The sequence below is a fragment of the Rattus norvegicus genome, chromosome 17 (genome assembly GCF_021556685.1).
Source record: "Rattus norvegicus strain SHRSP/BbbUtx chromosome 17, alternate assembly SHRSP_T2T, whole genome shotgun sequence".
Taxonomy (NCBI): Eukaryota; Metazoa; Chordata; class Mammalia; order Rodentia; family Muridae; genus Rattus; species Rattus norvegicus.
In genome coordinates this window covers 73,904,492-73,976,580 of record NC_141550.1, presented here as the reverse complement: position 1 = coordinate 73,976,580, position 72,089 = coordinate 73,904,492, and the positions used below count along the sequence as shown (strand labels likewise).

The 72,089-nt window shown below is 45.0% G+C and overlaps 1 protein-coding gene and 1 long non-coding RNA gene across 14 annotated transcripts; one reads left to right on the top strand and one right to left on the bottom strand.

The window, feature by feature from the left end:
- Positions 1-9,979: 9,979 nt before the first annotated feature.
- On the top strand, positions 9,980-23,117 carry LOC120097756 (uncharacterized). Of its 13 annotated transcripts, none has more exons than XR_015641814.1 (5): positions 9,980-10,070; positions 10,204-10,890; positions 11,595-11,781; positions 12,010-12,385; positions 12,531-13,206. XR_015641814.1 is itself a non-coding variant. In XM_087591887.1 (4 exons), the coding sequence occupies exons 1-4, from the start codon at positions 10,053-10,055 to the stop codon at positions 12,531-12,533; spliced, it is 468 nt and encodes a 155-aa protein (XP_087448013.1). In that variant the 5' UTR covers positions 10,011-10,052; the 3' UTR covers positions 12,534-13,206. The 13 variants fall into 13 exon arrangements, 2 of the variants coding, with proteins under 2 accessions (XP_087448013.1, XP_087448014.1); XR_015641810.1 differs by lacking the exon at positions 11,595-11,781 and adding exons at positions 19,115-19,306; positions 22,433-23,117 and having other exon boundaries at positions 10,004-10,890; positions 12,051-12,409; positions 12,531-12,739; XR_015641816.1 differs by having other exon boundaries at positions 10,004-10,070; positions 10,204-10,247.
- Positions 23,118-34,171: 11,054 nt separating this feature from the next.
- LOC148000273 (uncharacterized) lies at positions 34,172-58,428 on the bottom strand. The gene is made up of 4 exons (XR_015642037.1): positions 58,201-58,428; positions 57,612-57,701; positions 36,452-36,544; positions 34,172-35,685 (listed from the first exon to the last, which is right to left on the bottom strand). It is a non-coding gene; the product is annotated as an uncharacterized LOC148000273 (long non-coding RNA).
- Positions 58,429-72,089: the final 13,661 nt, after the last annotated feature.

Below are 72,089 nucleotides of genomic sequence, written 5' to 3'. Positions count from 1 at the left end.
ATTTCCTGGTTGAATCTATTTATATACTCCTTGTACATAGCTAAGCTCGACTTTTCTGTCTGGGTTTTCCATTTCTCCTTCAGCTTTGGGGTAAAACACATGTCTGGATGATCACATGACCAACAGGTGCCACCTAGAAGGTGACTCTTTAAATCAAACATGGTTAACAGAAATACAGGACCAAAGAGCAGAGGCCTCTGCCGTTGGGCAGGGACCCTGCTGCACGGCCTACCCATGACTGTTGAATGGCAGCCATGGTGTTGACCTTTTAAAATTCTTGCAGATGAGAAGCGAAGTGACTAATATTGAGTGTGAACTTGTAAGATTGGTGAAAAGACAGGCCTCTGGGCATGTCCTGGGCATGTCTGGTTTCTAGATGAAGTTATTTGAACTGGGAAGACCCACTCTACATGTAGGCAGCCTTGTTCTAGGAGCCAGCTTCCATCAAAGAGAGAAAGCTAGCTAGAACACTCACCACTCTCCACCTCCTGACAATGGACACAATATGAGAGCAGTTGCCTCCCTGCCATGCACTGTAAATCAGAACGAATTCTTCCTTTCTCCCCGCACTTTGGACATAGCAATGAAAAAAAAAAAAAAAACCAAAACACCAAAAAACCCACTTTCATCAGGACCCTGTGGCATAAGTCTTCAATCCTAGATACTCAGCTGGTTTAGGCAGACGGATGTCAAGTTCAAAGTTCACAGGAGCTACAGAGTGAGTTCAAGGCCAATCTGGGCAACTCAGTGAGACCCTGCCTCAGTTCTCTACAAAAAGTTGGGAACTATACCTCAATAGCAGACGTCTTGCTTAACAGGCCCAGTTCCAAAACCAACTACCACACCACAACCTTCACCCTGTAAGGGAGTTCATGCCTACCCGTCCAAGCCGTTCAGAGGGGAAGGCAGAAAGCTTACAAATTCTAAACCATCTTGAGTGATCAAGTGAGACTTGACTCTCTCACTAAAAATAAATAAATAAATAAATAAATAAATAAATAAATAAATAAATAAATAAATAAATAAATGTATGTTTTAAAAAGAAATAAAAAGAAGGAAAAGGTTACCCTCAGGGCTAGTTGTGAAATAAGTCCAGCAAATTGGTTTAAGACTCCTGACTGCTTTTTCTGTTTTCCCATCAAAGTAAATTAGCCTTAGAAATAGCATTCCACATGGCTAGAGGTTAAAATTTTTTTTTTTTTTTGTCCTGCAGATGCTTTGAATTCTTTGTCACTCCTGAGTACAGTCCATTAGGGGAGTCAGGATTAAAGGGCAAAGCAGAGTGGATCCCTCAACAACAGCCCCACCCCTACCCCCACCTCTCCAACCCCCAACCCTCCCTCTCCCCCCACATACACACACACACACACACACACACACACACACACACACACACACACACACACACACACTGCTTCTTGGAATTAATTGGTCATGGGATGGTTTTTGTAGTTGGTGGTGACGGCGGTTTTTGGTTTTTGCTTTGTTTGTTTTTGTTTCATTTCTGTTTGCTTCATGAGTCTCCCATGAGCAGGCACTGAGGCCGCTTATTTGCATACGGCTCCTAGAGCCAGGGTGAGCTGAGGACACAGGCCGTCTGCCTTGGCAGAAGCAGGAAGTCAATACAAGAAGTCATGCCTCTCTACCCTTGGTGGCTTTTTTTTTTTTCTTTTATCGTTATTTTTCAAGAAAACCCAAGTTGACTTTTCAAACAACACAAAAGCTTAGAAGTGGGTAAAAGAAAAAACAAACAAACAAAAAAAACCCCCAAAGACCCTGTCCCCTTTTCTCTTATTTAGAAATTCTGAATCATCAAATTGGGAAGGAGTTAGAGGTCAGTTGCAAAGGGCAGGTGGGAAGAAGATGGTTGGGCGGACTAAAGAGGCCGGTGGTCCTCCCAGCACATTTCTCACACAGGGAACTCATGGCCCGGGAGTCATGGCCATATATAGGAGTCTCTTCGGATACCTGGCAGAAAACCAAACCCCTGTTAGTCTGTTACTGTGTTACTTTGTCCTTCTACCTAGAGTGGCTGGACATTCCAAAGTCATTCCTGTGCAAGGTGTAGTCTGAGCCTCTAAGGACAGGAATGCCTCCTCTGGTGGAAACGATGTGCTCTTTTCTCACTGGTATTCAGATGGGATTCCAATTACTCCAAGTATTTCCTCTAGCTCTGAATCTCCTTCTCGGATAACTGCCTTTGTCAGGCTAGGTATAGTGCAGCTTGCTGCTTTCTGGAACCTGAGATCCCATGTAAGGTTGCCCCACATAAGGGACAGTGAACCTCACTCCACTACATATGCTATTCCCAGCAGAGAGACAACAGAGAAAACCGTTGCAGTGAGTGGCTTCCCGCCAAGAGTCATGTCATCTGTGCCAGATGGAAAGTTAAAAGGCTTCAAGAGAAGCGTCACGCGTACTTAACAATAAGTAAGCCTTCTTCCAAGAAACAAAACCTACTAGGAAATGACAGCAGCAATAAAATAGGTGGTGACAAATGGACAGAGCAGCGTCACCTTTCCGAGGCTCTTCCGGTCGCTTTTAGAACATTCCTGAATTTTTTTCCCCCACATCCAGGTGTGCAGTGGACCTTGAACACTGGCAAGCTGTCTCTTCCCAAACGTGCAGAGAACTCTAAAGGGTTAGCTAGGGCTGGAGAGATGGCTCAGCAGTTATTTAGCCAGCCTAGTGAAGCAGTGTAGTATATAGTTGCCTTGGAACCATGTAGACACATTCAAATCTTGTTCTTCATTTATCTCTGGGACTTTATGCAAATTTTCTAACTTATTTTAGTCTTTCTTCTTCTTCTTCTTCTTCTTCTTCTTCTTCTTCTTCTTCTTCTTCTTCTTCTTCTTCTTCCTCTTCTTCTTCTTCTTCTTCTCCTCCTCCTCCTCTTCCTCTTCCTCCTCCACCTTCTTCTTCTTCTTCCTTCTCCTCCTCCCCCTTCTTTTCTAATGTGTGAGTGTTTTGTCCTACACATATGTCTGTACCACTTTTGTACCATGAGCCTACAGAGGTCAGAAAAGTGTATCAGATCCCCTGGAACTGGAGTTATACACAGTTGTGAGCCACCATGTGGGTGTCAGTAGTTGAACCCAACTCCTCTAAAAGAGCCCCCAGTGCTATCAACTGCTGAGGTGTCACCCCCAGCCCCTTCTTCTCATTTATTAATTCATGGAAAGGAGTAACAATATTTGCAAGGCTGTTATAAAGACTGCCTATTTAAATCAGAGTGCCTAGGGGGTGGAGAGATGGCTCAGTGATTAGGAGCACTGACTGCTCTTCCAGAGGTCCTGAGTTCAAATCCCAGCAACCACTTGGTGGCTCACAGCCATCTGTAATGGGATCTGATGCCCTTTTCTGGTGTTACTGAAGACAGCAAGTGTGTGTGTGTGTGTGTGTGTGTGTGTGTATAATAATTTTTTTAAAAAAATCAGAGTGCCTAAAAAAATGGATAAATAAAAAATAAAAGTAGGAGGCAAAAAAGTATATGGATTCCCAGTTCTGCCCATAGTCACATGCTCACAGACTAATGGTTCCTGTAAACTATCTCCATCCAACAACGTGATTATCTTTTCTAATTTCATTTTCTCCCATATCAAACTGTTTACTTATTTTTTAAAGATTTATTATATATGTGTGTATACATACTGTGTGTGTGTATACACACACACACACACACACACACACACACACATATATATATATATATATATATATATATATATATATATATATATATATATATACTATAGCTGTCTTCAGACGCACAAGAAGAGGGCATCAGATCCCATTACAGATGGTTGTGAGCCACCATGTGGTTGGTGGGAATTGAACTCAGGACCTTTGGAAGAGCAGTCAGTGCTCTTGACCACTGAGCCACCTCTCCAGCCCCTGCTTACTTATTTTTAAAAGACAAATATTTTATCCTTTTCAATTGAAGGATGATAGAGAAATAGGAGGAGGGGCTGGATAGGTAGAAGAAAAAGATCGACACATTAGATAGATAGATAGATAGATAGATACATACATACATACATACATACATTCAGACATACAGATAGATACATACATACATACATACTTAGATACATAGTTACATAGATAGATGAAACATGCATACATACATACATAGATTTCTCTTTCCACACATCTTGAGCCATTTGTCAACATCATAGAGTATATTTGCACAAATCTAGATTGTGTATTACCATCACCCAGCGTAGCCCTCTCAGTGAAATTAAAGACATAAAGACATGAAGTATACAAGGCCACCACCATGTAATATGACTCATTCTTACAGGAAACTTATGCAAACACAGTCTAAAGACTAAAGTCCAGAGGAAGCTGGGGATAATCCAGGAGGTGGAGACAGAAAGCCAGCATGGACTACACAGTGATCAGGAATCACTTAGGGAAACCACACCAGAGGAGGAACAGGAAAAGGAGGAAGGAGAGGAGGAGGAGGAGGGGGAGGAGGAGGGAGAGGAGGAGGAGGGGGAGGAAGGAGGAGGAGGAGGGAGAGGAGGAGGAGGAGGACAGCAGGAGGAGGAGGAGGACAGCAGGAGGAGGAGGACAGCAGGAGGAGGAGGAGGACAGCAGGAGGAGGAGGAGGAGGACAGCAGGAGGAGGAGGAGGAAGAGGAGGAAGGAGAGGAGGAGGAGGGAGAGGAGGAGGAGGAAGGAGAGGAGGAGGAGGGAGAGGAGGAGGAGGAAGGAGAGGAGGAGGGAGAGGAGGAGGAGGATGGGGGAGAGGAGGAGGAGGAAGGAGAGGAGGAAGAAGACGGGGGAGAGGAGGAGGAGAAGGAAGGAGAGGAGGAGGAAGGGGAGGAGGAGGAAGAGGAGGAGGAAGGGGAGGAGGAGGAAGACGGGGGAGAGGAGGAGGAAGGGGAGGAGGAGGAGGAAGGGGAGGAAGAGGAGGAGGAGGAGGAGGAAGGGGAAGAGGAGGAAGGGGAGGAGGAGGAAGAGGAGGAGGAAGAGGAGGAGGAAGGGGAGGAGGAGGAGGAGGAGGAAGAGGAGGAGGAGGAAGGGGAGGAGGAGGAGGGGGAGGAAGAGAAGGAGGAAGAAGGGGAGGAGGAGGAGGGGGAGGAGGAGGAGGAGAAGTGCATCTACTCTAATGATGGTGCTGAAGCCCTTTGCGGAATCTTGCTTCTCCAGCATTCCAATGTGGCCTAAAGACCAAAGACATTCCAGGAATCTTCCAGGTCTTCGCCACCAGTGTGGCTCTGTAGACTGAGCCTCTCCAGCATGAAGAAGAGCATTTGACTTTCTAGCACGTATCAGTTTTAAGCCAATCTAGTAAGCACTGTTTATTAGATGTTTGTGTGTGTATATTATGCATATATATTAATATATATTATGTAACATGTCTGTCTACTGGTTCTGCTCCTCTAGAGAATTCTGCCAAATGCAATCAATGATATAATCACTTACTATTAATTATTAGTGCGATACATAATTGCACATGCTGTAAACACAGCAAGTGTGTCGCACCAGCATCACCATGAGTAACCGAGTGGTACATTCTGCTAGGATGTTACCCTGTTGCTGCATGGTAAGAATTTTACGGTCCGTATCATGGAACTACCATTTTGTTCATGCAGTCAATCACTGACTGACGTATCATGATGTAACTCATGTCTGCAGGTGGACAGCAGCAGAGAGAAATAAATATATGAACGAAGGAACAAATGAGCGGAAGGATAAATGAGATGGAAGGATGAGAAAGACGGGTGGTTGACTGGTCGATGATGCTATATTCAGAGGTAAATAAATACACAAAAACTTGAGATATCCTGAAAGAGCAAATGTGGGTTTATTTTGTTGAAAGTGTTCTATGGAGCAAATTATCCAATTATTCATATGATCAAATAACCAGGTCTCAAGGCTGCGGAGATGGCTAAGTGGTTAAGAGCACTTGCTGCTCTTTCAGGGGTGCCAGGTTCTGCTCCCTGCACCCCACACTGGGCAGCTAACACCACCTATAATTCCAGATTCTATGGATCCAATGTACTCCTCTGGCCCCTATGGATACCCACCCACATGTCACACACACACACACACACACACACACACACACACACACACCATACATATATACATACATACATACATACATACATACATACATACATACATACATACCTTTTAAAATATTTTTACAATAAACCACTCTCTGTATGTCATATTAAAAATCATTATAGACCACAGACCTAACTTGATCATCTTTTATTTTACATAAGAATCCATTCATCATTTTCTCCTTATTGTTCTTCGCCATATCTTGTCCTGTCCACAATCCAGTACACATCAAGGAGACAATATTTGGAGGAGACCATAACTTTTTTTTTCTTTTTTTCAGAGCTGGGAACCGAACCCAGGGCCTTGTGCTTGCTAGGCAAGCGCTCTATCACTGAGCTAAGTCCCCAACCCCGAGACCATAACTTATATTTCTTTTATTTGCTGGCCAACGTCAGTCACCGTGTCACTCACCCCCTTGACCCACTATTGAGTAACGATGAGTAATATTTGTCTAACTCGTTGGGACAGCTGTAGAGATAAATTTGGTGACTTTTGGGCAAGGCTATGGGCTCCTTCCAACGAAAGACATTTGTTTTATGGCATTTCTGCTATCAACGAACCTTCAGCTCATTACCGTGGTTTGTTCAAGACTGCTCTCCTACTCCCTCACTGTAGCCCAGAGTTTATCACGAAACCAAACTCTACCTGCTTTCGCTCTAATCAGTGAAGAACGGGCCACCGTATATGGTGTGTGGCACTGAATAATTTGGGGGCAGATTTGTTGATCCTTTATCAGCTTCACACAGTCATATGGTGAAGGTTGTGGGGGGAAAAATGGAGAATGAACTAAATAAATTAGAGGATATTTAAGTCTCCAAATTTACAGCCTCCCGATCATGTTTAAAATCACAGCTGGGTTGGCCCAGTCAGTAAAGTCTTTGCGCTGAGCTGTATCCTCTAACCCCTCATAAGAATGTCAAACATGATGTCATACTCTTGTAATCCCAGTGCTGGAGAGGCAGAGGCAGAGGCTCCTTGCAGTTCCCTGCCCAGCCAGTCAAGTCTAACCAGTAAACTTCAGGCCTATGAGAAACCCTGTCTCAAAGAAAGTGAATGGCCTTCCCAAGGGAAACATGGGATAGTGTCCTTTGACCTCCACACGTGTACACACATGTGCATGGGCACCTAGACACATACACAGGAACACTCACATTACATAAAAACGTGACTGTGTGCTGGAGAGAGAGATAGCTTGGTCAGTAAAGTGCATACTTATCAGACTGCAGATCCTCAGGTCTATGCCAACAGAGACCATAGTAACCCTATCCTAGTCCAAGAACGTGGGTGGTGAATTCTTTCCAACCCAAATGCCAAGCATCTAGGAAGCTCTTGCATGTTCAGAAAAACCTTGACTATTTATTTTCAAACCAATTCCCCAATTTTTCCATGTCTGGACCAACCCGGGCAGGTCCAGGAAATGAAAGCTAAGTATAACCTCCAAAGGGGGAGGGAGGATTAAAACAGGGAAGAGAATGGAGCAGAAGAGGTGAGAGAAGGAGGGAGGGAAAAAGTATATCTAATCTGACTGTGTGTGCATGTATCACACATATACATATGTGTGTTCTTTATGTATGTGTATACATATCCTTTGTGTATGAGTGTGTGTGTCTGGGTGTGTGTCTATGTGTGTGTGTGTCTGGGTGTGTGTCTATGTGTGTGTGTGTCTGGGTGTGTGTCTATGTGTGTGTGTCTGTGTCTGGGTGTGTGTCTATGTGTGTGTGTGTGTGTCTGGGTGTGTGTCTATGTGTGTGTGTGTCTGGGTGTGTGTCTATGTGTGTGTGTCTGTGTCTGGGTGTGTGTCTATGTGTGTGTGTGTCTGGGTGTATGTTTATGTGTGTGTGTGTGTGTCTGGGTATGTGTCTATGTGTGTGTGTGTGGGTGTGTGTCTCTGTGTGTGTGTGTCTGGGTGTGTGTATCTATGTGTGTGTGTCTGGGTGTGTGTGTGTGTCTGGGTGTGTGTGTGTGTCTATGTGTGTGTGTGTCTGGGTGTGTGTGTGTGTGTCTGTGTGTGTGTCTGGGTGTCTGGGTGTGTGTCTGTATGTCTATGTGTGTGTGTGTGTCTGGGTGTGTGTCTATGTGTGTCTCTGTGTGTGTGTCTGGGTGTGTGTGTATGTGTGTGTATGTGTGTGTGTGTGTCTGAGTGTCTGGGTGTATGTCTGTGTGTCTGTGTGTCTGTGTGTGTCTGGGTGTGTGTCTATGTGTGTCTCTGTGTGTGTGTGTCTGTATGTGTGTGTGTGTGTGGGTGGGTGGGTGGGTGGGTGTCTGGGTGTATGTGTGTGTGTGTGTCTGGGTGTGTGTGGGGGGGTGGGTGTCTGGGTGTGTGTCTGTATGTCTATGTGTGTGTCTGGGTGTGTGTCTATGTGTGTCTCTGTGTGTGTGTGTCTGGGTGTGTCTGGGTGTGTGTCTATGTGTGTGTGTGTCTGGGTGTGTCTGGGTGTGTGTCTATGTGTGTGTGTGTCTGGGTGTGTGTGTGTGTCTGGGTGTGTGTCTATGTGTGTGTGTCTGGGTGTGTGTGTGTGTGTCTGGGTGTGTGTCTATGTGTGTGTGTGTGTCTGGGTGTGTGTGTGTGTGTCTGGGTGTGTGTGTGTGTCTGGGTGTGTGTCTATGTGTGTCTGTGTGTGTCTGGGTGTGTGTGTATGTGTGTATGTGTCTGGGTGCGTGTCTGGGTGTGTGTCTATGTGTGTGTGTGTATGTGTGTGTGTGTGTCTGGGTGTGTGTCTATGTGTGTGTGTCTGGGTGTGTGTGTGTGTGTGTGTGTCTGGGTGTGTGTCTGTGTGTGTGTGTGGGGTGTGTGTGTGTGTGTCTGTGTGTGTGTCTGGGTGTGTGTCTATGTGTGTGTGTCTGGGTGTGTGGGTGTGTGTGTGTGTGTGTCTGGGTGTGTGTCTGTGTCTCTGTGTGTATGGGAGGGGTGTGCATGGAAACTGACACCTTTTTTCCACTAGAATCTTATGGTCACCCAGTTCATCTTGTTTTTATTGCTGGAAAATTTTGTACATGTCTAAAATGTGTTTTTATCAAGGCCACCTCCCAGTCCCTCTGCCCCAACTCCTCCCACAACACCACTACTAGTCTCTCCCAAATTATAGACCAGTTCCTCTGATGACGGCGCAAAGACTCTCAACAAAGTACTTATAAACTGAATTGAGGAATAAACCAAAAAGATTACCTGCCATGATCTGCCATGATTAAGTTGGCGCCATCTCCAGAGAAACAGGGATGGTTCATCCATCATAACTCAGTAAATGTAACCACCACTTAGACTCCTGGATAGAGAATGCACGATCGTCACATTAGATTCAACAAATCTATAACCCACTCATGATCAAAACCTTCCGGAGAACCTAAGAACACTAATAAGGGCGATACCCAGCAAGGCCATGGCCAATGTCATTCGAAGAAAGGAAGAAAACCTCAAACCTTTTCCACTAAAATCATGGACAAAACAAGATGTCTACTTTTCCCGCCACTCCTGTTCACTATAATGGCTGGAAGTTTTACCTAAGACAATGGAACAGGTGAAGGTAATAAAGGGGATGAGATGGGAAAGGAAGAAGTCCAAGTACTGTGATTTGCCCGTGGTATGATTTTATACATAAAAGGCCCCAACTACTCCACCAGAAAAACTCTATGGCTAATTACACACTCAGCAAACAAGTACAACAGAATGCCAAATCAACCCACAGAAACAGAGGAGCCTTCCTATATACCAACAGCAAACATACAGAGAAATAAATCAAATAAGCAATTCCATTCATATTAACCTAAATTTTAAAAAAATTAGAATAAATCCAACCAAGGAACTGAAAGATTTATACCATGAAAATTTGAATATGCAAAAAAAAAAACAAAAAACCTGAAGCTACCAGAAGATGGAAACGCCTCCTGTGCTCACCGCTCTTAAAGGGATCTTAGTTCCTTCTTTTAGTTGCTGCCATAAAATCTTCAGTCAGATGGGTGAACAAAACAACGGAGATGACTATACACATACAGGTAGAGGGAATAGGAAAAGCCTTCACAGTTCAAGGTGTACAGTAGGACCAGCTGCTGTCCCCACTCCTGGGCATCACGATTACTTGGTTTTGTTTTCTCTCTTTCTTCTTTCTGGAAACCTCATGCAAAGAAGACCAGAGAAGGTGAATTTTGTAAGACCCCCACGTGGACTCAGGGGTAAGAGCTCCCTGTGCCCCAGATCGCTGACCGTCTGCAGGGTCCACCTGACTTTGTCAATGCCTGCCCTGTGCTCTGGGTCTCCAGAAGATATTTCTATTTAGACATCAGAAGACATTTATATTTAGGTACCAACACCATTCACAAACTTCGGTTTTTTGCCCACAAACTTCGGTTAAGACAGAAAAACAAGCTAATTTGCTGGAACGGAAGGCTGACCTGCAGATCTGGTGTGGGTTTGTTTCATTTCTTGGACTATATTTTTGTTGTTTTTCTTCACTGCTGTACACCCTCTGCTTGAGCAATCGCCTGTGTTACTGTGACTTCCCTAACGCCATCTGCCATCTCATATCCCCTCCCTGGGACGTCCTTCTAAACTCCAGGCTTGCGTCTGCAACTTCCCACTTGACGTCCGTCCTCAAATCCGTCACCATCATCTCAAAGGCACTGTCTCTCAGCTTGAACGTTTGAACTCCGCTGCTGCTTCCCCCAATTCCCAGCATTTGCCGCTGCAATTAGTGGCACATTTATTTTCACGGACATATTTAGACAAGGTCTAACAGATCCCAAGCTGGCCCCAAACTGAGAATGACCTTAAACTCCAGATTCTCCAGCCACCACCTTCCTACCACTGAGATTACAGGTATGTATGTCCACACCCAGGATATGTAGTGCCACCGTGGACCTCCGTCACGCCAGGCAAACGCCACCATCTGGGCCGTGACTCAGTTCAATCAGTGGTAGCTGTTTTAGAATTTTCTTTAATCCCGCCCCGGGTTTTCTACCCTACCTTGGTTACTGAGTTCCGGATGAAAGACACTCAAACTTTTATATTTACAATAAGCCCTGAACACCACAATAGCTGGGCAGCTGTCTAACCTCCACGGTGCTAGAATCTACTTTCCTATCGATAATCCGGAGTGATTACTTATGATTTACTATGTTCCATCTAGGCTGCTCTTAACTCCAACTGGGCAGGCCTCGGGGCCACGCTTTCTTGACCCTTAACCCATGGCGGCTTCCTTGCTTCTCCTGCACGTTCTTCTTCTCCTGGTCCTCCTCAGACCCCAAACCTGCAAAACCTAAACCCTACCTATGTCTCTTCTGCCCAGCTATTGGCTGTCGGCATCTTTATCTACCAATTAGAAATAACTTGGGGCAGGGTCACTCAGTGTTTTACGAGCATGCGCAATCTCCTTGTCTCTGGGGCAACCAGTCTTGGGAGTCCCAAAATATCATTAGAATACAAGCAGTATCAGGCCAACCCATTGCAAGTAACTTCATTATCTCCTTGCTCACAGAGCCCAGTGTGCAATGTTTCATTATCTTTCTTGTCTCCTCTTCTAGTCTATCATCAAGCCACCTCAACAAGAATGGAGGACCTTTCGCTTCTTCTCATGACTGTGCCTTCCACTCTAAGCCAACCCCGACTCTTCCTAGGGTTATGAGGAAGACCAGAGAGCTGGCCTCCCCCTCACTCAGCTTCCAATTCTACCCCTTTTCTCCATCCTAATATATTTTTTGTTTTATTGTGGTAAAACATATATCATGTAATATTCCCTTATAAGAGCGAAGGGAGGGGAGAGGGAAAAGGGGGAGAGGGAGGGAGAGAGGGGGGAGGGAGGGAGAAAGGGAGAGAGAGAGAGAGAGAGAGAGAGAGAGAGAGAGAGAGAGAGAGAGAGAGAGGGAGAGAGAATGAATTTTGTATGCATACCCATGCCAAAGGTCAATCTCAGGTAATTGATACATTCCTTGGGTGCAGGACAACTCCTGACTCAGTGATCATCACTCTCCTGCCTGCAGTGGTCATCTCTCTCATGACTGCAGTGGCCATCACTGTCCTGCCTTCAATAGTCATCACTTGCCTGCCTGTGTTGATCATCACTGTCCTGACTGCAGTGGTCATCGCTGTCCTGACTGCAGGGGTCATCGCTGTCCTGACTGCAGGGGTCATCACTGTCCTGGCTGCAGTGGTCATTGCTGTCCTGGCTGCAGTGGTCATTGCTGTCCTGGCTGCAGTGGTCATTGCTGTCCTGGCTGCAGTGGTCATCGCTGTCCTGACTGCAGGGGTCATCACTATCCTGACTGCAGTGGTCATCACTGTCCTGGCTGCAGTGGTCATTGCTGTCCTGGCTGCAGTGGTCATTGCTGTCCTGGCTGCAGTGGTCATCGCTGTCCTGACTGCAGGGGTCATTGCTGTCCTGGCTGCAGTGGTCATCACTGTCCTGACTGCAGTGGTCATCACTGTCCTGGCTTCAGTGGTCATCGCTGTCCTGACTGCAGTGATCATCACTGTCCTGACTGCAGTGGTCATTGCTGTCCTGACTGCAGTGATCATCACTCTCTTGCCTACAGTGGTCATCGCTGTCCTGACTGCAGTGGCCATCACTCGCCTGCCTGCATTGATCATCACTCGCCTGCCTGCAGTGATCCAGCATAGATCCATCCCTCCTATACTAGATCCTGGAAGGGGCAGCTCTGCTTTTCAACAGGTTGCAATGTCCAGGAACTATTGTACTCTTAACTACACAGGCTCCTAGGAGGGAATATTCAAGGACAAAGCTAGAGGATCACCTTTATTGACTCTAGCTATAATATATTTGACAATAACTAAAGCAGAAATGAAAAGATACAAACAGAGCATCCAAGGGAACAACTTTCCATTCCATAACCCTTGTAACCTGCTAAGGAGCAAACAATCCAATGAGGTCAAGAAATTTCTGTTCTGCTGCACTGACCTCACATAACCACCCGATTTATGAGGGTACTGAGTGTCAACAAAGGTGTACTGTGTCCTGTGCAGTCACCTTGGCTCCCTATCCATGTGCAGCTTTCTGTGGCTAAGCAAGCTTCACATGAAGTCCCTGACATTGTGATTTATGATCTTGAATGACATTACCATGCCTGGCCCTCAGAATCCTTCTTTGTGCTCATGCATTCATTACAAATCTTGCAAAAATCCCGTGCATCCTGATTTCTCAGTTTTAGAACTCTGGACATTGAGACTAGATGAGTCTTTGTTGTCCAAGACTGTTCTGTGCATTGTAGAATACTGAGAAGAACCTCTGACCTCTAGCTGCAAGATGACAAGAACACTTTCCCTGGATGAAGGAACCAAAAATTCTCCAGGCATTGCCAAAATCCTCTAGTGAAGGGCAGGTTGCTTCTAGTTGACAATCACTGGTAGACAATGATACATAGTAGATAAATAGACAAGTTAATAGAGCAATGATACATAGGTGACAGATAGATGATAAGTAGATTATAGAGATAAATAGATGATAGATAGATAAATAGATGATAGATAGATAGATAGATAGATAGATAGATAGATAATGGATGGATAGATAAATGATAGATGATAGATGGATATGATAAATAGATAGATGATAGATGATAGATAGATAGATAGACAGATAGATAATAGATGGATAGATAAATAGATGATAGATGGATAGATAGATAGATAGATAGATAGATAGATAGATAGATAGATAGATGATGGATGGATAGATGGATGGATGAATGAATAAATATGATAGGTAGATTGATATATGATATGTAGATAACTAAATAGGTATCTATATAATAGATAAATAGAAATTAGATGATAGATAATTGAAAGATGGATATAGAGCAAATTACAAAATACTAGAGCACCTTCTAATGTTCACCTCTATTAACAATGACTTCATGTGTGTGGTAATCTTATACATGTCTGTGTGTGTGCATAGGCATGGAATGCATGTGTACATGTTTGCACTTGAATCTGGAGGCTAGAGGTAGATGTTGGGTGCATTTTTCTGTTCACTCTTTGAGGCAGAGTCTCTTGCTGAAGCTAGGACTCGTCGATTCAGCTGGTCTAGCTGACTAGGAATCTTCAAGAATCTGTCTGCAGCCTCCTCACTCCTCAGTGATCATAACTGGCATTTCCACTGATGCTGGGGAATCCAAATTAGATCCTTCTGCTTGTATAGTAATCATCTTCCTAGCTCCCAATACACAGTGACTTTTAAAGCAACCCCAGAAAAACTTCCAAATGTTGCTTGGCTATACTAACATTTGCAAGAGAATAGTGGCACAGAAAGCTTGAAAGCCACTGGGACTATTGTAGTCTTAAGAACCTGGTTACTCTTGTTCCAACTCCTCTGAGCACTGGCCATCACAGAGAAATTAGTCAAGTGGTCCACAACAGCAAAAAAGGAAAGAGGCAGCAGTCAAGTTTACCTGTCTCCTCAGGCCGTGCACCTCACTAGACTCTGGTCCTTACAATTGACAAGATCATTTCTTCAGGTTCACCCGCTTGGTCCCCTTGCTATGTCAAAATTACCATAGACCAACAACTTAACTAATAGGCTTTTATTTCTCGGAGTTCTACAGGCTGGAGATCCCATGAGGACAGTTGATCATGTGCAGAAGGCCATCCTCCTAGGTGACAGAAGACAGACATCCATGGGGGAATAAGCGTTTGACCTATAAGCATAGCACCTGACACAGGCCTGACCCATAGGAGGGCATTTTCATCAAACAGCACTGGTGTTCAATCTTACTGGTATATTACCTATTTAAAAATTACCAGCTTAAAAACAATACCCAGATCTTGACTGGAGCATGGTCTGAAGGCAATTGGTTCCACTGTTGATTCTAATATGAAGTCAAGTTTAAGGACCGTTGGCATGGAAAGAAGGCAATAAGATCTCCTCCCTACAACTCCAGACAGACATCTCCCTCAGAGTGCTGCCCAGATGGGAGCTGTGCTCTACTCACCCTGTGTGCAAGCTGGCTGTGGCCCACTCCACCACGTCTACTGTTTCCCAATCCCTATTATCTATCTATGCCGTTTGGCCTTTCCTCAAGAGCCGAAGAGCACACTCAGTCCCAGATCAAATACAGCTTCTAGACCCTGGAGATGGGCTGAAAACTTGTACAAAGGTCAAGCAATGCAGAGAGGGAGGGAAGCATGAGGTGTCACAGAAGAGGGCAGTAGGATAAAAGTCTCAAGTCAGAATAGAGTGGAGGTTGCAAAGTCAGGATGGAGAGATGGCTTAGTGTTTAAATGCCCTTCTTATAGAAAAGCTATGTTCAGCTCCCGTCACCCACATCAGGCAGGTCATAATTCCAAGAATTCAGTGCTCTCTAGCCTCCTTGGACACCTTTACACATATGGTGTACATAAACTCCTACAAGCAATACACATAAATTATATATATATACATATATGTATGTATATATATGTATGAATGTAAACATATATGTAGGTATGTGTGTATATATGTGTGTATACATATATGTATACACACATATATATGAATATAAACACATATATATGTGCGCACACACACACACACACACACACACATCACCTAATCACAAGGGTTTTGTTGTTATTTTGAGACAGAATCTCATGTATCCAGGCTGGCCTTGAACTCCTAATCCTTCTGTTCTCCTCCCAAGAGCTGGAGCTACAGATGTGCACCGCTACGCCCAGCTTGCATAGCTGTCGGGCAATGAATTCAGGGCTTCTTGCACACTAGGCAAGCATCCTACCAACTGAGCTACAACTCCAGCCCGGCGAGGTTGTAATGAGTGTTAACGGCTGCATCTGTGAGTCTCGCTGAAGCAGACCTTTAAGGAGCAAAAGGAAAAGCGGGGTTTGAGGTAACTTTTCAGATCCTTGAAGCCTCAGCAGTGGTCAGCTTTCTCCTCCACCTGGGTGCGTCACTGAGGTGACCTCTCTAGATGTCAGAGCAGAAGGAAGGAAACAGAGGAAGCAAAGGCAGACAAAGCAGAAGGCTGGTTCCCTGGCTTTGATGCTGCAGTTTCTCTGAGCAGGAGCCAGCACAGGGCCATATTGCCTGACTGAAACTTGAGAAACCAGGTCCTGCAGAGAGCTGTCTTTGAGAATGTCAACAAGTACCTACACATAGATATCTGGATACTCGTCAAGGGAGAGCTTCTTTTCCTGGTGACTTTTTATAACATTGGGGGACTGGAGAGATGGCTCAGTGGTTAAGAGCACTGCTTGCTCTTCCTAGAGGTCCTGGGATCAAGTCCCAGCAGCCACATGGTGGCCCACAACCACCTGTAATGAGATCCGATGCCCGCTTCCTGTGTGTATGAAGACAGATACAGTATACTTATATATAATAAATTAATTAATTAAATTAAAAAAAATTAGGAAGCCAGAAAAGGACATTTATCTGCTATAATGCCGTTTAGAGAAAAGTTGGAAGCAAAATGAAATTTGCCTAATTTCTTATATTTAGCTCTGGAATAAGACAAACGATCTGACTATATCTGAGCACATACAAACCATTAGCAGAACTATTTGTTTTTTAGCTTTGAGGTATTTAATAGTGTTTAACAATATGAATGCATGCATCTACTTAAAGTTTCCACATAGGTAGCTGCAAAACCTGCTTTGCTCCAATCAAATTAATGTACCCCCCAAAATAGACTCAAGATAAAAGAAGCTTATCAAATTTTGCCACAGTTGACCCTTCATTGCTTTGGAAGATTTTTTTCCCTAGGAATGTTTTCTGTTTTTTTCGTGCATCCGCGGTTGGTTTTAGCCAAACGTAACCAAGAACAGGCATGTGGGAATGTCTGTAAAACTTCTGCCCAGCATGGAGGTCTTTGTCTGGCCCTCTGGCGTGAGGGAGCGCGGGCAGCACATTCTCGTGAAAAACCCCTTTCACAGTGAGAGTGCATTCAAGGAGAAAATCCGAGCTTGAATCGCTGTGTCTAAGGGCAAGTTTGAAAGACAAAAGAAGGGACCGGATTCCATGGGAAAGGAAAGGAGGAAAGAAAGGGCCCCGGGTGACTTGCCAGAGGAGAGCTGGCTGCCTGCAAGGGAGACCTTTTTCTTTGCTACCAGGAACCTTGGAAGCAATATACTTTTCTCCACTGGGAGAGACCCAGGGCAAAGGGCGGGCAATGACTGGAAATGCTTTTCTCTGCTGGGGGTCCACCAAGAAAGCATTCAAAGACTTGGCGGAAAGCCTCTTTCTCCTTGGGGAAGCAACCGTAAGGCCTGGAAAAAGACCACACCAAAAGCGTAAGCACGGAGATGCTCTTGACGTGGAATCCCTGAACCTCTAAGAGGCCCCTGGGTGAGCTCCTGGGGAATCAGCCAGCACCCCAAACTAACACTGAAGCTGATCTCTGTTCACATTCCGAAGGGCTGCATTAAAACACTGGCTTGGCCATAGTTAGAAGACATCAGTGTTCTGTGCGTGCACTGTATTCTTCACTGATGCAGGTAGACCTGAAGGCACCCAGTACATTTTTGAGATACTCTTTCTTGATATTTGGGATACCTAATCGTTGTTGCTATTTGGAAACTATATTAAAAGGGGATAAGGGGCCTAGTCTTGTAGCACAGCCTTTTAATCCCAGAGTTTGGATGAAGAGGCAGGCAGATCTCTGTGAGTTTGAGGCCAGCCTGCTCTATGCAACAAGTTCTGAGCCAGAAAAAGCTACACAGTGAAAGTTTACCCAAAAGGAAGGGGAAGGGGTTGGGGATTTAGCTCAGTGGTAGAGCGCTTGCCTAGCAAGCGCAAGGCCCTGGGTTCGGTCCCCAGCTCCGAAAAAAAAGAAAAGAAAAAAAAAAGTAAGGGTGACCGGGGAGGACACCTGAGACTGAACTCTGGAAGTGCACGTGGGCACGTGTGTGCGCGCGCGTGCGCGCACACACACACACACACACACAGAGCGAGACAGACAGACAGACAGACACACACACACATATACAGAGACAGACACACAGCGCGCACACACACACACACAGAGCGAGACAGACAGACAGACAGACAGACACACACACACATACAGAGACAGACACACACACACATACACACACACACACACAAAGAGAGACAGACAGACACAGAGACAGACAGACAGACAGACACACACATACAGAGAGAGACAGACACACACACACACACACACACACAGAGCGAGACAGACAGACACACACACATACAGAGAGAGACAGACAGACACACACATACACACACACACAAAGAGAGACAGACAGACACAGAGACAGACACACACACATACAGAGAGAGACAGACACACACACACACATACACACACACACACAGAGCGAGACAGACAGACAGACAGACACACATACAGAGAGACAGACAGACACACACACATACACACACACACAGAGACAGACAGACACACACACATACAGAGAGAGACAGACAGACAGACACACACATACAGAGAGAGACAGACACACCCACACAGAGAGAGAGAGAGACAGACAGACACACACATACAGAGAGAGACAGACAGACACAGAGCGAGAGAGACAGACAGACAGACACACACATACAGAGAGAGAGAGACAGACAGACAGACAGACACACACACACACACACACACCCTTTATTAATGTCCTTTCATTGATTTACATGGATGCTGCCTTCTGAAAGGGGCTGTTGCTATCCTCGATCTCATGTGGGCTTCCTCCTTGGAGTGCAAGGATGAAGGGATGAGAAGAGCAGGGGGAAGGAGGAAGCTCTACTTTGAGCATCTCCTTACCTAGAAGACTGTCTTAGATTGCAGCCATGGATCTATGTCAGTGTTTAGTGCCCATGTTGTAGACAATGTCCGTACTCCATTGCACCATAAGTAAGCGTTCTTGGGGAAGTGGTGGTAACAGTATCCGGTGAAAAGCCAAGCCAGCAAATTACCTCAGTCGTAGTGAATAGAAAACCATGTTGGGTGTGGTATCATTTAGCCTCTTCTGAGCAGTGGACTCCAGAGCATGGTCATTGTGTCTGTGGTGAATAACAGAGGATCCAGGGGAGGAATTACGCAACTCTGATTATATTTTACCTTTATAGATCTATTGGGAGGTATGCACCTTCCACAGCACAAGATGAGGGGTCAGAAGACTGCATTCAGGAATCTCCTTCTACCCTGTAGATTCCAGGAAGTAAATTCAGATTGCCTTTACCCACGGAGCCATCCTGCCAGCTGTCCTATTCACGTGTCAACAATAACCACCGATTTATGTCTACGATTGTTGTTTATTTGTAAGTGAGGGGGTCACATTCTGTTTTGCTGGAGATCTCTGATTAATTCATGAGCTAACTGAAGAAGGGAGAGGAAGGCCAAAGGAAAGTTTATACCGGGTTTCAAAGAACTACAAGATGACAATGTGTGCTCCATTTGGAGTGTTTCTTGTCACTTATCCATGTTTCTTATAGGTCTCTATTGAATATCTACTAGCCACAGGACTTTCAGGTACAGGGAACCTAGCAGTGAAAATGACTGACCTATACGTACCTGAAGAGCTTATAATCCAGTTGTAAGGGCCATCAGTTAACAAGCAAAAAAAAAAAAAAAAAAAAAAAAAAGTCAAACTGATAGAGCTGGAGAGATGGCTCAGCGGTTAAGAGCACTGGCTGCTCTTCCAAAAGTCCTGAGTTCAATTCCCAGCAACCACATGGGGACTCACAACCAAGTGTAATGGGTTCTGATGCCCTCTCCTGGTGTGTCTGAAGACAGCTACAGTGTACTCACATACGTAAAATAAATAAAAATCTTTAAAAAAAAAAATCACACCCATAATGGGCTTCTTTGAAGCAGTGATCTCAACCATTGGGGGGTGGGGTGTCAACTGATCACAGGGCCCTGTAGGACAGATATTTACAATACAACTCATAACAGTAGCAAAACTACCCTTATGAAGGAACAACAAAAATTATTTTATGGTTGGGGGTCCCCACAACATGAGGAGCTGCGTTAAAGGGTCACAGCCCTAGGAAGGTTGAGAACCACTGTTCCGAAGGTTTGGGAAGGTGCAGCAGAAAAGGATATTCTAAAACGCCAGTTAGATGAGGTGCAGAGAAAGGCAGGACTTAAGAGACAACATCCAAGGATGAAGAAGTGTGGCCCTAAGAAGAGATCAAAGACTAACCCAGGCAAAAGGCAAGACAAGATGATGAGACATTGAGACACAACGAGGTAGACAAGTTCCATAGGTAGGCAAAGGCCATCAGCATCCCCGGAGCATCCTGAACCAAAGAGGACAGGTGTTAGAATTATCAGAGAGAGAGAAAGCAAGAGATCTTGTACCAGGATGTGAAATGTCATGGGGAGACGTGGCAAAGGTCATGGGGACACCGTGACCCATTTTATCTAATGTCACCCAGGCCTCGTGATGAATAATTGAACAAAGGAGACGGGAGTGGCCTCAGAGGGGTCATTCACAATCCGTTGGGAAAGCCAGCTGGATGACAATGACTGACCTAGGAGCAAGGGTGGTGTAGATGCGGTGAGGCAGGCGGACATGAGATACAGCTGGATGTCTTCAAAGACGGAACCCCTAGGACTTGGTGGGAGCCTGCCTGAAGGTGTCAGGAAAAGAGAGGTGAGGGAGGGGAGAAGGGAGGGAGGGAGAGACGGGGGAGGGGGATGGAGAGAGAGAGAGAGAGAGAGAATCAGAATCACAGGCAGAATCATTTTGGCCAGGTAGTTAATTTAAAGTAGAGATGATTACCAGAAAGGACAGAAAGACAAAGAACAGATGAGATGAGGCTGACGAGACAGAGAGAACATTCCTCAACCTCAAAGGAACTTTGCTTTCTTAGGAGAAACAGAGGAAGGCAGCGGGTCTGGAAATCACCTTGAGTCACGAAGACTCACACTCTATTGCTCATTCTGACGTACTCAAGGGCCAAACAACTGACCCCAGTTAAAATCAAAGTCAAAATCAACTCTCATAGGGCTTAAAAATACCTGATTGCCAAGGGCCAGTCTCGGCGTGGGGAGGGGTTCTGAGAGAAGGGGTACTTGAGAGCAGGGAAGCAAATGACTTCAAGTCGAATTGTGGGTCCAAGCTGCTGCCAACCTGTGTTCTGTTCCAGACCGCTGTGTCTCTACTCTGCTTCTCTATTTTCTGCTCAAAGCAATTCTCCAAGCAGTTCTTGCTTGCTATCCTAAAACACTCTCTGGATATCGAACCCCTTGCAGATCAGAAGCCCACTCTTATTTACATATCAATCTAGCCACTGAGTCCAGGTTCCCTTTTGACTGTCCTATGAATCGGTGTCCTGCTATCCAGCCCCTGGATTCTTAAAAGACAGCAAACACATTTTTTTTTAACATTGCAGAATCAATCATTGAGGAATTCAGAGATCCGTCTGCCTCAGTTAAGCACAGACTATAAGCTGGGTGAAGGGACCCAGCCAGGAAATCCCCATTTCAGCCTTTCCTGGGCCTGGACTTCTGTGTGCCAGGCTGACCTTGAACTCAGGAATCTGCCTGCCTTTGTATCTCTCCGACAAGCTGGCTCACGAATGCAGCTGCCTTTGTCCCTTTAGGTTGCTCATATAGTTCATATTGCATCCTTACCTTTCCAGAGTTGAGAAATCATATATTTTCAAATTCATGTTTTTAGAGTCCTTTTTTCACAGCCCTAAGAGCTGCCCTAGAAGTCCCAGGATTTTCCATTGATAAAACATTAGCCACACCTTCCCCTCCTGGACTTGTGCTGTCCCCTTCGGAGGGGACATGTAAAATATGTACATTATTATATAAGCAAGCCTTACAACCTACAGCAGCCATTGACACTCATGGAAGCCCATGCCCTGTCGGCCCTGTCTCAGGGGCGGGAGCCATGACATCCCACCCCTATCAGGGCCATGCCGGACTCAGCATCTAGTCAAAGATCTTCCTTCTGTGAATGTTCCTCAGGTATTTACTAAATGTCTAACATTATTCTAGACACGCTGCCACGCTTGGTAATCTGAGCCCATCTCTGGAGCCCAACTGCTGGAAAGAGAGAACTGACTCCCCACAGTTGCCTTCTAACACACACACACACACACACACACACACACACACACACACACACACAAATACAGGTGCAAAATAAATGCATTAAGACATGGTTAAAAAAAAAAAAAGGAACTAAAGTGTGGTCTCAACCAGCAAGAAGTCAGACTGTGGGCCAGAGCACCAGGGTGAAACGTAAGCACCAGGCACTTTTACGAGGTCTCGCTTGGTCTCCAGACTTTCTCAATCCTTGCTGTATATTTTAAGTAACCCATTCCCATTACTGTGAGCAAAGAGCTCATAGAGGAACCCAAGGTCACAGTCCTGAGGATGGACAGACTGCCCGGAATTATATTCTTTCAATTTATACCAATTTCCAGAAGCCTTCCACACATTCGTCGCCACCGAGGCTCCTGGCATTTACCCACAGTGGATGAAATGACACCATGTTCTGAGAAGCCGCAGCAGACGAGTGTTAGCGGTCCGGCCAAAGCAGGAAAAGAGCACCGCTGTGTCAAGTCAAAACGTAGTGTGAGTGCTGTTGGGAACGTGGCCATCTGTGGGCCTGCAGACTGCAACCAGAACCCACTCCGAGGGTCACCCTCCATAAGGGGGGAAAACACGAGCCATCCGTGGGATTTCAGGAGACAAAAGTGAAATGTCCTGGAAGCTCCAGGCCATGGCGGCACGCCTACCAACAAGAGACTACAAGCATTGCCCGGCAGAGTGCCCCTGCAGCCTTGGTTCTGAAAACACCACATACTCGCTTCGCCCCGCCCCAGCATGCCACCACAGTTCAGGATGCTGGCGAATGCTTCCCAAGGCACCGCCGCTTCTGACCATTGTACGCTCGCTACAAATTGTAGTGGCTTTACATACACGCAAGGTTTTCTGCTTTTATAGAAATATAGTGGTTCAATTGCTTCATTAACACAAAAACTGTAAATATTTTTCTGTTGTCAGTCTTTGGTATTAAGTATCAAATTAGTATGTATATAAAATGGATTGTATTAAAATGTTTGTTTTCTTTTTTATTATTATTAAAGATTTGTCTTTAACTACGGGCATACGTGGCTGTATGCAGATTGGGTGTAGTGCCTGCAAAAGCCAGAAGAGAGCGCTGGGTTGGATCTCTGGAGAGGGACTTACCGGAGAATGTACTGGAAACTGAACTCAGGTCCTATCCAAGTGCTTGTAGCCACTGAGCCACATCTCAAGCACACAAACATTTTCAAAATTACTGACTTGAGCGTTTGGGGTTTTCTGTTTTTTTACTTTTGAAGTCTTTTTTTTTTTCAAATTTTTTATTCATTTTTACACTCCAGATTTTATTCCCCTCCGGGTTCACCCTCCAGCTGTTCCACTTTCCATACCTCCTCTCCTCCCCCTCCCCATGTCTCCATGAGGATATCCCCACTCCACTCACCCCACCCGACCTCTAAACTCCCTGGAGCCTCCAGTCTCTTGAGGGTTAGGTGCATCTTCTCTGACTGAACCCAGACCTGGGAGTCCTCTGCTGTATATGTGTTGGGGGCCTCATCTCAGCTGGTGTATGCTGCCTGGTTGGTGATCCAGTGCCTAAGAGATCTCAGGGTCCATGTTAATTGAGACTGCTGGTCCCTCTACAGGGTAGCCCTCTTCCTCAGCTTCCTCCAGTCGTTCCCTAATTCAACCAGAGGGGTCAGCAGCTTCTGTTCATGTAGATGTCTGCATCTGACTTTTTCAGCTGCTTGTTGGGTCTTTTGGAGGCCAGTCATGCTAGGTCCCTTTTTGTGAGCACCCCATAGGCTCAGTAATGGTGTCAGGTCTTGGGGCCTCCCCTTGAGCTGGATCCCACTTTGGGCCTGTTGCTGGACCGGTTTGTCGCTGGACCAATTTTTTGATCACTAAATGAAGTTGGTTTGGTATTGGGACAGGCGTTCCAACAATTTCTAAAATGGTACTAAAGACATTGCCATCTTGAAACTACACATCTGTGAAAAGTGTCATCCTCAGGGTCTGTGCTTAAAAACCAAGATCCCCATTAGAAGTTAAAAATAATTTGGGAGCACAGGCAGGTAGAGCCCTGTGAGCCTGGTCTACATAGTGGATTTCAGGACAACCAATGCTATCCAAAAAAACAAAAAAAAACAAAAAAAAAAAACAAAAAAAAAAAAAAAACAAATCAAGGGGCTGGAGAGATGGCTCAGCAGTTAAGAGCACTGATTGCTCTTCCAAAGGTCCTGAGTTCAAATCCCAGCAACCACATGGTGGCTCACAATCATCTGTAATGGGATCTGATGCCCTCTTCTAGTGTGTCTGAAGACAGCTACAGTGGACTCACATAAAATAAATAAATCTTTAAAAACAAAACAAAATGAACAACAAAGGACACCCACTGACTCTGAAAGTGTTGATGATGCTGGTCCTGCAGTAGTCAGTTATACAGCAGAGATTTAATGTTTTATGCAGAATAAGCAAACACATCTGTCATGTTAGTGTCCAGTCATATACACCATTAATAAATGGTGGAATTACATACACAGTAAAGAACCATTTTAAAATAAATTTATTTATGATTTATCATCAGTAAATGGTCAGTATATCATATATATGTACATATACATAAAATCACATGTAACAGATGAGATATATACATATAAATGATGCACACATATTTGATATTACATGCACATATTTATGTAAACACACGCACATACCAGGGTTGTGTGAATTTTTTTTCTCAGAAAATGGTGGGAAAAGAAGTAGCGATCGAAACAATTGTCCGGAGTCCATGCTGCTTCTGTGGCAAGGATTTGTTTCCAGACTTCACCATCCTGAGAACCCCTTAAAGTTGTTTCCCAACGTCCACACCTGAGCCATGGCACACCTGAGCCCATGTCTCTCAGTACACACAGACACTTTTCACTAAATAAAAAGTGCTGATAAGAAAGAAAATTGTAAAGCATTTAAAGATGGTTACATCGTTTTTCAACTTTTTAGTGTGTTTGATAAATATAAATGATATGGTCAGGCTTCAGGCAGAATACAGTGCCAAAAAAATAAAAAGACATTACTGCCTCAGGGATGCTTGGGACCTCCCAGAATTTCAGGAGCTGTGCTCAAGCATTTCTTAAAGGGGCCTCTGAGTATTTTAGTAAACACCTACAGCATGTCCTGTGCTCTGTGAGACCCTGAGTGCATACAGTCAATAAAAAGTTGTAATAAGGAACTTTGCAGTCTGGGGAGTATCTGGGTTTCCTTCGCACTCTCTAACAAAGCTTCCTGTTGATGTCTGACGGGCTATTCCCTCTGTTTAAAGAACTCGATCTGATTCAGGTGGTCTGAGCGACCACTGCCACTTCCGGGGATGAGTCATGGCGGAAGGAAGTCAGAGCAACTCTGCCCCAGTGACTGTTTAGTCTAAAAAACAGGCCAACAGTTGGGATTGTCCAAAGCCACTGAAGAAAACAACTGTCTGTGAAGTATTTGAACTCCTTAATTGTCTCAGCTCCGTTCCTTCCTGCTTGGCTCTCTCACAGAGAGACCACAATGCTGGGAGCTGAGGCACCTGTCATTACCTGTGATAGGCGAAAATGGCCGACACACTCAAGAATGCAGAGAAAAAAGAAGAGGCCATCGTTGGGGCTGGACTCCTCTTGGATGTTTCCTAGCTCCAGAGAAGGGTGTTTATTATAGGGCGGTAACTAACACATAAGACTTTTCCCATCAGCCTCTAATGGGCATATGCTATCACTTCTACCCTTTGACCCAGCAGTCACTTCCAGACATTTGTCACAAGGATACAACTAAATGTTTGCTCAGTGACTCAGTTGTGGCTATAAGTAGCATAGGTGTTGTCCTCAGTAGTAAAGATAAATTCTAAACCAACTCAAATATCCAGTGTTAGAATGTAGGTTAAGTTACACACGTGCACAGAGCACTACAAGTCATGGATTTAACATAATGGTGTAGACAGTACACGGTGCCAAGGAATGAAGCCAAGCACACCTTGTTAGGTAGACAAATCGTAAAATGGGGTGCACACTGTAGTCCCCTGCGTACAAAGAAAGAGATTAAGAAAAAGGGATTCGTGCGCAAAATCCTCATAGAGATTATGAATGGATAGTGGCATTAGACAAACTTTCTACACTTTTATTTCCATTCATTTGGATATTCTAATTTTCCTGCACATGCTTCCTTTCTTGTGTTTTCCACAGACTGTAGACTAGTGTGCTGGACCTAGGTCACTAGGTCAATATTCAGCTAATCCAGAGTTAGTAGCATGAGCATGTAGGAGAGACCTGAAGATGTAGGAGAGACTTGAAGACCTGAGAACAATATCTAGAACCTACATGCACAGTGGGATGAGGGGAGCCACTTCCACAAGTTGTCCTCTGACTTCCACACAACAGACGTGGCATTGAGTGTGTGTATACACACACACACACACACACACACACACACACACACACACACACACACACAACAGTAGCCATGCCTTTCCCAGATTCTCCTTTCTAGAAGCCTGGATTGAGCAGGAGAGATGGCTTGGCAGTTAGGAACACTGATTGCTCTTCCATAGAACCAAGGGTTGATTCCCAGTACCCACAACATCTAGGGGATTTGGTATACTCTTCTGTCATTTTCTGGATTTTGTAGGTACTACATACATGTAGTCCACAGACATACATGGAGGCAAACAGCTATACACATGCAATAGATAGATGATAGACAGACAGACAGACAGACAGACAGATCCTTTGAAATATTAAAAGAGAAGTCTGGGTTGCAGAACCTACCTTCACCCACCTCTGCCCCTGCCTGATTTATCTGCCACCACCTTGGCCTGCAGGTGCTTGTCGGTGTCTGGGAGCAGCAAAGGGCAAAACCAAGCAGGGACATTTGAGTTACTGATACACAGGCACGGGAAGAAGCGTTATCTAAGGAATAGTCTTCAATCAAAGCCCAGTTGAATAGCTACAGAACCCATCTTGTTCTTCCTCCTTCCCAAGAGTGATGGTGTAGGGGCTGGAGAAACAGTTCAGGGTTAAGAGCACTTTCTGCTCTTCTGGATAACTGGGATTCGGTTCCCAACACCCATGTTTGGCAGTTCAGCATCTTCCATAACTCCAGCTCTGGGGAACCAGGTGCCTTCTTCTGGACTGCACAGATGCCTCACATGTACATGCCCACACACACTTGCACAAACACACACACGAAGATACACATGCATATACACACAAATACATACACACGTACACAGATACACAAACACACACATGCACAAACACACACACGATAGATACACGCATATACACACACACACAAATACATACACACGTACACATATACACAAATATATATGACAGAAACAAGAGACCCTCGCCCCACAAGGTGAAAGTAGAGAACCCAGTTCCTGAAATGATGCCTTATTACTCCCACATACACACCATGGCACATGTGTGCTTGCATGTGTGCACGTGTACATAAACACACACGCACAGTAATAATAAAATTTAAAATATTTAAAAGATTAAAAACTCCAAAGAACAAAAACTTGTATTAGCAAGCAAATAAAAATGAGCTCATTTGAAATCTATATCCTGAAACTCATCCCAAATCATAACTGTCTATAATTTATGCCAATAAAAGACGACACCCACCCCAGAACATGTACTACTTTGTTGACACTTTTTAGAATGTCAGGACTGTAATTTTAAAAGAACCCAACTGGAGCTTCCGCTGTAGTTTCTCTGCACACGGTGTGCCTACATCTGTTTGCAGTCCCGTCAGCAGGCTCTGGCTGCATTCCTGGTATGCAGGTCATGTCATCTCCAAGGTTCAGATTAGATATGAGCTGAGATAAAAAGGCTGTGCCGGGAGATGAGGGCAGGTCCACAGGGTCTGGGCGAAAACAACGTGAAAGGAATTTATATCTTATTTTATCAAGCGATGAGGATCCTTCAACTCCATCCCCTGCTCTTATGGGAAAGTTCATCCTGTTTCTCTATCCAGGAAAACTACAGGCTTTCTCACCATCCCAAGCTCACCGAGTTCCCTCCCAGGGTGTGAAGAAAAGCAGTGAACAGCTCCACTTGCAAAAAAGCCCAACTTGCTGCAGGCAAGATCGGTCTACCCTGAGCTTTCCTGGAGCCTGCTAATCAGCTCCCTTGTCACTTGTCTTCGTCCTTCTGCCTTTGTTGCCGCCCTGATTTCTCATACATGAAGTCTTCCTTCAACACACTCTTGCTTACAGGAACATGAGGTTCCTGCGGCTACTTCAGGGACTGGTCTCAACTAGCCACTTTCAAACCTTATAAGGAGAGCTTCAGAGAAGGGTCAAGGTTCCAGCCCGGGAACACCTGATAGTAACAATTCCAGGAGACATTAATGATATCGTTACCGCACTGTCATGTGTTTGCCCTTTACCCAATTATTATCTATAGCACTTTGCTGCTGGGGATTCTTGTAAAGAAGAGAAACGAAGGAGAGTGCCCTGACTTAGGGACAAGTGAACAGGAAGAAGGACTTGAGCTTGGTGGCATGGGCCCCTAATGCACATGGGAGGCAGAAGCTATAGGTCAGCCTGGAGCACACAGTGAGTTTCAGGCCAGCCTGGGTTCCATAACAAACCTGTATATACACTCTTGCTACTAAGCCATCATGCCTTCCCACCATGGTAGACTGTAGCCTATGGGTCAAAACAAACCCGTGTCAATGGAGTTGCTGGCTTCTAGTCTAGCTCCAGGTTCAACCAAAGACTGTCAAAAGTGAATACGGTGGAGTGTGAGAACAGGACAGCCGCCATCTTCCTCTGGCCTGTACCTAGGTGCATAGTCTGACACAGCTGCACATACCCGAGTATATACACCCGACACGTATGGGCATACTTAATAAGTGAGACAACTTAGGCTGGAGAGATGGCTCAGCGGTTAAGAGCACTGACTGCTCTTCCAGAGGTCCTGAGTTCAAATCCCAGCAACCACATGGTGGCTCACAACCATCTGTAATGGGATCCGATGCCCTCTTCTGGTGTGTCTGAAGACAGAGACAATGTAATTAATATATATATATATATATATATATATATATATATATATATATATATAACAAATAAATCTTTAGAAAAAAATGAGTGAGACTACTTTAGACTGGGACATCAAGATACACTTGCTTATTTCTATTGAAGTTGTGATAAAACCAATTCATTTCCTGCATTGATTCATGAGACCTGCTCCATGGTCTTTACTGTCTTATCAAAAAAAAAAACTTAAAATATTTATCAGAACAAAAATAGATCATGAGCCCTTCTGTCCCCACTGTTTCAGGGACTGGTGCCTCATGGCTGGTCTTGCCCCATGTACGTCCTGGCCTTTCTCCATCTCTGGTCACGTGGAAGCGAATGGCTTAGAAATCTCCCATCATTTTATACATAAATATTATAAAAAACTTTCTTTTTTTTTAAAGGATTTTTTTTTTAAGATTTACTTTATTTATATGAGTAACTGTAGCTATCTTTAGATGCACCAGAAGAGGGCATCAGATCCCATTACAGATGGTTGTGAGCCACCATGTGGTTGCTGGGATTTGAACTCAGGACCTGGAAGAGCAGTCAGTGCTCTTAACCACTGAGCCGCCTCTCCAGCCCCTATAAAAAACTTTCTAAAATACGCTCTTTTTATCACACGTCCTCTAAAATAATGTACTCCTAGGGCCTTTGAGATGATTCCATAGGTAAAGCAGCTGCCCCACAAGCCTAGTCAGAGCCTGGTGGCCTGAGTTTGATCTCTGGAGTCCACATAAAACTGGAAAGAGAAACCGGGCTCCGCAACTCTATCCTTTGGCTCCACATATGTGCCAGGGCACACAAGTGTGTCGTAATAATGTTTTGAGTAAAACAATTTTAATTTTACAATAAAAATTAAGACTATTACCAATAATCCCTAGTTGACATTAATAATTCAGCTGTTCCTCAATTTGACGTTGTCTCATAAATGTATAGAGTTGAATTTCTGTTTTCCCACCAAGTTTCTTACATTAACACCACCATTATCCTGAGCCTCTAGGTTAGTTCCCACCATGTACCCACTTTTTATATTCACTTGAGTATTTTGTTAAAAAAAAAAAAAAAAACAACTAGACTAGGGATGGGGAGAGATGGCTCAGCGGTTAAGAGTGCTGACTGCTCTTCCACAGGTCCTGAGTTCAATTCCCAGCACCCACATGGTGGCTCACAACCATCTGTAATGGGATCTAATGCCCTCTACCGGTGTGTCTGAAGACAGCTACAGTGTACTCAGACATAAAACTAATAAATCTTTAAAAAAAAAAAAGGAACAAACAAAACCCTAGATCATGGTCATGTGGAGTTTCCTATCATCTGGGTTTTCCTACCCCATTTCCACATCTTATTTCTCCACCCTATGCATTTCTCATAAACTGCTGGTTCCATCGTGTCAGGACCAGTTCATAGGAATGGCTGCTCAGCCTAGGTAGGGACACTCATGAAATGCTCGTTCTTGCAGGAGATTCCAGAAACGAGACACTTTTACACCGACCAAGAGAGCAAAGATACAGTCACAGCAAGACATATACCTACATAGTGATATGTGTCAGTGTGTCTGTGTGTGTGTGTGTCTATGTGTGTCTGTGTGTCTGTGTCTGTGTATGTGTGTGTGCATGTGTGTGTATCTGCGTGTGTGTGTGTGTCTGTGTCAGTGTGTCTGTGTGTGTGTCTATGTGTGTCTGTGTGTCTGTGTGTGTGTCTGTGTCTGTGTGTCTGTGTGTGTGTCTATGTGTGTCTGTGTGTGTGTCTATGTGTGTCTGTGTGTCTATGTATGTGTGTGCGCATATGTGTGCATGTCTGCGTGTGTGTGTGTCTATGTATGTGTGTGTGCATATGTGTGCATGTCTGCGTGTGTGTGTGTCTGTGTGTGTGTCTGTGTCTGTGTATGTGTCTGTGTATGTGTCTGTGTATGTGTGTGTGCATATGTGTGTGTCTCTGTGCATGTCTGTGTGTGTGCCTGTGTGTGTGTGTCTGTGTCTGTGTTTGTGTCTGCGTATGTGTGGGGGGGTGTCTGTGTATGTATGTGTGTCTGCGTGTGTGTGTGTGTATGTGTGTGTGCATGTGTGTGTGTCTGTGTATGTGTCTGTGTGTGTGTCTGAGTGTGTGTGTCTGAGTGTGTGTGTGTCTGTGTATGTGTGTATGCATGTGTGTGTGTCTGTGTGTGCATGTGTGTATCTGTGTGTGTGGGTCTGTGTGTGTGTCTGTGTATCTGTGTGTATGTGTCTGTGTGTGTGTCTGAGTGTGTGTGTCTGAGTGTGTGTGTGTGCATGTGTGTGTCTGCGTGTATCTGTGTGTTTGTGTGTGCGTGTGTGTGTCTACAGTAATGATCAAATGTCAACATCACTGAAGAGCTTACAGCTTCCCAATAAGTGAGTTTAGATTTTAAGTGCAATTATGGGCATTTATTTTTTTGAAACAATATCTCAGGCTGGTCTCAAACTCAGAATCCTCCTGCCTCAGACTCTAAGTGTGTAGGACGCCTGCCTCTGCACTGTGATGAGGTACTCTCGCAAGGCTGACTTGTAGATATTTTTAGAACTTTTAGAGAGAGATGGAAGGGTTACTTTTGAACCTTCCAGCATTCCAGGCAAACAAGGACGCTGTCTTCTTAGTATCTTTTTCCCTTCGTGACACTGCCAGGCTGGGACACAGACGGTGGCACTTTCCTATTTCCCTATTATAGACACCCTTGCACATCACACTGCAGAACCGAGCTGTAGAAAGCATCATGGTGAAGGACTAAGCTCCCCGGTTGCTGCTTAGTACCAAGAGCGCAGTTATTCCACGGCTTAGTCCAGGGCCTCGTGGAAGGGACGTATGTCCTTGTCTTTGGACAGTGCACAGACAAACACACACACACACACTGTGTACCAAGTTAATGCAGTGCTGTCAGAGGTCTTTCTGCCTTCTAAATTGGAGTTATAATCCACCATGTGGGTGCTGGGAACCAAACCCAAGTTCTCTGGGAGGGTATCAAGTTCTCTCAGTCACTCACCTTTTCTCCAGCTCCAAGTTGGTTAGACTTTAGAAACACAAACTGACTCCTAAAGTCAGTGTGAGCTAAATGAGAGGCATCAGCTACATTGTTGCCTTCACCTCCAGCCTGGCTCACAAGGCCACCTAGAAGATGAAGGTCTGTCCGTGTGTAGCTGCCTGAAAGACTAAAGACTCCCAAACACTCTCCCTGCACAAATAACCAAACCCCGGGTCAACATTCAACAAATAGCTCCCAAAGCAGTTCTGAGAGGTAAGGTGACATCAGAGCCAGGAGGTGTGCGGAATGTCTGCATTGATCGACAGAGCCAGGGACAGAGATAAAGCCCTCTAACCGGTCTGCCAAGTCCATATACTACGGACCACATGCACCTCAAATAACCATGAATGTGACACAACGCAAAATCATAAAGTCGTCTAAAATGTTAAGAGGGGATTTTGTGTGTGTGTGTGATGTGTTTCATTCTGTTTTCATTTTATATATGTAATTTGTATATGCAATTTATACATGTGATTTATATATGTAATTTATATATGTAATTTATGTTTTGCCAGCATGTTTGTATACAACATGCATGACTTGTGCCCACAGAGGCCAGAAGAAGATATCACATGAGAAGATGAGCTCATACAAAATAAAGGAAACAAAACTTCGTGGTAGCCCGTATCCCACATGACTGTGACTGCAACACTTGAGTGACCCAGGCAGGAAGATTCCAAGTTTAAAGCTACCTTGGGCTACTTAAAGCCTTGTCTCCCAAAACAACTAAGCAAAAGGATGTGTACTTGAGATCAGGACTATATAGAAAGGGGAAAAAATTACAACCTTGGGCAGTGTTAGCACAGATCAAACCACAGGCCCATTTTTTTCTATGGGAGTTTGAATTACCCACGTGATGGGAAAGACTCATTTGGAAATGTAAATTTAAAGCAGTCAGTGTTGTTAGTCCTCCCAGGAAACACAGAAACAAATGTTCCCCGGAGAACACCCTTGAACCAGCCCTCAAAGCTAGCCTGTAAATAAAGTCTCCAAGGCGACAGCGTGCACCTCCCAGAGAAAGGGTCTCTAAGCAAGCAAGAAGGCGGAGCCCTGGGGTTGGGGGATTTAGCTCAGTGGAAGAGCGCTTGCCTAGCAGGCGCAAGGCCCTGGGTTCGGTCCCCAGCTCTGAAAAAAAGAAAAGAAAAGAAAAGAAAAAAAAAAGAAAAAAAGAAAAAGAAGGCGGAGCCCTGCGCTAAGGTCTGAGCGAGCCACAGAGGGCTCATTCGAACGTGGCCAGCAGTTCTCAGTACAGACCCTGTCTTACACAGGGCCGCTTAAAACTAGTTATTTTGCTGGAAGGAATTAGTAAGAAGCTTGAAAAAAAAAAAAAAATAAGAGCAAAGAATGAGAGACTGGAAGGAATGACCGAGCGTGTTTAAAAAACAACGAATTCTGGAAACATAAAAAATCCCTAGAGGTCCTATGCACTTGCGTGCAATATGGGCTCGCAGGAGGGAAAGGCAGGAGGAGCTAGAGTCAAGGTTACTATTGCTTTACCCCAAGCCTAGGAAGAACCTTATGCAGTACGAATACCTCGTTTTTCCATGGCCTTCTTCTCATAACCCTAATTAAATATATATATATATGTTCAAAGAATATTATACTTTTGCAAAAGGAAATACTAATGGTGGTGAATGCCTATAACTCCAGCTCATGGAGGCAGAGACAGGAGAATTCCAAATTTGAAGCCAGCCCGGACTATAGTGGGTCACACCCTCAAAACGCAAACAAGCCAAGCATGGTGCTGCCGTGTAAAATAACCCTTGTGCTGAGGAAGAAGAGGCAGGTGTGTGTCTGGGGCTCTCTGGCCACCAGTGTAGCCAGTGACTTCCAGACCAATGAGACACCCTGTCTCAAAACTCAGCCTGGATGGCGCCTGAGGAAAGAGGGTGGGCATAGCTTGACTTTATCCGCACACTGAAGCAACAGCAACAGCCAGGAGGCTTGAGTTCCAGCCCTTTTCATCCCCCTGTGGCCCTGTGCATGACAGTATGTCACCTGGAGAAAACTTTATGGATACAAGGAAGACACGCAACAGACATGTGAGCTGATTTATTCTCCAATGGCCTGACTTTTTTTTTTTTCTGAATATCAAATGTGACTTTCTCAACTCAAAAGCCAAGGAAAGCACATTGAATACCCTTAACGGGAGATAAAGAGCTCTATAGGTGTGGGAAAATGACATGTGTCAGCTTCGCATAGAGAAACGCGTGTGCTGAAATATACTGAACTGCGCTAATCCATGCAGTTCACACATGCCAATCATATACATACATATATAGACGTATACTTACTAACTTGCCTATCTCTGACCCCAGAAGCAGATAAAGTAGAGTGATAGTCAATCTCTAAACTATGTCATGAGACTTATTAGAGTTATCACGCCAAGGAGAATAATCAAGCAGGTGTCCACTGCTCAACCCTCTAGAACAAGGTGAACTCCCAGCTCCTGATATGTAATCATATCGAGGGGGAACTGGAACCCTGGCTTCTCCTATCTAGATAGAGGGACTCAGATAAGTTTGATCATACTCCCCTGGGCTCTGGCCTCCAGTGTGCACAGCAGTCCCAGAACCAACCTTGGCCTGAGCTGACCCCATGGTGAGGGTGTCACCGGAGTAATTACCATCCAACCAGGTCATGGACTCACCAATAATTACATTCTTTCAAGCCTTCCAAAGATAATAAAAAGGAACTTTCCTGACTCTCTCTGCTACTATGCTGACCAAGCAACCTGAAAACCCAAATTAGCATGGTTCTAGCCAAAGCAAGGGCTATTCATGTGAAGAAATGGTATATTTCTTTAAAGTACTTAATGCAAATTCCAATATTTAAAAATTTGTTTAACTCAACATTGTCTAGGGATGAGTCTCAAATGATCGAAGAATATGTACTAACCCTTACCTACAATACAAGTAAGGAAAAGAAAAGAATCTCTTTTCAAAATAGTTATTTTAGTATTGTCGAGTGTGTGTGTACATGTATACCTGTGTGCCGGTGCCTGCAGAGGCCAGAAGCAGCATGGGATACCCTGGAGCTAGCAACACTCATAGTTGTGAGTCACCCATCATGAGTGAAGAGAACCAAACTCCAGTTCTCTGCCAAGAGCAGCAAACACTTAACCACCAGCCATCTTTCCAACCCAGGAAAAGAGTCTTAAGTCCCCTAAGCATCCAGGGACCGTACTAGATGTTCTGCATGTGCGTGTGTGCACTGGGTGGGAAGCTTAGCAGTCCAGGCGTGCATGGGTCTTCACACTGTGTCCCTGCACCAGAGTAACTGCCAACTCATCCTTTCCACTGAGATAAGCAGAAGTCCTGCTCTCGCTGCTGCCTTCCAGGCGATGCTGCCTTCCAGGAGATGCTGCCTTCCAGGCGATGCCTCTCTACCACTGTGAAAAGGGACATAGAGAGCACGTCTCCAGACTCACATCCACATGGCCCACTTGACTTTGACATCCTGTGGCTCCCATGGCAAGTGCAATAGTCCAAATCTTCAGCAAGGTGGGCTCTAGCTCAGAGATGGGGCACTTGCCAAGTGTGCACGAGCACCTGAGGATGAAGGCAGAACTCTATGAGTTCAAGGCCAGTCTCATCTACGTAGCAAGTTCCAGGCCAGCCAGAGCTACATAATGAGACTCTGTCTCAAAAACCCTAAATCTATGCTTCTATTTTTATGACTATGTATTAATTACACACAGTAACATGTTGCATGGTGTTACTTTTGTTCCTGCATAAATAGTATATTTTGCTCATATTAAGTCCTGGTTACCCTCCTGCTCCCCTGCTAGTGCCTTCTCTCCTATCTACTCCATCTACTCCCTCTTCTGTTTTTAAGTCTTCTTGAGGTTTTTTTTTTAATGGCCCCGTGGGTTTTTATCAGGGATTGCGATTGTTTGGGGCAGCAAGTGTCTCTACTCCACTGAAGAAAATGTCTCCCCTCCTCCATTAACCCTTAACTTTGTATGAATTCCCAGGGGCCAGGCTCCATAAGCACCCCTTCCCCTTGCGGGTTTTGAGTCCGATCTTGTACAGACCTTGTGCATGTAATCACAGGCACGGAGTTTCAGAGTATCGTGGTTGCATCATACCTGAACATTGGAGCTCTCCTCAACCCTTTCCTCCACCCCTCCTTCTCCAACACCCCTGAGTCTTTGGCGGCTAATATGAAACACTCCCAGATTTATTTCAATGTATATAACCACCATGTGGTTGCTGGGAATTGAACTCAGGCCCTCTGGAAAAGCAGTCAGTGCTCTTAACCACTGAATCATTTTTCCAGCCCCATCTTTTCCTTTTCTTGATCCTAATTAACTACCTTTCTCTCTAGAGACAACATCCATCCTCTTCTGCTTATAGGACAATCCCTTCCCTGAGCCAAGGCTCTCGGAGATCATAGCCAGGAGGGAATCTGTAAGAAAGACATCAGTGAAGGACCCTAGTTCTTACTGAAGTGTAGGAGCTATTAAGAGGCTTGGCCTGGTAGAAAGTAGGTAGGTTATGGAGTTTCTGTTGACCCTAAGGGCTTTCGCTAGCTTTACACCCACCACCTCAGGTCAAGATTAGGCCAAGTACCAGCTTCCCGCCTCCAGTCAAGGCTAGGCCAAGTTCCATTCTCCACCCACAGTTCTTGAGAGGAGCAGGGACATTCTTGAAAATCCGAAGGCACTGACTGATAGTAACCTGTCCCTCTGGTCCCAAAAAGAGTTCAAATGCATATCATATACTTGCTAGCCAATAGATTCAAAGGTCAATATCTTTAGCCAACAAGTTTAAACTGTAACTTTGCTGATGCAACCTGTACCCCTAAAAAGTATAAAAATTGCTTGTTATAGCCATTCGAGGTCGCCTTCCAGTCACTCATCATGAGGGGCTGATTGAAGGTTGACCCTGACGCACAGGAAAATAAACGATGTGTTTGCATCAAACTCCGTTCTAGTTTCTCACTGGGGGGGGGGGGGGGGAGGGTGTCTCCTGGTTGTTAAGATTCACTTCCAGCCTCACAATCAGCACCAGGAGATGATCAAACTCAGTGCCACTCAAACTTGATCTCCATGCTGTATCATGAGACTGATTTTGCTGAGGTGGGGGATTGTTGAGACCGTTGATAATAAAGCAGTATGAGGGACTGGGGCAGCAGTTCAATGGTAGAGCATTTGCCTCACAAATCCAAGACCGTGTGTTCAACCCCTGGCCTGAAAATGCAGGAGGATCAGGAAAGGAAGGAAGGAGAAGAAAGAAATGTGAGACTCGGCTTTCTGCTAGGTTTTAGGCCTGTTTTGACCCTAGGTGAGGAGAGATGAGTTGCTTTCTGGATAAGCCAGAGTTGGCATTTCAAAGAAGTACTTGCTTGATAAATGTTTCCCATAGCTGGAGAAAGAACCTTTGCTTGAGAAAAGAGGAGAGCTTTGCTTTGCTGATAAACTTAGCCTTGACCTAAGCCTATCAGGTCTCTAGAAACTACCACTGTGTATATAAATACAAATATTTATTGAACACCTATTTAGTGCCAGGCACTATAGCAAATGATAGAAGAAAGGACTATACTACACACACTGGCCTTGAAAGGTTCTCGGTCTTGTGAACAAATACAGAAAGGTTCATCATGTGGCTTGAAGGCTTTCAGGGAGGTGTGAAGAAATTATAGGGACTAGGTCATGCCATTGATGGCTCATATCTCACAAAGAGAGGCAAACAAGAAGCAACCAGAACTAGAGAACCAGTTAAACACCAAACCAACCCATGGTGCTAACTCCAATTACAACAAGAATCCCGAAAAGGCAGAAAATGTTGTAAGTTATTTTAATATGCAGCCTCAGTGAGATTTAAGACAGGGGTGTGTGTGTGTGTGTGTGTGTGTGTGTGTGTGTGTGTGTGTATGCTGTCAGTATATATGTCTGCACTATGGGCAGGCCTGATGCAAGATATGACATTCCCTGGGGCAGCCTCCTGAGTTCTAGGACTATAAGCCTACCCCATTGTGCCCAGCGCCCACTTCTCTGGCCTTGTTCTTTTACAATAGGTTGCTCTGGTAAAAACAGTGAAATAACTCAAGAACAGCATGAATATCTTCAGGAAGAAGTGTCCCCCAGTGACCTAAGGACCCCTCTCTCACTAGGTCCCACCCCTGAAGGTCCTATCACTTCCCCAGATCAGCACACTGGGGATCAAGCGTCTACCCATGACCCCTTGAGGCCCTCACTCCAATAGTATTTGAACCACAGCAGGCACCAGCCAGGTGCCTTCATCCACACATTTCCAGGACTCCTGGCCAGGGACTGGGAAAGGTTTAGAAATGGATCGCTCATTACTGAACAGTAAAGGAAGGGAATCGGAGGACAGGAAAACAAAAGGAACAGAAACCAATCCAAACAAGAATCAAGAGTCTGGACAGCTGCCACAGGAGAGATGCTGAATTGACTGGCTTTGTGTGTCAATCGACACAAGCGGGAGTTATCACAGAGAAAGGAAATGCCTCCAGGAGATCCATCTGCAAAGCGTTTTCTCAATCCGTGATCAAGCGGGGAGGGCCCAGACCACTGTGGGTGGTGCCATCCCTGTGCTGATGGTTCAGGATTCTGCAAGAAAGAAGGCTGAGCAAACCACGGGGAGCAGGCCAGTAAGCAGCACTCCTCCATGGCCTCTGCATCAGCTCCTGCCTCCAGGTTCCTGCCCTGAGTGAGTTCCAGTCCTGACTTCTTTTGGTGATGACTAGCACTGTGGAAGTGTAAGCTAACTAAACCAGCTTGCTTCCTGGTCATGATGTTTTGTGCAGCGATAGAAACCCTGACTAAGAAAGATGGCTCAGCTGTAAAGAACACTCTCTGCTCTTCCAGAAGACCTGGGTTTGGTTCCCAGTGTCCACCTCTAATGGTTTATAACTCCCTGTAACTCATACTCCAGGAGGATCCAGCACCCTCTTCTGGCTTCTGTGGGTACTGCACATGCAAGTACAAACACCACACATGCACATAATTACAAATAAAATCTTTCTTATAGTAAGTAGTCTTAAGGGCCAGAGAGATAGATCAGTAGATAAAAATACTGCCTGCTTTTTCCTAAAAGTGGGTTCAACTGTAACTCCAGTTTTTAGGGGATCCTCAAATTGTGCCACAGAGACACAACAACAACGCACAGAAAAAAAGTGAAAAATAAATCCTTTAAAAACAAAAAAGTAGTCTTAGCTGGTTGTGGTAGTACATGGCATTGATCCCAACACTCAGGAAGCAGAGGCAGGTGGATTTCTATGAGTTGGAGGCCAGCCTGGTCTACATAACAAGTTCTAGGCCAGCCAAGGCTACATGGTGAGACCCTGTCACAAGGACGAACAAACAAACAACAGCGAAAAGTCTGATGCAGCTGGGTAAACTTCTGGGAAGCCGTGGTGGGGGAAAAAGCCTGTGTATGAAGCAGGACTGAAATGAAAGGGAAAAGCTTCAGGTCAGCAGTTGATCGTCCTAAATCTTCCTGAAGAGATACGAGCTAGCAATATATCCCTGTGAAATACCAAGTCCACAGAGGGACTCAAGTTCATAACCGTCTATGAGTCATTGCACGTCGGCTCGCCCCACCTCCACACAGGTGCTTTAGGTGCCTGAGAAGCCTCTGCATGTGCTGATGAGTCATACTGCTGATTGTGGAAGTGCCAGTCTCCTTGATCGCTGATCTGCCCGAAAGTCCCAGTCAGTGGGGAAAGGGCAGGGGTGTAGACGATGGGAGTTCAAATCTTACCTACCTGTGAGGAGACAAGAGCAAGAGCTACTTCACACACCTGGAGCACCATAGAGGAAAGAAAGCAGCCACAGTCAACAGAGGAAAGGAAAGAGCATCTCAGGGGCTGGTAAGTGTTTGCCAGGCAAGCCTGAGACCTAAGTTCTAGTCCAACATGGTGGCACTCACTTATTAAATGGGGAGAAAGAGACAGTGGATCCTTGCGCTTCCCTACCCCGAAAGCTGAGCCTGGTTGGAAAGTTCCAGTCTGCAGTAGCCATAAAGAAACACCTCTTGGGGTTGGGGATTTGGCTCAGTGGTAGAGCGCTTGCCTAGCAAGCACAAGGCCCTGGGTTCGGTCCCCAGCTCTGGGGAAAAAAAAAGAAAAGAAAAGAAAAGAAAAAAGAAACACCTCTTGCTGTCACATTACCTTTTGATGCTGAGGCCATGCTCAACAAGTGGGTCCTCTAACAGAGACGCTACTGTTCCTGGGTCAACAAATCATCTCATGGATGTGACCTCCTTTTTATTTGTGAAAGATGTATTCATTTATTATATATGAGTACACTGTAGCTGTCTTCAGACACACCAGAAGAGGGCATCAGATCTCATTACAGATGGTTGTGAGCCACCATGTGGTTGCTGGGATTCAAACTCGGGACCTCTGGAAGAGCAGTCAGTGCTCTTAACCACTGAGTCATCTCTCCAGCCCGGATGTGACCTTCTTAGCTTTCCCCTCCCTGCTCAGAGTTTAGGGACAGGTAACATGTTCCTGTTTCTCCCAGGACTTGCACAAAATTATCCTCTGCATGAAAGGCCCCTCCCTCATGTTCATTGGCCAAAGTAGATACACAGCAAAACCAAGGAAGTGCTGGTTCACATTTCCAACACACACACACACACACACACACACACACACACACAGAGAGAGAGAGAGAGAGAGAGAGAGAGAGAGAGAGAGAGAGAGAGAGAGACTGTGAATCTCAGCTGAGATACAAAGAAATGTCACATCACAAGGCATCACAATTCCCACTTTTGGGAACTGGAGAGAGAGCCTCAGTGGTTAAGAGCACCAGCTCCTCTTCCACAGGGTCCAGGTTTGATTCCCAGCACCCACTTGGCAGCTCACAATCATCTGTAACACCAGTCTCTGGGGATCCAATGCCTTCTTCTGGCCTGCACATGACCACTCATGCACTTAGTGTGCATACATACATGTACATACGTGTAGGCAAAGCACTAATACACAAACCTCCACTCTCTAAGTATGTCCAGACAAGCCTGATCACTGTAGGAAACCCACGTCTTTCCTCAAGATTCTGTTGCTGGGCTGGGACTGGGACTGGGTAGCACAGTTGGTAGAGCGCTTGCTTGACGTGCATGAAGCCCTGGGTTCTAGCCCCTGTACTACATAAACCAGTGTGGTACTACACGCCTGTAATCCCAGCGCTCAAGAGGAAGAGGCAGAAGAATAAGAAGCTCAAGTTCAACCTCAGCTCCGTGACAAGTTCAAGACCAGCTTGGGACACTCGAGACCCTGTCTTAAAAGAGGAATAGATAGAACGGGAGGGGGGTAAAGGGGGACGAGGGAGACAAAGGAAACAAAGAGGAGGAGAAAAGGAAAACTGGAATGAATTGAAAATTAAAAGGCTATGGTGCTAGTTTTCTCAAGTTGTGATCCTGCACAGATGAGTCTGAGTTTAATCCCCCCTTGTTTCTGTTTCCTCACAACCCTGTCTTAGAGTTTGGCGTGTGTGAGAGGAATAATTTCCAAGAAGATTCAGACGACACTTGCAGGTACAGATTGAAGTTAGGCATGCTTTAAAAAGAGTGAAGATATGGCTGAGAAGGCGGCTTGGCATCAGTACTCAAAGGTCCACAGGTTAATTCCCAGCACCCACATCGGTGGGTTCACCACAGCCAGTAACTGCAGCTCTCGGAGACCCAGTGCCCTCCTCTGCCTTCTGTGGAGCATTGCACCCATGTTCACAGACCCCCACCTACAGACACATGCATACAAAATTTAAAATAAAACTTTCTTTTAAAAAAGAAACGGACAACTTAAAAGAATTTATCCTGTACACATGTAGCAGATGGGCAGCTGGTCTTCATGCAGGACCCCCCAACAACTGGAGCAGGGGCTCTCCCCGACTCTGTTGTTTCCCTGTGGATCCTGTTCCCCTGACAGAGCTGCCTTGTCGGCTTGAGTGGGAGAGAATGTGCCTAGTCCTGCAGTGACTTGATGTGACAGGGTGGGCTGGTACCCAGGGGAGGGGCCTTCCTCTAATCAGAGGAAGAGGGGAGGGTTTAGAAGGGGGCTGTGTTTGGAGTGAGTGAGCTGCCAATCTGGGTCCTCAACACCCTGACTAACCACTGAGCATCTCTCCATCCCTCACGTATGAATTCCACCAAAAACTATATAAGGTGTGATATTGGGAGAAAAAATACAATATGGAAAAGCAAAAGCAAGCATCATAACCAAGCTTGAGTATGGCAAAGGTTTTAGATTTTGACACCAGGAATTAAGTTTTTTTTTTTTTATTAAAAAGGAAAAGGTAAACAACAGGCCAGAACAGATGTTAATGAAAGCAGGAGAGACTCAACTCTCAAGGGAAATTGAAACAGAAATGCTTGAACCCAGAAGCACAGAAACAAGAATGAAAGATGTTTTTGATGAGCTTGCTGGCAAACGAAACACAGTGCAGGAAAAGTCCATGAGCCCGGATCAGTGTCAGCGGTAAATGCCCAAGCTGAAATGCAAAGAAGAAAAAGAACAGAAGATGGCTCAGAATAGTAACTATGACACAACTACAAACACTGCAGCACACATATGAGAACACTGAAGAGAAAAGAGGAAAGGAAGAGAAGGGAATATCTGAGGTAGGAATGGCTGAACACTTTCCAAAATTAACAATAAACAGCAGAGCCCAGCACCAGGAAGCTTAGAGAACACAAGCAGCATAAATACCATCCCATCCCTGGGGGCGTGGAGGACCTAAAGCTAAATGTATCGTATTCAAACTTCTAGAAGTTTGAAGACATGAAGAAAACCCTGAAAGAAGCTATGAGAGGAAAAAGTGGAGTGAAACATTTAAAGCATTGTAAGAAACGCCACCTAGAACCTATGTCTAGTAAAAACTGGCCATTGAAAGTGGCTTTCTCAGACAAACTCTGAAGAAATGCATCTCTGGGAGAACTGCCTTTCATGGAATATTAAAGAGAGCTGGCCAGAGGTAGAAATGCAGTGAACTGAAAACTTAGAGGCCTGAAGCCATTGCTTAATGATGAAGGGCACTTGGGGTTTGGTTTGGTTTTGTTTTATGTTTCTTTCCTCCCCACTCCCAGGACCTAGGTTCGATTCCTAGCACCCACAGGGCAGTTCACAACTGTCAGTAACTCCAATTTCAAAGCATCCAATGCCTTCCAAAGGCACCAGGCACACACATTATACACATGTTGCAGCTCTGCAGGCCTAACTCTCATGCACATAAAATAAATTTTAAATACTGTTTCAAAAAGAAAAGAAACTGTACATAAAGAAAACAAAGAATACTGGAAAAGGTAAATGCAGGGAATTAAAATCTTGTATTTTGTTTATCTATGGGACTGATGGACCAGGGAAATTAGCAATGGTGGTGATATAAAGAGTGGGAGACCAACACAAGTTATTCTATGAAGGAAAAGTATTTATTTTACTTGTGAAATGACATGATGATTTTTTTTTTCGGAGCTGGGGACCGAACCCAGGGCCTTGCGCTTGCTAAGCAAGCGCTCTAGCACTGAGCCAAATCCCCAACCCTGATGATTTATATTAAAGATTTATTTATTTATTTATTTATTTATTTATTTATTTATTTATTGTCCATGAGTACACTGTCACTGTCTTCAGACACACCAGAAGAGGGCATCAAATCTCATTACAGATGGTTGTGAGCCACCATGTGGTTTCTGGGAATTGAACTCAGACCTGTGGGAGTGCAGTCAGTGCTCTTAACCACTGAGCCATCTCTCCAGCCTCCATGATGTTATTTGAAAGTAAACTTTCAGGGGCTGGGGATTTAGCTCAGTGGTAGAGCGCTTGCCTAGGAAGCGCAAGGCCCTGGGTTCAGTCCCCAGCTCCGAAAAAAAAGAACCACAAAAAAAAAAAAAAAAAAAAAAAAAAAAAAGAAAGTAAACTTTCAGGGTATATTGTAGTCTCAAAGGCAGTCACTTGTATTTTATTGTCTTTATTAGCATATGTTAGTTGCCTACTAATGGGTTTCATCGTGACATTGTCACAGGTATCTAATCTATTTTGATTACATATGAACCCCATTACCTCCTTTTGTCCCCTCCTGTTCTTACTAGTCCCCACCTCTTCTCAACTGATGTCTAACTGAAAGCCAAATTACATTTTAAAAAACAGCCAAGTGTGATGCACGTGCCCTTTTAATCCCAGCACTTGGGAGGCAGCAAAAAAGTGAATGAATTTAGGGCTAGCCTGACCTACATGGTGAGTCCCAGGCTAGCAGAAGCTACATAGTGAGAGGGTGTCTCCAAACAAACAGATAAAAATAAAACAAAACAAAAATTTTTTAGTAGGTTAAAAGTCAAGGGATGGCAGAGAGGTGGCTCAGTGGTTAAGAGCACTGACTTCTTTTCCAGAGGTCTCAGGTTTGAATCCCAGTATCCACATGGCAGCTCACAACCATACACTCCAGCCCCAGGGAAGCTGAAATCCCTCTTCTGGGCCTCAGTGGGTACTGCACCACTCATGATGCACAGACATCCATGCAGGCAAAGCACCTGTACGCACAAAAAATAAATCAGTAAATAACTTTAAAGAGAACTTAGAACAAGCACAGGGGTGGTCAGCAGGCAATGGATTTAAAAACATGGTATCGGCTTACAGAGTAGAGTTTGCCAGAAAAACACCAAACTAGTATTCGATCCAGCCATCCCACTTCAAGGTTTATTACCTACGACTGAAAAACAAAAGCAGGCACTCTAACTAATTCTTCTGTACTATAGTTCATAGCATCCTTTACAACCACCTTAAAGTAGAAACAGCCCAGAAGCCTGCTAATGGGTGAGGAGAAACAAAATGTGGCACACAGGGTACAGCGAGACATTATTCAAACTTCAAAAAGAATCTGATGTGTGCTGTAGTATCCAGGGTTTCCACTGCTGTGATAAGACCGTCACCAGGGAAGCTTAGAGAAGAAAAAAAGAGGGGCTGGGGATTTAGCTCAGTGGTAGAGCGCTTACCTAGGAAGTGCAAGGCCCTGGGTTCGGTCCCCAGCTCTGAAAAAAAAGAACCAAAAAAAAAAAAAAAAAAAAAAGAAATGGGCTTATGGTTTCAAAGGGTTAGAGTTCATGATGGTGGAGCAAGGAGCGTCTGAGAGCTCACCTTTCAAAACTGCAGGCTGGCCAGGAAGCAGAGAGACAGGGAGAAGGTCTGAAGGACAAGACCTACCTCCAGAGGCACTGGGTCAGTAGCCCACTTCCTCCAGTCAGCCCATCCCCCACCCCCAACCTGAAGGTCCACTGATTCAGTCACCAGCTAAGTTTCAGATCTCACCAGCTAACTAAGGCTATAACACCTGAGCTCCTGGGGGACTTTGAGAGTCAAACTGTAAGACCTTTCTTGGACTATGGCAGCCCGATAATTGTACAACCAGTTTCTTTCTTGAGAGCTAATGTTACCTTATTCCATTTTTCCCGTGTGTGTGTGTGTGTGTGTGTGTGTGTGTGTGTGTGTGTGTGTGTGTAAGTCACAGGATATCCTTAGAAATTTTACAGTTTTGCTTAAGATAGGATCTCTCATTGGCCCAGAACTAAGTACGCCAGGTTAGCTGTCCCCCACTAGCTCTCAGGGATCACCTGTCTGCTCCCCCAGTGCTAGGCTTGTGGATCACCACACTCAGCTTTTCATGGGAGGTCTGGGGATAGAACTCAGATCCTTAAGTGCTTTACCAGCTGAGACTCATCCCTGAGATCTTTAACTTTCAATCTAGATTAAATGGCAGACACCTGCTCCCCAAGTCAAAGAGTTCATTGGGGAATAGCAGGAACTGGGGGGCTATACAGAACTGAAGGGTCAGCAATTGCCAGGACAAGAGAAATGTTTACATACAGAAGAGAGCGAAGAGAGTATTGATTACAGAGGATTACCGCAGGAGCTGATGTCAGTCCCTGGAAGAGACATGTGTCAGATGAATAGCCTTGTGAGTTTAGCTGCCTTTGTGTGACTCATGCAGTGAGCTGTGTGCTTAGGAAACATTTCCTTTGTTTTTGTTTTGGGGTACATGCATATTGCAAGAATGTGTGCTCTCTTCACTGTGGGTTTGTATATGTGTGAATGTGCAGGGACGGAGACAACCCTGGTTGTCATTCCTCCGGTGCTATCCGCTTTTTAAAAAAATATTTATTTAGGGGCTGGGGATTTAGCTCAGTGGTAGAGCGCTTACCTAGGAAGCACAAGGCCCTGGGTTCGGTCCCCAGCTCCGAAAAAAAGAACCAAAAAAAAAATATTTATTTTTTTTTTTTACGTATACTGATGTTTTGCCTATGGGTACGTGTGTGTGTCACGTGTATGCGGTATCCACAGATGCCAGAAGAGGAAGTTGAATCTCCTGGAACTAGAGTTCTAGGTAGTTGTGAGCAGCATGTGGGTGCTCGGAACCCCACATGGTTCCTCTACAGGAGCATGAAGTGCTCTCAACTGTTGAGTCACCTCTCTTGCATCCCATTTTTTCAGGGGATGGGCGGACAGTGTCTGTCCCTGGCCTGAAACCCATCACGTGGGCTAGACTGTCCGGCCAGTGGGCCCCAGGGGTTCATACATCTCTAGTTTTCATGCACTGGGATTACAAGTATGAAGTGTGTATTTTTACTTTTTTACATAGATTCTGGGGATCCATCTCAGATCCCCACGCTTGCAAGACGAGTGTTCCGTGGTTCAAGCTCTGTCAGCCCTGGCTCCATTTGATCAGACTTCGGGGTCTCTGTTTGGTATGTTTGGTACTGAGAGCTTTTGCATGGCTAGGAATTTAGCTCCCACTTTCTCCTGCTCTCCACATCTTCCTCCTGTATCATTCCTTCCACTTGAAGACTGTTCTGTGCCTTTCATTGTGGGAGTCGTGTGTATGCGTCGTATGTCATAAAACAGAATAAAAGTCTCTTTAGCTTTACCTTTTCAAAGCCTGTGTCCTTGTGGGAATATCAAGGAGGCAGGACATCTGGAAGGCCATTGGCTACCTCTACTTAATGCCTACTAATTAAAACAAAAAAAAAAAAAAACAAGCAATCTTTAGGCTGGGGGGGGAGAGAAAGATAAGGACATGCAGAAAAATGGGGTGAACACATATGTGCATTCAGACATTAAAATAAATGGAATGTTTTACTCGCATGTAATTGAACCAAGCCCCTAAGTTTGGTAACAACAGAATAAAGCATGATTTTGCCAAGTCATTTGCTTACTTTGGGATTTTTTTTTTTAATTTTTTTTTCCCTTTTGAGTAAACGCCTGAGTTGTTTAGGGTTCGTTTCTTAATTTCTATGTTCTTGGAAATGGCAGATGTTATAAAAGAGCCTGAATACTTGTGTGAGAGAAAACATCTACTGGAGACCCCACCCGCACCCCACCTCCGTCTTTGATGGCTTTCCCTGTAGTCTGCCCCCCCAGGTGATGGGTGCATGCCTCTGGTCATAGCCTGCCATGGCTGGCAGCTTGACAGGATCTAGAACCACCTAAGAGACAAGCCTTCGTCTGAGCACAGCTGGCCTACTGTGTTTCCCAGACAGCGATTCTGAGCTCTGACTTCTTCTCTCTGTGGCTGTATCTCCTCCTCGGTGTCGGTGGAGGAGGGGGCGAGACTCATACAGCAAGTTGTTCTAGAGTAACTAGGAGTGGTACAAACACACTCCACCTGCCACAGTCACAAGTATCACAGAGGATATGAGAAGATACTCTTAACTGTACAGCCAGAAGAGGATCTCAAAGATGCCGGCCAGCATTCCGGACAGCTGTCATGCCCCAGCTTTGGCAATTAATGCGAATTATCATCTCAATAGGATTTTGAATCACCGTATGTGGGCAAGTCAGTGGCGATTTCTGCGCTGGGTTACCTGAGGTGAGAGGACCCACCCTAAATGTAGGTATGTAGGGTCAGCCCATCAGCTGGGGTCTCAGAATAAATACAAAGAAAGTTAGCTGATCATCTGCGTTTGTGGATCTCTGCTTCCAGACTGTGCAACCAGTGTGACCAGCGACCCTAGATCCCCACTCCCATGCCTTCCCTACCTTCAGACAAGCAAAGGTGGAAAACACCTACTGGCCACAGATTTGGGACCACACACATTTTCTAGGGACAGAACACAAGTCAGCTTGGCCATCCAATGGTATCAGTTATGAGAGACAGAAGCACGGAGTGCAAATCAAAACAAAATAATGGGGGGCTGGAGATGGCTCAGTGGTTAAGAGCACTGACTGCTCTTCCAGAGGTCCCGAGTTCAATTCCCAGCAACCACATGGTGGCTCACAATCATCTATAATGAGATCCAATAGCCTCTTCTGGTGTCTGAAGACAGCTACAGTGTGCGCATATATATTAAATAAATCTTTTTTTTTAACAAGAAAAAAACTTCAAAAAAAAAAAAGCATGTACCTTCATCATCCGGCTTTTAAGAAAAAAAGGAAGGGGGCTGGGGATTTAGCTCAGTGGTAGAGCGCTTACCTAGGAAGCGCAAGGCCCTGGGTTCGGTCCCCAGCTCGGGGGGAAAAAAAGAACCAAAAAGAAAAAAAGAAAAAAAAAGAAAAAAAGGAAGGAAGGAAGGTAGGAAGGAAGGAAGGAAGGAAGGTAGGAAGGAAGGAAGGAAGGAAGGAAAATACTATGGAGGAGGTGACAGCAGAAGTTGGGCTCAGCTCATGAGTGGGATGTCTCCAGGGCTGGGCACTTTAAATACCAGAGGCAGCTGAGCAAAGAAATCACAGCTTGAAGTAAATTAGTCAGATGCAGCTACTGTGTGAAGTCCCGGGTGATGGTGGACCATGTGGGAAGGCTTCGGAACTCTTTGCTTAACATATCCGATTGCTTTGACAGCCATCTACAAAGCCCGAATTCTTCCCAGAACCAGTCCTTACTTATCAGGCTTTTCTGCAGACACTCATTCTGTCAGGGTCGGGCAAAATGTGTAATTCATCATAGGAAACCCAGTGCACCGTCCAGCACCTCCCTTGAAGAAGTGCCCTGATATGTCACAGCCGGTGACTTCATTTATGTACTGCTAAATATCACGAGTCCTGTCAAACAACTGGAAACTTTGCTCACCTCCTGTTACCCCAAGGAGTTAGTTAATGGTTAGTTTCTAATTGCTGCCTCAAGCTGACTGGTGGGAGGCTCTCTGTGAGTCAGGGCTCTGACATTCTGGGAGGTCACTGCAGATACACTCCCCCAACCCCCCCACAAAAAAAACGTGACCCTAGGCATGCAGGCCAGCAAGCAAGAGAGTCTCCCTCCCTACCAACCAATCTCTTGAGGGAGATGAACCAGAGTCCTACTGCCAAAATAGACTACTAGGAAAAAGGAAAAAAATAAACTCCGCTAAGCCCACTGTTTAAAAACAGATGCCATTTTCCAAGACCGACAGAAACACGGGGGAATGGCTGCGCAGAGAGGGATATTTCAATCCTTCTAAGTTTTCAATGTATTGAAATACAAATATCATTCTGCATAGGCACACATTCACAACAGTATAACATTAAGCTAGAATGATTCTTTTTACAAGAAGGCAGATCAGAATGTCAACTGTGGGCTGGGGGTGTATTTGGCTTGTATAGGATTGCATAGTTATACTGGATACTTGTCTGCTGCACACAAGCTCTGGGCTTGATCCCCTGCACTACGTAACACTAAGAAAACGGTGTGGAACTGTAATCAAAGCATCCGGAGAGCGGAGGCCAGAAGATCAGAAGTTCAAGGTCACTCTTGCTACACAGGGAGTGTGAGGCCAGCCTAGGTTGTGTAAGACTTTGTCTCAAAAATTAAAAGTAAAAAAAGGAGAGAGAAAGTGAAAAAGAAGTGGTAGCTGTCCACGTAGACGTGAATACAAAATCCAAGTACACATAAACATAGGCTTTATAGTGGTGTGTATACCTTCATTTAAAGGCGGAACCGGGGGTTGGGGATTTAGCTCAGTGGTAGAGCGCTTGCCTAGGAAGCGCAAGGCCCTGGGTTCGGTCCCCAGCTCCGAAAAAAAGAAAAGAAAAAAAAAAAATAAAAAACCGGCAGAACCATACTTCAGAATAAAAGCAATAGGGACCAGGGAGATGGCTCAGTGGGTAAAGTGCTTGCTGTGCACTCGGGGATCTGAGTTCTGATCCCAACATCCATACCAAAACCTGGTGTGGTAGCTTTGCACTCTGTAACCCCGGCTTGGAGGTGCGGACGGAGGGAGATGGATCCTTTGGGGCTTGCTGGCAAGCTAGGGTAGCTCCAGGTTCAGTGAGAGATTCTGCCTCAAGAAATCAGACAGAGAACAAGGGAGAAAGATACATGAGGTCAAGGTCAAGCATACACACCACACTTACCCACACATACGTGTACACCCACATGTGCGCAAAACCACACACAATCAAAATGAGTAATTTTTTAAAAAAATTTAAGAATTAAAAAAGTTATTAGCTTTTATCAAACTGATGTATATGCAGATTAATGATCCACTAATAGCAATGATAACAAATTAATTACCGATGGCTAACGACAGGCTGCATCGAGAGCTTCGCATGCTAACTCTTTTAACTCACATCATAGCCCTGTGGAATAGGAATTTTGCTACTCACTTCATTTGACTCTTGAGGAACTTTCCAGAACAGGCCTGTCTTGGACCTCCCAGATAAAGTTGGGCCTTGGGTTCAAATCTGTCCAATTTATGTCTGATTTTAGCCCTGGCACTTTGCCATCCCCTGCAATGGTGTCTGTGCATCCAAACACTTAAACCTCTCCTCCATAGCTCTGTGAGAACTCTATGCTAAGCACTTTGAGAACAGAAGTGCTCTCTGCCCTCAGCAAACCTTTGGTCTGCAGGCCAATATCGACATTATCTTTTAAATTGCTGCATAGATAACAATTTTATTCACAATTAGCTTCAAACCGGAGTTGACCCAAATGTCCCTCTGAGAGTCAGTGATTAAAATAAGCTGGCGCATGCCTAGGGAATGCCTCCTACCCACCAGCTTAAAAGAAAACCTACCAGACTGCAATAACTTGGATGGATCTCAAAAGGAAGGTGGCTCTTACTTTGCTCTCTTAAGATGCCACACTGTGTGATGCCACCTATGAAACATTGTAGCGCTGGGGGCAAGTGGTGACTGCTAGCAGCTTGGGAGAGGGGGAGCAGGTGCTGAGAGGAATCGTGAGTGAGTCTTACAGGGATATGGAAGCGCTGGACTTTGGTCTGGAAGTTGCTGCGAAAATCTCTACATGGCAAAGCTGCATAGAACTACACACGCATACACCAGTACACATACAGAGTACATATAGAATGAGGTCAGGAGGTCAGTCTCCTAGTTGCAGGGGATCTGTTGCCTTCCTCTGGCCTGTGGATATTGCATGTGTGTGTGTGTGTGTGTGTGTGTGTGTGTGTGTGTGTGTGTGTAGGGAGAGGAGAGGAGGCAGTGAAAGAGACAGATAGACAGATACATACACACACATACATATATACATACATATAATATATATAATATATATTATATATATTATATATATATATATATATATATATATAGAGAGAGAGAGAGAGAGAGAGAGAGAGAATTAATAATAAACAACCTGGAGGCCAGAGAGATGGCTGAGTGGTTAAGAGCACTGACTCTTCTTCCAGAGGATTCTGGTTCAAATCCCAGCACCCCCGTGGCAGCTCACAACTGTCTGTAAGTCCAGAATCTGACACCTTCACACAGACATACATGCAGGCAAAACACCAATGTACATTTAAAAAGTCAAAAAATAAACCAACCTAAAGTTATATTTTAAATGAACAATAACTATGCTAGTAGTCTTATTTATTTATAAGAGGCCATTTAGCCCTGTCAATGGCTTGAAAAGCCAAGATTTCATCAGCACTTGGCAGAAGTCAAGTGAGATAATCAGAGGGCATGTGTGCAGTTAACTGTTACTGTCCTGCTAGACTCTCAAACATCAGTGCCTACACATCAATTGTTTTCCCCCCAATAGTGGGAAATGAAATCTGGGTCCTACATACATGCCAGGCAAGCGTTCTATCACACAGCCACATCGCCATCCTTGAGGGGTTTAGATGTTTGTTTTGGTCTGGTTTGGGAGGTTTCAATGGTGGTTAGACTAGCAGCTCACTGTGTAGTACCGGTTGGCTTAAACTCTTTGTAGACCAGGCTGCCCTTGAACTCCAGCCAAGATTAAAGGCACGCACCTCCATACCTTGCCAGCACTTGGTTTTCTGGGGCAAATCTCAAGCCTTATCTTGGGCTGCCCTGGAACTTGGCATGTAGCCCAGGCTGGCCTCAAAGGCTGGATCCACTCACTCCTGCCTCTGGAGTGCTGGGTTAGAGGTGGACACCAGTATGACCAGATTAGAGTTTGTCATCCATTTGTCGCTTAAAATGTAGCACTTTTTATTAAACACACTTTTTCTAAAGTATACCTTAGCTCTACTTCCAACCCATGCACACAAATAAATAGCAGCCCCTTCCACTCCTGTGCTATTTCTGTTTGAAGAGTCATTCATTCGTTATGGTCTGTCTGCCTGTCTGTCTGTCTGTTTCCTTAGGCAGCCCTAGCTGGCCTGGAACTTGCTAGGTGGAACAGGCTGGTCTCAAACTCACAGAGATCTGCCCACCTCTGCCTCCCAAGTGCTGCGATGATAAATTTGCGCCCCTTTGTGAGGTTACTTAAATAACATGCCACCCGAAACCCTGATGGAAAGACTAACGCTTCAAAAAGCAAAGGAGGCGTTTGGCCAGAGATGGTCTCTAAGTGACCAAAACTTTCTCTGGCTTTGGTCCTGTCCTTTCTCACTGGACAACTGTTGGGGAGTTCTCTGGGTTGAGAAACTGTAATTTCACTTCTTCAAAAGACAGAAAATATTCCCCTGTGTGCCGATCTAATCCCTCATTCAAAGCACAGGATCCAAACTAAAGGCTTCCCTCGCCATCCATAGCACTCTTCAGAGACTGAGGAATGGGGCAGGCTGTGTGCCTGCTGCATTCAAAGATGAGCTCATGGGAAAAACTCCCGGAGACCGGCACTCGGTGACCCTGTGCAAGCCGAGCCCAGCTGATCTGAGTCACTGCCGATGATCCATCACAAGACATAGGATGGGGTTCCTGTGAGGGATCGGCAGCTACTTCCTGTCCGTAGCCAATGCAGGAAAGCTTGGCTGAGTCACTCAGCAGGCTGAATCAACTGCTTCTCACCGCCCGCCCGCCCGCTCACTCCTCCTCCTCTGAGTCACAGGCAAGCTCTGCAGAGAAATCTTGCTGCGCAGCAGGGCACGCTGGTCCTGGTGCTCAGGACCAAGGTCGTGTTGCAGTAACAACAGAGAATTCAGGGAAGAGGGTGGTGACAGCAAGACCCAGCCCTGGCTAGCATGAGGTCCCTAAGGCCCCAGATAAAAGGTTAGGGGATCCTAGGCAAAACAAAACAAGCACACAAACAAACAAACAAACAACAACAGCAGCAAAAACCGGGACCAGAGTCTCGGAGGAATCAACCCAGAAAGACCAGTGACAGATCTCAAAAGGCTCTTAGAAATCATGCAGTGTAGAATGGGATAGACTTCTGTTTGCTTTACGAACCTGTGGCTCGTGCTTATGTGCTTGTATTTATGAACATAGGCAGCACCCATTAGTGGCACATGTGCCTGTCCCTTACAAGATCCCAACATGCTCAACATGCTCAGGTCTCATTAAACGCCATCTGCCCTGCGCTTCCCTCTGAAGTTATGGTTACTGTTAGATCTGCTGCAATCTTCTTGTCTGATGTGTTACCAAAGCAGCCCCATCTTCCCATCTGCAAATGTCCGTGTGTATTTGGGGGTCACTCTTTTCAATAAAAGTCCTTTCCCTCTTAGTCTAGCATGAAATCCCTTATCTTTTATACATTTCTCCCTTTTCTTTTGTGTGTGTATGTATATGTAATCCTGTGTGGGAGCATGCTACTGTGTGTACGTATGCATGCATGTGTATGTGGATGCTAATGGGTGTATGTGCATTTGTGTGCACTACTCCCAGCTTTTTTTTTTTTTTTTTTTTTTTTTTTGGTTCTTTTTTTCGGAGCTGGGGACCGAACCCAGGGCCTTGTGCTTCCTAGGCAAGTGCTCTACCACTGAGCTAAATCCCCTACTCCCAGCTTTTTAAAATATGGGCTCTAAGGCAAAACCTCAGCCCTCAAGCTTACATTGCAAGCACTCGCCTGTCTAAGCTCTCTCCCCGTGCCTATGTTATGTATTTAAATCCAAGATCAGATGTCTGCAATGCCGCTTCCTTTTCCAACTGTGAGGAAGGATCTAGGCCCGACGTCTCCTCCTGACTGGTAAATAGTGTCACCCATTTGGGTCAGTTCACATTACCACAAAATTTCTTGGTTGATTTTTTTCTTTCTCTTTTTCTTTTTTCTTTTTCCAATGATTTGTTTCTAATTTTTTCTCTGTAGGGAAGATCAGCAGAAAACATAGTTTTCTGCTTCCCCCATATGAGTTTTAGGGGCCAAATTCAGGTTGTTAGGCTTGGGGGCAAGTGAGTGCTTACATCTGCTAAAAATATTTGTTTCTTCATTCTTTTGTATGTGTCGTACGTGTACGCACACATGTGTATTTGGGTGCACACACCCATGTATAACTTAAGGGTGTACGGAGTGTACCGAGTGTCCTGTTCTATCTCTTTCTACCTTATTCCATTACACGCTGTCTCTCACTTAACCTGGAACCAGACAGGAGGCCAACGAGCCCCAGCCATCCTTCTGTCTCCCCTTCACGCCCGTGCAGGGTTACACACATACATCCTGCATCCATGCTTTCATTTCATGCTGTTTTACAGACAGCGCCATACGGGATTAAGACCCAACTTAATGACTTCAATTTACCTTCACAAGGACCCATCTCCAAACGAGGTCACCTCTGGGTTTGATTCCAAAGTGTCCCCCACAGGCTCGTCTTTCGAACCCTAGTTCTCCAGTGGGCTGCAGTGTATTGCAAAGACATGCAACCTTCCATAGGTGGGAACTGACTGCTGGGTGTAGCTCCCCTTCTGTTTGCCCGTCTGCTGTCATGTCAACAACACTCTACCCTCTGCTCTCCCCACCAGAGATGGGGGTCTGTGTGCCTTGCCTTCTGATGTGATGGATTGAGATCCCTCTGAAGTGTGAGACCAAATCAGCCTTCCCCTATTGCTCCTGTAAGGTACTGACGTCAAAACGGCATCAAAGTCAGTCATGCAGCCAGTGGTGGTGTATGCCTGTCATCCTGGCACTCGGAAGGCAGAAGCGGCTGAATCTCTATGAGTCTGCAGCCAGCCTGCTCTACAGAGCGAGTTCCAGGATAGCCAGAAACCCCATCTCAGAGAAAAAAAAAGTTATACAATAACTTTTCCAGTTTGGATTCTACTGCATCTTTTATGAGAGGAAATAATTCATCCTAATCCATTTGCTGTGATTTCCTCACAAGCAGCCTCGAGCTGGAAGTAGACAGTAGAATTGCCTGTATCCTGTCTCAGGGTTGGAAGTGCTTTATAAACTGAAAAAGGCCTCATATTTGTCAATTATGTGGTGGCAGTGGGGTACTTTAGAGAATGGGTCTCCATGTTCAGATATTCCCTGACAAGACCAGGTCAAATGGGAACACAGACCTTTTCATCACAGAAGACCAGGCTTTGGCCTCAGATCAGGGAAAACATCTGGTTCCCTTTTAAAAAAATTAGCTCTCAGTCTGTTTTACAGTGTGTGTGTGTGTGTGTGTGTGTGTGTGTGTGTGTGTGTGTGTGTGTGTCTGTGTATGTGCATGTGTGTCTGTGTGTGTGCATGTGTGTGTGCATGTGTGTCTGTGTGTGTGTGCATGTGTGTGTGCACGTGTGTGTGTATGTGTCTGTGTGTCTGTGTGTGTGTGCATGTGTCTCTGTGTGTGTGCATGTGTGTGTATGTTGGGATGGTGTATGCACATGTGCTGGTGCACTTGCATGTGTATGCATATGCCTGTGGAGACCAGAGAAGGTTAGGTGTCTGTAGTGGTTTGAAAAAGAGTGGTCCCCATAGGCTCATACATTTGATTTGGTCAAGTAGCACTACCTGAGAAGGATTAGGAGGTGCCCCCTTTGTGGAGGAAGTGAGTCACTAAGAGGTGGTCTTTGGGGTTTCAAAAACCTAAGCCAGGCCCAGTCTGTCTGTCTGTCTGTCTGTCTGTCTCTCTCTCTCTCTCTCTCTCTCTCTCTCTCTCTCTCTCTCTCTCTCTCTCTCTCTCTCTCTCCTGCCTGCAGATCAGGATATAGAGCTCTCAACTCATTCCCCAGCACCATGTGTGCCTGCATGCTGCTATACTTCCTGCCATGATGATCATGAGCTAAACCTCTGAACTGTAATTAAGCCCCAAGTAAATGTTTCTTTTGTAAGAGTCGCTTTGGTTGGGGCGTCTCTTCACAGCAATCGAACAATAAGACAATGTCAAGAACTGTCCAACTTGTTCCTTGACACCGGGTCAATGGAGCTCACCCATTAGGCAAGGCTGGATGGCCTGAGAGCCTTGGGGACCATCTGTAACAGCACTAGGATTACAAGTACGTGTCACATTTGTAATTGGACACTGGAGATGAATCTCAGATTCTCAGGCTCTGCTGCAAACACTTTACCAACCAAGGTACCTTCCTAGCCCTCATTACTATGGCCATTGTAGTCATCTATACCTTACCTATAGGTAACAGGTACAGGGACACCATAAACTCATCGGTGGACACACACACACACACACACACACACACACACACACACACACACACACGGCCTGCAGTCTTTTCTTTCCTAGCTGCACTGAAGACATATGAGTCTTCAGTGCATTAAGAAGATGAACACGGGCTGGAGAGATGGTTCAGTGGTTAGGAGCACTGACTGCTTTACCAAAGGTCCTGAGTTCAAATCCCAGCAACCACATGGTGGCTCACAACCATCTGTAATGAGATCTAATGCCCTCTTCTGGTGTGTCTGAAGACAGCTACAGTGTACTCATATGCATAAAATAAATAAATCTTTAAAAAAAATTTAAAAAAAAAAGAAGATGAACACATTTTCTTATTCTGTATTTTACGGAGATTCTGTCTGACCAAACGTGACCTCAGACCTGGTCTCCGGATCTGAAATCCCATCTTCTCCACATGACATACGGCTTACTAAAGGACTGATATGAAATCTTTCCACACAGCCAGCGGCATACACAGGCTAAACATCAAGTCATGTGGAAAGCAGGCCAAGCAGAGAAGTCTGCAGGCCGAGCAGACCTATGTCAATGGACTGGCTGGGACCCATAAATCTGACGTGTTCCTCGGGGTGCAGTTAACCTTGGTGTCCCAATACAAGAATGAGCTGGTCTTAATGACAGCCTCCACCAGAGAGCCAAAGGAAGGGACAGGGAGACTCATTTCTGCAGGTCTCAAAGCGACACAGGGAAGACTTATCACCTCAGCCTCTACCGGCAAATCGCCAAATCAGATTGGTTGTAGCCGCCCAGTCCACACATTGAGGGCTCTTTGTGCCTCTTCACAGTGCACTGACCTCTGGGATTCATGGCTTCGTGTCTGTCTTCTCGGCTGGATCACAACCTATATGAGGCCAGGGGCTTTTGTCTATGCTGTATCATCAGTTCTACCGGTGATAGAGACAAACAGATAAATCCTAAAACAAAAACAAATTCATTCCTCCCTCCCCCCACGCCCCACTTCCACCATATTTTCCTTTTATAATCCCTTCTTCCCCCTTAAGCAAGCCACAGTTCGATTGAAGTTAACTTTAAATATATACGTGTATATCTGAAGCGTGGGAGCAGAGAGCATACAACTGCCTTGTAGACACCCATAGGCGACATCAACAGCCACACCCATTCCTCACCCACTGGAGAAGGCCCTGGGGCTATTTGGAGTAATAGTATTCCTGCGACCTTTATTGAACATTCTTTTTTTTCTTTTTAATTAAAGGTTTTATATTCACGGACTCATTTAGGGTGAACAATAACCTTATTTAGAGAGCCTGGGCCGAGGAAGCTGAACGTCTTGTCAAAGGTCACACAGTTAGAGGAGACTGAACCAGGAATGGAGGTCAAATATGTCTGAATGAAATGCTGTGTTCAAACAGCTCCTTGTCCTACCTGCTTGGAAAAGGCTTTGAAAGAACTCTTGGCTCCCCAGTCCTTCTTCAAGCACGGCGACCATGCTGTTCACCCACCCTGCTATTCAGCAGTCACATCTGACATCTGACTTCTCACCTCTTGGCTTCCATTGCTCCCAGAAAGCTGCCTACAGAGTCTTTCAGTGGCTAAAGGAACAGAGTCCAAGTTCTGCTGACTACAGATCACCCTCAGCACCAGGAAATAAGTGAACATGCAAATGCTTTTCCAAGTCCTCCACCTCACCTTATCTAAGACGGGAGAAAAAAAACTGACCCTTTGTTTGGACGGTTCACATGCTCATTGGCACGGGTGTTTCTAATGAACCCAGACGCACTTTCTCTTGGCACTTGAAACCAGCTTCCAGATGGTAGAATCGGACGCATGCTGATTACTCTCTGCCAAGCACATTTGAAGATCATATCCCCACCCCCACAATCTCAATCATCTGTTTCAGAATAGAATTCGACTTTCTCTGAGCCTAGAAAAATAGCTAATCGATGGGCAAAATACACAGTTAGGGCAAAATCAATTCAGATTTTTTTTCTACTTTTATTTATGTGACAATTATTTATTGGATATTTACTACCCCAGGCTAGATACTTGGGAGTGAGGGATCATAGTTGGGATAGCTTCTCCCCTTAAAGTGTTCAAGCCTTGTGGGAGAATGGGAAAGGATCAAACCCTCTTACCAATGATGGCACAATCACAACCCTGAGACTCCCAACAAGACATGGGAGTGAAGGGTCCAATGAACGCATTCATAGGATTACAAGTGATGTTACAAGTGATGGCAAGAACAGGTAGGTACAAGGAAATCAACAATGGCCAGAAATGGCAACATATGCCGTGTCGTCGCCCAACTTGGGAAGCAGAGGCAGAAACAGAGACATAAATTTGAACTCACTCTCAAGGAGGGAGGGAAGGAGGGAGGGAGGGAGGGAGAGAGAGAGAGGGGGGGGAGGGAGGGAGGGAGGAAGGAAGGAAGGAAGGAAGGAAGGAAGGAAGGAAGAAATAAAGAAGAGGGAGAGAGGGAAGTGGGGAGGGAAAAAGGAAGGAAGAGAAAGTTCTTATGCCGGTGAGTTGAGTCTGGAAGGCAGGTGAGGGCTGGACTCTCTCCTCCCAAGATGTGAAGAACTGATCTTAAGGCGTTCATCAAGAAACCCAAGAACAATAGGAAGCCACCAAGGGCTTTCACCATTGAGCTGGCACACTATCTCAGAAACCTTACCCTAGCTTCATACAAGTATTTAAGTAGCTAACCACACCTTTCATGAAAAAGGAAGCAAGCAGCCCCCTTCCCACCTACTGAGAAGCAACTCGTCCCACTTCAACACACCAGAGAGACAACACAGGACTCTTGCTCCATATTTTGAAACCTCTTAACATCTCTATGCTTTTTAAGAAACCTTTTTTCATTCCGAGACCAAAAAGAAAGGGTGTAAAGTAGAGAACCAAATCTCGGCCAATGGAGGAGGACATCTATTTGCCCTTCAGGGCCTCGCCATGTTTCCTTCTTATTTGAAACCATAGCCCAGGCTTCCTGAAATAGACCTATCACTGCGATTTTCTCCAATCTCGTCACACCTTCCTGACCTCTTCCTTAGCCTGGTGTGCCTTGAACAGCCTCGAGATTCCCAGCATTCAACGAGCCCTGACAAAACAGGATCCCACAAAGCCCTCACGAGACTCACATGCCAGACATGGCAGAATACTGTCAGTCAGTGGAAACACTCTGTTTGGTTGGATGTGTGATTTATAAGATGCAGATAAAATAAGAATGGAATATCTGCTACGGCAAGATTTAACCCCAACAGTACCAACAGTCAACTATCATCGCTACCACAATACAGACTTGTCTCAAACCCAGCTTCCTAACGTAAATGTTCTTCTCATTAAAACAACCCAGATACAAATAAGATGCATTTAAAGTGGTTTGTTGTTTTTAAGATGAAAGCAATGACCAGATGGAGGTAACAGTGCACGCCTTTAATCCCAGCATCCGGGAGGCAGAGGCAGGCAGATGTCTGAGTCTGAGGTTGAACCTGAGTTCAGCCCCTAGAGCCCACTTTTAAAAAGCCAGGCAGCCAGTGAGACGGGATCCACTCACTCCTCCTGGGTGGGGTGGTCCATCTCTGAACAGAAGGGTAATGAGTGGAGGGAGTCTGTGATTGGGATGTACTATGAATCAAATAGCACATTCTTATAACCCCTATACCGGGGAGGCAGAAACAGGATAATGTCTGGGGCCCATCGTCCAACCAATCTATCTACTGCAGAAGCTCCAGACCAATGAGAAACCCCGTCTCAAAATACAAGGGGGACAGTTCCCCAGGAGCCAAACCCAAGGTTGTCCTCTGGCTTCCACATACATGCGAACACAAACCTGTACACATATACACATACATGCATCAAGAAACCCCACAAGTTACACAGATGGTCCTTGACTCTTACACACCCTGACTTGCATTGTGTGTCCAGGTGCTATACCTCAGCCAGTGGCCAGATGCACAGCTCTCTTAACATCTGCTCCTACGGATGGTGAGACTCACCACCTCCTCCCTGTGCACACTCCGCCTATTTATCCTCTCATTTCTCAGCACTCCCATCCTTCCCGGCTTCTGTGTGCAGTGGCTTCCCTGTGGCAACGAGCATCGTCACCATACTGTCAGCAGGACCTTATCACACAGAAGGAAAACGACGACGACGACAACAACAACAGACCAGAAAGTCTAAAATGAAGAATCACATGAGTTTGGATGGGTTGGTTGGTTAGTTGGTTGGTTGGTTGGTTGTTTGTTTGTTTGTTTGGTTGGTTGGTTGGTTGGTTGGTTGGTTGGTTGGTTGATTGGTTAGTTGGTTGGTTGGTTGGTTGGTTGGTTGGTTAGCTGGTTAGTTGGTTGGTTAGTTGGTTGGTTGGTTGGTTGTTTGGTTGATTGGTTAGTTGGTTGGTTGGTTGGTTAGTTGGTTGGTTGGTTGGTTGGTTGGTTAGCTGGTTAGTTGGTTGGTTAGTTGGTTGGTTGGTTGGTTCATTGCTTAGTTGGTTGGTTAGTTATTTGGTTGGTTGGCTGGCTGGCTGGCTAATTTTTCATTTGGGAACTTTGTCTTTGTTTTTATTTTCAGACAGGGCTTCAATAAATAGACTGAGTTGACCTCAAAAATGAGATCCTTCCGCCTTTAGCTTTGCAGTACCGGAATTACAAGCCTTCACCACCAGGGTCAGCTACAATTTAGTAAAGGATTCTAACTCTTTCCCTTACAAAAAGAAAAGGATCATATGTTTTTGTCTTTATACATGCTCCAGAAAATATATATTAGAGACAATATACTGGTGTTGCAAATAAGCAAGGACAGTCTTTACTGCAAAGAACAGAGTGTCATAGCCTGGGGGGCTGATAGAGTGTAAGGTACTTGCTATATAAGCATGATGACTGGAATTCAGATTTCTTGAAGCCATGTGAAACACTGGATGTAAAGGTACTTACCTATAATCCTGATGCTGGGAAGCAAAGACAGGCACATACTAAAGGCTCAGTGGTCAGAAGGTCTATCCAACCAGGGAGCACAAGTTTCAGTGAGAAACTCTTTCAAAATCTAAGGTGGACAACAACAAAGAAATAGACTTTGACCTTTAGCCTCTACATGTGTCACACTATTACTACATGCATATGTACGTACATACATACATACATACACACAGATAATCAGATGATAGATAAATGATTGATTGATTGATCGATTGAGAGAGAGAGAGACAGAGACAGAGAGAAACAGACAGAGACAGAGATGATTGAAAGATGCAGATAGATGGATAGACAAATAGATAAAACATATCTTCATATCTCAGGTATATAGATAGGTAGTACCTTAGGGTTTTACTGCTGTGAACAGACACCATGACAAAAGCATCTCTTATTAGGACAACATTTAATTGGGGCTGGCTTACAGGTTCAGAGGTTCAGTCCATTATCAAGGTGGGAGCATGGCAGCATCCAGGCAGGCATGGTGCAGGAGGAGCTGAGAGTTCTACATCTTCATCTGAAGGCTGCTAGTGGAAGACTGGCTTCCAGGTAGCTAGGATGAGGGTCTCAAGCCCACACCCAAAGTGACACACCTACTCCAACAGGGCCATACCTTCTAATAGTTCCACTCCCTGGGCTGAGCATATATACACCATCACAGGTAGGTAGGCAGATAGATAGATAGATAGATAGATAGATAGATAGATAGATAGATAGATAGATAGATAGATAGACAGACAGATAGATGATGGATAGATATGACAAGTAGTTAGACAGATGGATGGACAGATGAACAGACTGGCCAATGGATTAAACAAATTTGCATATGCCTTTTTTTTTTCAAAAATAACTGTCCTAATTTGCTTTTCTGTGGTTGTGATAAAACATAATGACTGAAAGCAACTTGAGGAGGAAGGGGTTTATTTCATCTGAGAATGCTCAGGTCACAGTCCATCACCAAGAGAGGTCAGGTTAGGAACTCAAGACAGGAAGGGAAGCAGAAGCCTCGGAGGAGTAATGATCACTGGCTTGTTCCCCTCGATTTGCTAAGCCTGCTTTCCTACATAACCCAGGACTACTTGTCTAGAAGTGGCATTGTGGCACTTCCCACAGTAGTCTGGGCCTTTCCACATCAACTATCAGTTGAGAAAGCCCCACAGACATGCCTACTGGCCAATGTACTTGCAGCGTTTTCTCAGTTGCAGTCTCACTTGCTAGACGGCCCTCGCTTATATCAAGTTGACACAAAAAATAGCCATCACAGAGCCAATAGATCCAAGAAGGGAGAGAGTAAATATATACAACAGGAAAAAACAAAACCTTAAGCAGAGTCACCGTTATCACCAATGAGAGCCATATAGGCACCGTGTGAACTTTCAGACATAACTCCCTGATAGACATATTACTTACATAATACTCAAACTGGGGTCCTTAAACAAAATCTAATTGTGAGATGGACAAGACAAAGCCCAGACCGATCAACGTTTAGTAAAGTAACTGGCCTGCACTCTTCAAATTTGTCAGTATAATAAAGGCAAAGAAAACCTGAGTTGTTAATAATGAATACTAATGAAAACATAACAGCACAATATGTATCCTGAACTTGTACTACCAGGGAAATAAGCCATACAGACTAACAATACTAAAACACACAGGGCAGAGCTCACATAGTAAGATGACACAGTGGGTAAAGCCACTTGCCATCAAGCCTCAAGACCCAAGTCCAACCCCTGAGATCCACGTGGGTCTACTCTTAAGTAGAGAACTTGTCCTCTGATAGCCACATGTGCTATGGTGCACATGCCTACACACACACACACACACACACACACACACACACACACACACACATGAATAAATAAATAAAACAATGTTAAAACACTCCTGACTCTCAATGTTGTTAACTTGCTTTACATAAAAATCTTATATCCAGGTTACATTTCCTGAGTTCGATCATTGTGATATGGATGTATGGGAGTCTCTTTGTTCTTGGGAAATTTACACTGAAATACTCAAAGGTAAAGTGGGCTGATCTGTGCCATCTTCTCTCAATTGGTTAAGGAAAAAAATAGACACTTGAAAATAACATACATATTTTTAAAGAGTAAAATATAAATATTTTACAAGGTAAAAAGCATAGAATCTAACCAACAGGACAGGAAATATTGCTTCTTTATGTAAACAGGATACTTTGAGTCAAGAAATAAAGGGTTTCGGGGTTGGGGATTTAGCTCAGTGGTAGAGCGCTTGCCTAGCAAACCCAAGGCCCTGGGTTCGGTCCTCAGCTCTGAAAAAAAGAAAAAAAAAGAAAAGAAAAAAAGAAAGAAAGAAAGGGTTTCAACCCACTATTTCGTTTCTTTAAGGTTGAAATTGGTTCATATTAAAAATAAAAGGCATTCAGCTGGAGAGACGATGAGTAGTTAAGAGTTCTTGTTGCTCTCAAAGAGAACCGGTGTTTGGCTTCCAGCACCTCCACAATGCTCACAACCATGTGTAACTCTAGTTACAATAGTTCTCATGACGACCCCTTCTGGCCTCTGCAGGCACTGCACACACGTGACACACAGACATACATGCAGGTGAAACATCCATACATATAAGAAAAAAGTAACAAATCTTGAAAAAATACCTAGACGCAAATGTGGTTAATTATGCATAAGATCTGTGAATAGAAGATAAACAGCAAAAGAAAGCAGAGAAAGCTAAAGAAGAGACACATTCACAGACTGAAAAACACAAAATTATTATTCCCAAAGGTTGACAGAATCAATGACACCTAAGTAAAACACCTTCGAGATTTTAACGGAAGCTAGAGCTTAGTTATAGAATAGAAGAAAGCACATGACCAAAAACAAATTGATACTATCTTGAATAAAAGAAAATGATTTACTCTACCAGACAATGAACTTATTTTAACAAAGTCAATTTAGGTAGTACAGCATTTGGAGCAAGGCCTAACACATAAATCAACGGAGCACAATAAGAAATGCAGAAACAGGGCTGGAAAGATGGCTCAGCGGTTAGGAGCACTGACTGCTCTTCCAGAGATCCTGAGTTCAAATCCCAGCAACCACATGGTGGCTCACAACCATCTGTAATGGGATCTGATGTCCTCTTCTGGTGTGTCTGAAGACAGCTACAGTGTACTTACAAATAAATAAATCTTTAAAAAAAAGAAAGAAAAAGAAATGCAGAAACAGAAATTCTAGCTAATAACAAGGACAGTGCTGGAGATCTAGAAGGAAGGACAATCTTCCAAAAAGTTGTACCTCCTACATCCTGTGACTCTAGAGCTGGGGCTCTTAAATTATTCCATGATAGTTTAGTTCCCGCTAAGTTCTGCAGTGTGGGTAGCTGGAAGAGACTGGAAGATGATGAGAAGAGTCTAAAAGATGCTGGTTTCCTGATTTTGCATATTCTGTAAGAATCTCTGAAGCAAATGCCCACGCTTTGATGGCATTTTTGCTTTCATCGTGTAATCGTTATCATCACAGTCCGTAGGCATTGTGGTCACTAGTTAGACAGTACCTAGCAGTAGGTGAGCGGGGAAAGCATATGAGGAACTGGAGAGATAGCTTAGCAGTTGAGAGCACTGGCTGCTCTTGCAGAGGACCCAGGTCTAATTCCCAGCACCCACATGGTAGGTAATAACCATCTATGACCCCAGTTCTAAGGGATCTGGTGCCTTCCTCTGTCCTCCATGGACACCAGGCATAGATGTGGCAAACAGACACACATGCAGGTGAGACATTCATACATAAAAAATAATTTACAAAAATAAAAAGAGTATGGGGGTTGGGGATTTAGCTCAGAGGTAGAGCGCTTGCCTAGGAAGCGCAAGGCCCTGGGTTTGGTCCCCAGCTCTGAAAAAAAGAACCAAAAAAAAAAAAAAAAGAGAGAGAGAGAGAGAGAGAGATCTCTGCTCCCAAACCCCGTGGGAGAGAGACCTCACCGCCTGGTCAGGTGGGCACTCCTGAGGCTGCAGAGCGGAGGAGACCACCAACACTGCCCACCCCTGCCCACATCCCTGGCCCAAGAGGCAACTGTATAAGGCCTCTGGGTTCCCGTAGGGGAGGGCCCAGGAGCGGCAGGACCCCTGTGCCTGAGACACCGCCGGAACCTGAAGGAAACAGACCGGATAAACAGTTCTCTGCACCCAAATCCCGTGGGAGGGAGAGCTGAACTTTCAGAGAGGCAGACACGCCTGGGAAACCAGAAGAGACTGCACTCTGTGCATATCCAGACACCAGAGGAAAACACCAAACGCCATCTGGAACCCTGGTGCACGGAGGCTCCCGGAAAGAGCGGCGCAGATCTTCCCGGTTGCTGCTGCCTCGGAGAGGACTTAGGCAGTACCCCACGAGCAAACTTGAGCCTTGGAACCACAGGTAGGACCAACTTTTCCCCTGCAAGAAACCTGCCTGGTGAACTCAAGACACAGGCCCACAGGAACAGCTGAAGACCTGTAGAGAGGAAAAACTACACGCCCGAAAGCAGAACACTCTGTCCCTATAACTGGCTGAAAGAAAACAGGAAAACATGTCTACAGCACTCCTGACACACAGGCTTATAGGACAGTCTAGCCACTGTCAGAAATAGCAGAACAGGGGTTGGGGATTTGGCTCAGTGGCAGAGCGCTTGCCTAGGAAGCGCAAGGCCCTGGGTTCGGTCCCCAGCTCCGGAAAAAAAAAAAAAGAACCAAAAAGAAATAGCAGAACAAAGTAACACTAGAGATAATCTGATGGCGAGAGGCAAGCGCAGGAACCCAAGCAACAGAAACCAAGACTACATGGCATCATCAGAGCCCAATTCTCCCACCAAAATAAACATGGAATATCCAAACACACCAGAAAAGCAAGATCTAGTTTCAAAATCGTATTTGATCATGATGCTGGAGGACTTCAAGAAAGACATGGAGAACTCCCTTAGAGAACAAGTAGAAGCCTACAGAGAGGAATCGAAAAAATGCCTGAAAGAATTCCAGGAAAACATAAATAAACAAGTAGAAACCCATAGAGAAGAGACACAAAAATCCCTGAAAGAATTCCAGGAAAACACAATCAAACAGTTGAAGGAATTAAAAATGGAAATAGAAGCAATCAAGAAAGAACACATGGAAACAACCCTGGACATAGAAAATCAAAAGAAAAGACAAGGAGCTGTAGATACAAGCTTCACCAACAGAATACAAGAGATGGAAGAGAGAATCTCGGGAGCAGAAGATTCCATAGAAATCATTGACTCAACTGTCAAAGATAATGTAAAGCAGAAAAAGCTACTGGTCCAAAACATACAGGAAATCCAGGACTCAATGAGAAGATCAAACCTAAGGATAATAGGTATAGAAGAGAGTGAAGACTCCCAGCTCAAAGGACCAGTAGATATCTTCAACAAAATCATAGAAGAAAACTTCCCTAACCTAAAAAAAGAGATACCCATAGGCATACAAGAAGCCTACAGAACTCCAAATAGATTGGACCAGAAAAGAAACACCTCCCGTCACATAATAGTCAAAGTATCCCCGTTTACTGTGTTGAGTTGGCACTGTACAGAAATTAACAGCCATATTGGTCTAGAAATGTTGTACTTAAGTTTTTTCCATTTGTACAGGGGTAACGCACTGTATTAAATATGTAAGGTCTTATCTACGTGGGTTTGATTACAAAAACTAATAAAGTATTCTCTAAATAAAAAAAAGAGAGAGTATGATATAGAGGCTTGTATGCGATGGATGGATGGATGGATGGATAGATGGACAGATGGATGGACGGACGGATGGATAGATATGGGATGCATGGGTAAATGTGTGAATGAATACAGGTTAAATAAATCATTATAAAATCTGTGGACAAATGAATGATATAAGATAAATAGGCAGCGGGATAATATAGGATTTACTGAGGGAGTGAAATAAGAGATTACAGGAAGCAGATATTTGAATTAGATTATTGCAGACTTATCTGCCATTTGATTTTCTTTGCCCAGATTAGCTTTGCCCATAAAGCTAGTGTGAGGCTTTATCTCTAGCCTTATATTAGCAAGGAAGTCGGAGATTTTTCTTTTTTTTTTTTTTGCAGACCTTTCCATGTTCTTTTGTCGTTGATTATAAAGTAGGGAAAAGTTCATCTCTAATATCTAGACTCAAGTAAAAGTAAGAAGAGAGCTTCATTCCGCCTAAAAATGTAATATCCTGCTATGTGTACCAATTCCTGCTTCAGACAAAACATGAGAGTGTGTTCTCCACCCAGACGGTCCCTACGGAGAACAGAGGATAAGCTAACAAACATCTGACTGTTATCCTTCAAGCAGGAAGAGGAGGTCCTAGGTGAAGATCATGTTTTCCTGAAGTAGCCTAAAATGACAACCAGCCATCCAGAATGGAGACGGGCGAAGCCACAATCTCCAGTCCAGTATTATATCTAATTGCAGACTTCGGCATTCTGTTCATTCAAGGAAAACATCATTAAGCTCAGCAAGCACTTCCTATGGTCCACACGGGTTGGCTCGTCTAGTTTTTAGGACCGGCCGCAAAGAAGCACATGAGCTGCGCAGGCGCATTGTCCCATCAACGGCAGGGGCCCGGGGCATCGCTCTACCCTTCATCCCATTCATGAGGTGAAATCCGCATGTCTCTGCGCTTTAGCCCTTATTCCCAAACCTAAACCCCTCCCGTGACAACAGAGTTACTACTAGGGGGCTGTTTCCTTTCAGACTTTTTTTCTTTACATGCACACCACCACGTATGCACGTTTCTCATTTTAAGAACAAAATAAGATCAAACGCAGTAAGACTCTTATTTTTGATCAGTGCTCATAAAGAACTTTCCTGGGGGGGCGGGGAGGCTAGGGAGATGGCTCCGTGGCTAAAGCGATTGTTGCTGCACAAGCTTGAGGAGCTCGGTTCAGAGCCCTGGTTCAGAACACTATACAACGTCCAGATGTGACAGTGCCAGCCTGGGTCAGGCAGAGACAAGTGGATTAGTTAAGAATCACTGACCAGCTGACCTTGCTGAAATAACAAGTTCCAAGTTCACTGAGAGACCCTGTCTCAAAAAAAAAAAAAAAAAGAAGAAGAAGAAAGAAAGAAAAGAAAAGGTAAAAAAGTGATTGAGGGGGTTGGGGATGATACAGCGCTTGCCTAGCAAGCACAAGGCCCTGGGTTCGGTCCCCAGCTCGGGAAAAAAAGAAAAGAAAAAAAAAGTGATTGAGGAAATCATCTTAATATCAACCTCTGGTTTCCACATGCACCTGCACAGACATGCACATGCACACGCACACACACACGCACACGCACACACACACACACTTTCTATGATCATCTCAGAGCCTTCATTCATTCGTTTCCATGGTTACATAGTAAGAGACACTGCCCTTTTCCCCCTCCAACTTCCCATCGTTTCAACCTGTCCTTCTCAGCTGTGTCTGCCCACAGCTCTTTCAAGACCTGCTCTGGGGCCTCTGGAACCATTTTTCTGAAAGCACCAATGTTGGTACTCTGTCTAAGCTCCACCCCCACAGCTACCTGGCAACAGCCAAGTATGCTCCACCCCACAGTTACCTGGCAACAGCCAGCTGTGCCTGGCAATATAAAGAGGGCTGCTTGCCCCCTCCTCATTCTGTTTCTTCTCTTGCTCCCTGCTCTTCCCCTCTCCTCCTTTGTCCCTTCTCTCCCTATTTCCCTCCCCACTTCCCCCCACATGCTAATGGCCAGTCTCGATTCCTCTCCTCTTCTATTCTTCTTCTCTCATTAAACCTTTCCACATGGAACCATGTTGGCCTGGTGTGGTCTGTCTGGACAGGAGCCGAGATTTCAACCCCAACAACCAAGATCTAGGAGTGCCTGACAGATTAGGAAACCCAGCTCCTCGTCTTTAGTTGACTACAGCTGGTACTCCAGAGTCCCCAGAGGTATCAGGTAAATGCCAAGGCTTTATCTGCACAACACACCCTGGCTTGTTTCTTCTGCCTTCGTGTTCTGCATCTCTATGCCTTTACTAGGTTGTCCTACCAACTCTTCCATAATAACCATGTACATAGAAATTCTCATAGCAGGTGTGTCTGTGGAGATGACCCAAGATGCATAATAGACCATGGTCCAGAATGTGCAGGACATGACATGATTTACTGAACTGGTATCCTGTGAATGGTTCGTTCCCTTGTTTCTGACTTTTTCCTATCCTGGAGCACCCTGGGTGCACATCTGCACACAGTCATATAAAAGAACTCCTTAATGGAATCCAATCTTGGCCGTTCTCCCAGTCGTATGGTCAATTCATGTCTGGCTTTCTGCTGTCATAATTTCAAAACAAGAATATAAACACGGTTGCAAGGAACCCACTACCTTTATTAGCTACGGTGAAGATGAATGACTCAGTGTGCTTTGTTTATATTTTTTCCTGGAGTGAAGATCAAAAAGCCCAACCCACACAACTTCCCGAACCACCCCAGTCTCAGATTCCTAGGTAATCAATGGTTATCACATACTGTAGACTCAACAGACCAGATCCTGCCGGGGTGGGGTGGGACACATGTGCAAGGACATACGCACACGTGTGGAATCCAGAGAACAGCTCCAGGTGTCTTTCCTAGGGCACCATCCATTGTTCAATCTGTGACAGGACTTCTCAGTGACAAAGGGTTCGCTCACTAAGCTTGGCTGGCAAGCTAGTGAACCCCAGAGATCCGTTGTCTCCCCCACAATGGTTGGGATTAGGAGCCCACAAGGAGCTCAGGCCTCATGCTTGCTGGGCAAGCACTCGCCAATTTGGCTATCTCCAAGACCCTGCAAAGCTTCAGTGTTTTGTTTTTTGTTTTTTTTTTCCTTTTTTTTCAGAGCTGGGGACGGAACCCAGGGCCTTGTGCTTGCTAGGCAAGCGCTCTACCACTGAGCTAAATCCCAACCCCTCAGTGTTTATTTTTGAAATGAAGAATAGAGACATGTGTAGGGATCAATTGAGGAACGTAGAAAAGTTTCTCTTTGTTTCTGTCTTGCCGCCAGGCTTCCCCCACATGGGTCTCTTTGCACAGAATCTAATGCAATAAAGGGACCTTGTACTTCCCTCCTTGGGTGTAGTTAAGTGTGAAAAGCCTTCCTCACTGTCAACAGATCTCCACTTGCCGAATAGTTTCTAAATGAAGTTTCAGGATTGCAAAATGCCTGCATTGAATGTCCCGGGGAGAGGTACTGCCTCATTGAGGCAGACAATGAATGCAGACAGCCTGCTTACAACACAGCATCACGAGAGAAGAGGTGTGGCTATTGTCATCCCTGACTCACGTGGCAGCGTATCTGACAGGCAGACTATGAGAAGACATTATGAACCTGACAGCGATGCTGCCACCCTGGGCCCAGCTGAGGACAGACGGAGACAGAATTCCCTCTGTGTGTTAGGCATAGCTTTTTTTCCTCTTCCAATCATGGATGGCAAAGAGGAAAATAGGTTGACTGACCTACATGTCTCATGGTCTCATAGGGGTTCATCCCTTCCCATGATGGAAAGAAAAGGTTCAATTAGCTCCTGGGATTTCATATCCTCTAGTTTAATAGAAACTGGGTCAAGCCATGCAGGAAAAGAAGAATTAAATTATGTCCAGAAAAATATTACAGGGTTGTGTTCATGTGTGTTCATGTGTGTGTACACTGAGGCCAGAGAACACCAGAGTATATACCAGAGTACAGGAATGCTTCCACCTCCTTTGACCCGAAGCTCATCACCTGGGCTAGGCGGAATGACAGTAATTCCCAGGATCCTCTCTGCCTCTCTAGTCCTGAATCCGAAGCATACACCACCCATGCCCAGCGTTTTCACATCTGTTTTGGAGATCATACCTGGTCCTTTGTGCTTACCAGAGAACCACGTTACAGAATGAGCTTCCCTTCCCAGCCCTAGCCTCCAGCGTCACAGTCTTGGTACCGAGAATGGGAGCCGGATTGAGTCCAAAGGTCATACACAAACCCTGAACTCTCAAATTCAGAAGAAAGCTCAAATTGAGTCATGATGACAGGCGATGAAGGACCAAGATTTTTTTTTTCTAAGCTTACGTGGCTCACTTCAAAACAGCTCATTACTAGCAAGTCAGAGACTGTAGTTCGCTTCCCTTACTTCTGGCCCGGGGCTCTTTCCACTAAAACACTGCAGCCAGTGTTTTTAGAAACTCGGAGCATACGTAAGACAATAAACTAAATGTCAAGGCTGCCTTGCCATCTTTGCCAACCCCTTCTTTAGATATGCTGCTGCTGATGATTGACAACTATGGTCAGATTGTTAAACTTGGACACCCTTAAGAAGAACAAGCAAGGACACCATCACATCATGTTAGCATCACAACAACCCAACCCATCACTCGGGGG

What these genes read in the sequence shown, in the direction of transcription:
- LOC120097756 (XM_087591887.1), top strand. An exon ending in ACCCCCACGTGGACTCAGGG is followed by an intron (nt 10,248 to 12,009) that starts GTAAGAGCTCCC and finishes CCTTGGGTGCAG; the next exon opens with GACAACTCCTGACTCAGTGA.